The 51,520-nt window shown below is 38.8% G+C and overlaps 2 protein-coding genes, 1 non-coding gene and 1 gene segment (V, D, J or C); 3 read left to right on the forward strand and 1 right to left on the reverse strand.

Moving 5' to 3' along the window:
- The window catches only part of LOC122782480, a 4,346-nt gene extending 4,214 nt beyond the window's left edge, over positions 1-132 (forward strand). Inside the window, exon 3 of the V gene segment in view lies at positions 1-132. This exon is cut by the window's left edge and continues 139 nt beyond it.
- Positions 133-6,092: 5,960 nt separating this feature from the next.
- LOC122783119 (T cell receptor beta chain MC.7.G5-like) lies at positions 6,093-20,747 on the forward strand. Its single transcript, XM_044047760.1, has 8 exons — positions 6,093-6,170; positions 6,293-6,596; positions 9,521-9,709; positions 17,087-17,148; positions 19,796-20,131; positions 20,215-20,238; positions 20,350-20,456; positions 20,545-20,747. The coding sequence occupies exons 1-8, from the start codon at positions 6,122-6,124 to the stop codon at positions 20,569-20,571; spliced, it is 1,098 nt and encodes a 365-aa protein (XP_043903695.1). The 5' UTR covers positions 6,093-6,121; the 3' UTR covers positions 20,572-20,747.
- Positions 20,748-22,565: 1,818 nt separating this feature from the next.
- paplna (papilin a, proteoglycan-like sulfated glycoprotein) lies at positions 22,566-45,495 on the reverse strand. The gene is made up of 27 exons (XM_044048121.1): positions 44,989-45,495; positions 42,990-43,053; positions 42,273-42,375; positions 40,163-40,223; positions 39,860-39,962; positions 39,637-39,767; positions 38,221-38,344; positions 37,494-37,574; positions 37,227-37,399; positions 36,144-36,267; positions 35,925-36,051; positions 35,135-35,339; positions 34,561-34,737; positions 34,329-34,479; positions 33,935-34,015; positions 33,118-33,313; positions 32,420-32,504; positions 32,031-32,157; positions 30,853-31,288; positions 28,501-28,659; positions 28,290-28,417; positions 27,724-27,778; positions 27,458-27,604; positions 27,098-27,225; positions 25,720-25,828; positions 24,624-24,799; positions 22,566-23,354 (listed from the first exon to the last, which is right to left on the reverse strand). The coding sequence occupies exons 2-27, from the start codon at positions 43,045-43,047 to the stop codon at positions 23,188-23,190; spliced, it is 3,612 nt and encodes a 1,203-aa protein (XP_043904056.1). The 5' UTR covers positions 43,048-43,053; positions 44,989-45,495; the 3' UTR covers positions 22,566-23,187.
- Positions 38,696-38,768, forward strand: trnav-aac. The gene has a single exon. It is a non-coding gene; the product is annotated as a tRNA-Val (tRNA).
- Positions 45,496-51,520: the final 6,025 nt, after the last annotated feature.

Here is a 51,520-nt window from a genome sequence, read left to right on the forward strand (position 1 = left end):
GGTTTTAAATGGGACCTCAAACAGACTCCTCCCAGCTGCATTTACAATGGAGCCTTCATCTCTGCCAAGTTGAACCACTTCCTCTTTAAATGCATCTAACAGTCCCTGTGATATGAGATGCAAAATCTTTTGTGGAAGACATGATCTGCTTTCTTCTCCTCTTTTGTCTGACAGGTAAAATATTATAAGGAATTAACTCATGTTTAGCAAAATATTAGTTTCCTTCATGATCTATCACAATATAATTGCTCTTTTCAACACTTTTCTTTTCACACAGGAGTCTGTCTGGGTCTTGAGGTCCGTCAGTCTCACTCTGACATTTTCACTAAACCAGGAGATAAAGTGCAGATCTTCTGCAGCCATGATAAAACTGACTACACACAGATGTTCTGGTACCAGCGCTCACCAGGAGACACAACTATGAAACTGATTGGATATTTAAATTATGGAACTGCTACAAAAGAAGAGCCATATAAGGAACATTTCAATATCACAGGAGATTTAAGTGGAGATAAAGAAAAGAATGGCTCTCTTACAGTCCAAATAACTGGACCTGAGCACAGTGCAGTTTATTACTGTGCAGCCAGCTATGCACAGTGACTCTAAATTCTTTCTCTGTTATACAAAAACCAACTCTTATCACAATTTACGGTTTTATATTAGACTTCAAACAGACTCCTTCCAGCTGCATTTTCATTGAAGCTTTCATCTTTGCCAGCTTATGTACAGAGATAGTGGGGGGTTTAATCACTTCCTCTTCCTCGAAAGGCATAAACTTCATCTCCATCACTAATAGCCAGAGTGCTATACACTTTGACATATGTAGACAGATATAATATCATTCCTATATTTTGTAGAATCTGCTTTCTTCTATGTTTTCTAAAGTGAATACACTGTAAGTGGAAGTACAGCAAAGAATGGTTCTCCGTTTATTCTGAGCATTGTGCCCTGTACTACTATGCAGCTGGATTTGCACTCTGAGGCGTATCTCTCTGAACACTCAGACTAATCGTCTTTATATCAACTGTGGTTTTCAGTCAGGTCTTGGAAACGCCCTCATCAGGCAGCTGCAGTCAGCAGCTCAGTCACCTTAGTTTCACAGTGTTTCCTTGCGTCTGTGCTGGGTTTGTCATTTTTCTCATATTCATATTCAAGACAATGCTCTTAATATCCTCAAGGGACAGCATAAAATAGTACATTTTAAATTAAATATATAAATTAATATACATTTTGATGGAGACAAAACTATGAATAGTTCACTTTCCACAATCAAGCTAAGAGAACTTGAATATACCACAACCTACTGAGTACACCGCAGCACAGCACCACCTCTATTCAGAAAAGGGGGCTTAATAGTTTTCAAAAGGCCTTTGTTGTTTTTGCCATCTCACCATCTTTGTTATTTACTCCAGATTACTGCCATAAACATCTCATTTTAATAAACATAAATCATTTTGTACATTGCACATTCAGATTAAGGATGGCGTCTAGATTGAGGATACAGGAGGCAGAACACTCAATCACTTGCTGTGAATTATAACATTTGACTTCTGCTGTGTGCTCACTTGCAGATATTTGCATTCTCACATACAATCTCTCCAGTCAACTTTGACTCAGTTTTACTGTCAATGTGAGGTCCAGAGAGCAGAGAGGTCCAGAGAGATTTCTGTAGTAAAGCAATGGATGCAGCAACAACGATGCACCAACAATAAAGGACACACCAAATGGAAGTTCAGTAAACGTCAAACACCTTATGTAAATCAGTTTCTCCACATCCACTTCCTGTCCCTCCCTCTGATGAACAAAGCACAGAGGAGCCTGTAGCTGATTCCTCATATTCAACATGACGTCCTGTCTCATCGTATCAATCATCACTGCGTGCTGGATAAAAGGTATCATTCATTCATTAAGCTGCATTTTATTTATTCATATCAACCCTTAGAGTACAGGTGAAGAAAGTAACTTTCACAGTCATTGATCTATTCCTGTAGGTGCGTTATAAGGTTTTATCCACAAATAACATAATAAAAACCATTAATTCTCTTTTGACAGGTGTTCACCTCAGTAAAGAAAAACAAGTGTTTCAGACTCCAGCTGACCTTTTCATGAAACCAAAAGGTCAAGTCAATGTGAGCCTTACACATAACATCTCGACCTATGACACCATCCTCTGGTATCAGCGCTCAGCAGGAGACAATTCCCTAAAGTTGATTGGCTATGTTTCTTATAAAACACCCTTTATTGAGCCATCATTTTCCAAACACTTCAGTGTGAGCGGAAACGGAGAGAAAACGGCTTATCTTCACATCCAAGACCTTTCACACCCTGAGGACAGCGTAGAATATTTTGGAGCAGCAAGCATACACAGCAGTAAAGACGGTGACTATGTCGCACAAAAACCTCCAGAATGATGCAACAGATAACAGCAGCAAAGTCACATGACACTGCAACACAGCTGCGAGAAACAGTGTTGATTCAGTACAATACACACACGAAGCAGCCACTTTATTAGGTACACCTATTCAACTGCTTGTTAACACAAATCTAACAAGCCAATCATATGGCAGCAACTCAATGAATTTAGGCATGTTCACATGGTCAAGACAACTAGCTAAAGTTGCTGAGCAGAAAACTGAGCATCAGATTGAGCAAAATGAGGTGTATTAAGTTTAAGTTAAAGAAACCAATTATTTGTGGTTTTAAACTTCTTTGTAGACAGACAACAACAAACACTTGTAAAACACAGAACGATCTCACACAACTGAGATTGTACTCTATTACTCAACAGCCCAAGTAACTTACAATAATCATTAATAACAGTATGAATCTTGTGTAGTAAAGCAATGGATGCAGCAACAACAATGCACTAAGAATAAAGGACACACCTAATGGAACTTCAGTAAATGTCAAACACCTTATGTAAATCAGTTTCTCCACATCCACTTCCTGTCCCTCCCTCTGATGCACAAAGCACAGAGGAGCCACGAGCTGATTCCTCATATTCAACATGACGTCCTGTCTCATCGTATCCATCATCACTGCGTGCTGGATAAAAGGTATCATTCATTCATTAAGCCGCTTCTTTTTTTTTTTCAAAATTCATATCAACCCTTAGAGCACAGGTGAAGAAAGTAACTTTCACAGTCATTGATCTATTCCTGTAGGTGCATTATAAGGTTTTATCCACAAATATCAAAATTAAAACCATTAATTCTCTTTTGACAGGTGTTCACCTCAGTAAAGAAAAACAAGTGTTTCAGACTCCAGCTGACCTTTTCATGAAACCAAAAGGTCAAGTCAATGTGAGCCTTACACATAACATCTCGACCTATGACACCATCCTCTGGTATCAGCGCTCAGCAGGAGACAATTCTCTAAAGTTGATTGGCTATGTTTATTATGAAAATCACAATATTGAGCCATCATTTCTCAAACGCTTCAGTGTGAGCGGAAACGGAGAGAAAACGGCCTATCTTCACATCCAAAACCTTTCACACCCTGAGGACAGCGGAGAATATTTTGGAGCAGCAAGCATACACAGCAGTAAAGACGGTGACTATGTCGCACAAAAACCTCCAGAATGATGCAACAGATAACAGCAGCAAAGTCACATGACACTGCAACACAGCTGCGAGAAACAGTGTTGATTCAGTACAATACACACACACGAAGCAGCCACTTTATTAGGTACACCTATTCAACTGCTTGTTAACACAAATCTAATAAGCCAATCATATGGCAGCAACTCAATGAATTTAGGCATGTTCACATGGTCAAGACAACTAGCTAAAGTTGCTGAGCAGGAAACTGAGCATCAGATTGAGCAAAATGAGGTGTATTAAGTTTAAGTTAAAGAAACCAATTATTTGTGGTTTTAAACTTCTTTGTGCAACAACAAACACACTTGTAAAACACAGAAAGATCTCCCACAACTGAGATTGTACTCTATTACTCAACAGCCCAAGTAACAATAATCATTTATTACAGTATACATCTTAAACAAAGGCCATCTCTGAATGCACTACAGCAGAAGAGTACCAGTAGGTGTCCTGTCTACCTAATAAAATGGTCAGTGGGTGTATATTGTTATTTTTCAATCCCAGTGTTACAAAAAAAAGCAGGAACAGTTGAATGAAACTAAGTTAACACTTGAAAACATAATATATCTGTATCTTGAGAGACTGAGTCAACCAATAGATGGAGACACAGCACATGGTTCAAACCTTCTGTCAGGAGGATGTGGTGATGAATTAACCAATACACAAGACTCAACTCCCTGCCTCTTAATTGTCCTCCCATCACTGTCTGACAATGTCTTTATCTACTCAGACGTTCGGTTTTCTCTTCATCTGTTTTTACTGTAAGATGTACTACTGTGTCACTAATTACAAGACAGTAATCATTTATATATATTTTTGGACTCTTGTATTGTTTTTGCTTTATCTGAATAAATTATAATTAACTAAATCTGCTTTCTCCACAGGTCAGGTGAGCGCTGTTACATTTCAACCATCTCCTCCTCAGATAGTGAAGGAGAAAACCGATGTCAGGATCAACTGCAGTCACAATGATAATAGCCTTCAGCTAATGCTCTGGTATCAGCAACTACCGGACACTCTGTCTTTGACCCTCATTGGGTATGGATACGCACAAAGCCCCCCAGTCTATGAGGGATCCTTTGAGAAACAAGTCCAACTGACAAAAGAAGACATAACAACAGGGGCACTAATCATTTCGAGTGTGAACACATCGCACACTGCTGTTTATTTCTGTGCTGCCAGTACACAGTGATGTGGTTTGATGTCACCCGTCACTAAAAACCTTGTTGTTATGGTAAAGAACCTATGAGGCAGGGAGGTGGGATTATAATCTCAAGAGTTTTGAACTGCTCTCCTGCCATTAGCAACAGAAAGAGTGATTTTAATTATGCCAAATTAAAAATGGGGTGATTCTTTATAGTCTTGGATATTGAGGTGTTTATAGCACACATTCGAAATTGGAAAGCGCAATGCAAATGCAAACAGTTTTTCAGACTTTTGAGTAATTAATCCCAAACAAAGGCCTGTTGTTGCTTCATAAACTTTATAAACAACACAAGATGACATAAAAAAAACTCAGATGCAGTCAGTACCATTTAGAAATATGGTGAGTAGGGGAATCACAGGGTACCTCAGGATACTATACACGGTTCACGATACCAATAATATCACGATACAATGATTCTGTAATCATCTATATGAAGAAAACAAAATGTCCATGAAAAGATTTCTGGATTTGTTCACAACATAGAGAACAAAGCAAAGCCTGGCAAGTCAAACTGGCAGGCGCCTTCATTTATTACTTAAAATGTTGATATTTGCCCTGACATATCTATTATCGTATTGCAAGAGGAAGAACAATGATATAATTACAAAATCAATATTTTCACCCGTCACCAATATCACTCAGCCACAATTAAGTTCTGTGCATTTTTTTTTTCTTTCTTTGTCCCTCTCTTGTGGTCACCACAGGGGATGATCCTCATATTTGATTTTTCAGAGATTTTTGTGCCAGATGCCCTTCCTGACGGCTCTAAAGGCGTTTTGCATCTGCACAATATCATAGGGCATGATTTCCGAAAATATACTATACTATACTATACTACGTTGATATCAGCAGCAATATTTAGATTATTTGTCTCTGTGCATGTCCTCACACAGAGCGCCACTGAACATAGGAGCTCAGCTTCGCAGCTGAGACACAATGATTATTAGACTAAAACATTGAAATATGACAATGTTTCTGTATACATCTTACAGAAAGGCCATCTCTGAATGCACTACAGCAGAAGAGTGCGCCTCATTTTACCTTATTAGGTGTCCTGTCTACCTAATAAAATGGTCAGTGGGTGTATATTGTTATTTTTCAATCCCGGTGCTACAAAAAAAGCAGGAACAGTTGAATGAAACTAAGTTAACACTTGAAAATATAATATATCTGTATCTTGAGAAACGGAGTCAACCAATAGATGGAGACACAGCACATGGTTCAAACCTTCTGTCAGGAGGATGTGGTGATGAATAAACCGATACACAAGACTCAACTCCCTGCCTCTTAATTGTCCTCCCATCACTGTCTGACAATGTCTTTATCTACTCAGACGTTTGGTTTTCTCTTCATCTGTTTTCACTGTAAGATGTACTACTGTGTCACTAATTACAAAACAGTAATCATTTATATATTTTTTTGGACTCTTGTATTGTTATTGCTTTATCTGAATAAATTATATTAACTAAATCTGCTTTCTCCACAGGTCAGGTGAGCGCTGTTACATTTCAACCATCTCCTCCTCAGATAGTGAAGGAGAAAACCGATGTCAGGATCAACTGCAGTCACAATGATAATAGCCTTCAGCTAATGCTCTGGTATCAGCAACTACCGGACACTCTGTCTTTGACCCTCATTGGGTATGGATACGCACAAAGCCCCCCAGTCTATGAGGGATCCTTTGAGAAACAATTCCAGCTGACAAAAGAAGACATAACAACAGGGGCACTAATCATTTCGAGTGTGAACACATCGCACACTGCTGTTTATTTCTGTGCTGCCAGTACACAGTGATGTGGTTTGATGTCACCCGTCACTAAAAACCTTGTTGTTATGGTAAAGAACCTATGAGGCAGGGAGGTGGGATTATAATCTCAAAAGTTTTGAACTGCTCTCCTGCCATTAGCAACAGAAAGAGTGATTTTAATTATGCCAAATTAAAAATGGGGTGATTCTTTATAGTCTTGGTTATTGAGGTGTTTATAGCACACATTCGAAATTGGAAAGCGCAATGCAAATGCAAACAGTTTTTCAGACTTTTGAGTAATTAATCCCAAACAAAGGCCTGTTGTTGCTTCCTAAACTTTATAAACACAAGATGACATAAAAAAACTCAGATGCAGTCAGTACCATTTAGAAATATGGTGAGTAGGGGAATCACAGGGTACCTCAGGATACTATACACGGTTCGCGATACCAATAATATCACGATACAATGATTCTGTAATCATCTATATAATGAAAGACAATCATATAACGATAAACCACAATATCTGTTTCACTGAAGAAAACAAAATGTCTATGAAAAGATTTCTGGATTTGTTCACAACATAGAGAACAAAGCAAAGCCTGGCAAGTGAAACTGGCAGGCGCCTTCATTTATTACTTAAAATGTTGATATTTGCCCTGACATATCTATTATCGTATCGCAAGAGGAAGAACAACGATATAATTACAAAATCAATATTTTCACTCGTCACCAATATCACTCAGCCACAATTAAGTTCTGTGCGGTTTCTTTTCTTTCTTTGTCCCTCTCTTGTGGTCACCACAGGGGATGATCCTCATATTTGATTTTTCAGAGATTTTTGTGCCAGATGACCTTCCTGACGGCTCTAAAGGAGTTTTGCATCTGCACAATATCATAGTGCATGATTTCCGAAAATATACTATATACTATATACTATACTATACTACGTTGATATCAGCAGGAATATTTAGATTATTTGTCTCTGTGCATGTCCTCACACAGAGCGCCACTGAACATAGGAGCTCAGCTTTGCAGCTGAGACACAATGATTATTAGACTAAAATATTGAAATATGACAATTCTGATTTGATCATGTACTCAAAACGGACGGAGCAACATAACGAAGACAAGCTAGCTTACCACTTTTATATGATATGTTTGTAGTCGAGCTGTGATATGCAAACTGTTGCTGGTAAACTTTGCATTTTACTTTTTTATCGCCATCTATTTTTGTAAAATGCTGCCACACTGCCGATGTCTTTGACATGGATCTTAGAGGAGGACTGCTCAACATTAAATAAAATCACCAGACGTTCTGTAGTCTTTATCTTTGTCTTTATACTGAAAACAAGGGGGGTGTTCTCTGAGGACACGCTGTGATCTGTGGAACAGGGGTGCTCTGAAAACACCCCCATTAGCACTCGGTACATTCCTCCAGATGAAATCACATTAACCATAGACTGTATGAAATGAACACAGCAAAAACTCGAACCAGAATGTATCGACTGATTAATCGACCAGTCGACCGGGACTTTACAGCCCTAGCTGAGACAATATCGCCATGCCGGTATATTATATATCATTTTAAGTTGCCTTGCGAATGCTATGTTATAAGGCCGACGGCTTCTTTCTGAATCTACAAGCCTAGTGCAGCCACGCATGCTACGCATCACAACAAACATTTGGATGAAAGCATGGCTGACACGGTGCTGGTGGAGAGTGAGCAGTTGGTGGCTAAGAAAAAGAAAAATGTCTCTGAGGTATTTCGGGTTTCGAATTACAGACGAAGAGCAAAACGACGTGATATGCAAAACGTGCATGAAAAAGGTCACAACAAAAGGTGGAAACACTACAAATCTCTTCAGCCACCTGCAGCAGAACCACCGACTGCTGTATGAAGAGAGTATGAAACTATGTGGTGCTGCTGTGGCCGAGGGCTCGCAGTCGCAGTCTGTCTCTCTCGAAGCGAATCGTTGCAAGCTTCATTATTCAGTGTTGTGCCTTATGACTGTAAAAGTAAGAAGTGAAGCGATATAACAAAGGCGGTGGCATACCACATTGCCAAGGACATGGTCACTATAGCTGTGGTCAAGAAAAGGGTTTCATCAATATGTTGAAAGCAATTGACCCACAGTACCAATTGCCCAGCTGTAATTATTTTGCATCTCTACCCGAGATGTGTTTTTGTGAAAAAATTTAGCGGAAAGACTGGCAAAAGTGACGCATTTCGGGCTAACAACCGACATGTGGACTAGCCGCCGTACATGTGCTTAACCGTGCACTTTTTTGAAGATTGGGAGAGTGCCTCCAAACGAGCTATTTTCCAGGCAACCACACTGGTGAACACATTGCCGAGGCTCTACAACATGCCCTAGCAGGGGGCTGGAGGAAAAGGGACTCGTAGCTATAACTACAGATAACATGGGCAACATCATCAAGGCGGTGGAGCTGAATGAGTGGCTGAGGATGCAATGCTTTGGTCACCAACTTCATTTGGCTATTGGTAAGTGTCTCTACATTATAAAGACATTTTTCTTTCTTGTTTTTTCAAAAAAAATATAGTTACACTCACATTCTTTATAAACTACTTTGACTTTCCTTTATAGCGACCACCAGTTTTATTTACTTTTAAATTGCCTTTGGGTTTTTAGATGACTGGAATTGACTGAAAAGCAGATCAACCATATTTATATTTTTAAGAAAGCACTCTGCTGATAAAGTTATGATTCTGATTCTCACAGGTCATGGGATGGATGACATGCGCATCACAACGGCCATTTCCCTGTGCAGAAAGATAGTCAATGGCTTTTCCTACAGCTGACTGAGGAGGAGGGAGCTCTCTTAAGTCCAGCAACTCATCAGCACATTACAGAATCTGCCACACGTTGGAGATCAAGGTAGCTGATGATCGAAAGGATCCTGGAACAAGAGGGGGCTATCACCAAGGTCCTCTCCTCTGACCAGGCACTTAGTCCCCACATGGCAGGGCACTGAGGTACTGGAGACGGTCCAGAAGGCTCTAAAGCCCCTTCAGGAGTTCACGGATGCTTTGTCAGGGGAGTACTATGTGACCCTTTCCTATGTCAGACCTGTCCTTCATCTTTTCAGCACGAGTACCCTGGCAGTGGAGGAAGGTGACAGTGAGCTGTGCAGGTCAATAGTCTACCATTGAGGCCTGCCCAACTGTGTACATTTATTATTTGCAGAGGTATGCCTGCCTATTATACCAGAATATAGGCTTACGTAGGCCTGTGGTTTATTATATTTCTGTTTTCTATGTAATACTGTGAAGCTGTAGGCCTATTTTTGGGTCAGCCTGTTTTCGTTTACATTTTTTGTTATTTGCACAATTATGCCTATAAGTGTAGGCTATTTGCACTGTAGATTTTATTTTTTTACATAATACTTAACATGTTTCAAACAGGCAACACTATTGTTTAAATATGTTGTTATATGCTGTGCTTTGTTGAACAAAAAAACAAAACTAAACCTAAATAAATGGTTGATGGTGAGTACTTGTGGCATGGAGTTAAAACTACACAATTTACCCATTTTGTCAAAATATCGTTATAATATCATATATTGCCATTTGAACAAATAATATTGAGACATGAGTTTTGGTCCATATCGCCCGGCCCTACTACTTTACACACTTTTGTTTATCACACATGGTCAAGATTAAAAAATGGACTTCAGCAAATGTTTAAAACACTGCTTCAGAATGGTAAAACTATTTCACTTATACTGGTCAGATGTGGCCATGATGTGAAAAAGAAAACCAAGTCTATATTATTTTGTGTTTTCTTCAGTGAAGGAGCAGAGGGCAGCAAAATCAAATTTTCTTTTCAGTTTCTTTTCTTTTTGAAATAGCAGTTTGCAGTGCAGTTGCAGTAAATACAGTTTCATCGTTGCATAGTCCATTTTAGTCAGGAGACTACTTTTAGTTGTAATATTTAATTTTTAGATTTTATATCCTGGCCATGCATACATTAATCATTGCATTTGTCTGTTTCAAAGATGGCAGGCCCCTACCCCCGTTCTGAAGGCCTCAAAATCTGCCACCAACGGCTACAACACACAATCATAACCCCACAACCCCCCACCCCCCGACACCTCTCTACAACCACTGCCCTTCCTGACGAAATCTCACTGTGAACTGACTGCAAAAATGTGAGAGTCCTGATAAACTTTTGTAGTAGTTTGAACACCGTATAACAGCATAAAAGCTATAGGGACCCCAAGGGTTCTATGAAGAGGTCCCAGAGGGTTCACAGAGAACAGAGAAAAATAAAAAGAAATATGAATACAAATTTCATAAAAATGAAAACAAGAAAGGTAATATACCCAAGAGTTAGTATATTTCTAATATCAAATAAAATAAAATTCATTTAAGTTGCTCTGTGGTGTTATGTGGATGGATCAGTCTGTTGCTGAATGTGCTAACTCTCAGCTAGTTGCTAAATCATTAGCATCACAGTCAATACTTCATACACACAGCTGTGTCATTCACACACTATTCAAGCACAGCAGTTTGGTAGCTGATAATATGATCATCTGATCAAACACAAGTTTTGATGTGTGTAACCTTTGCATTTCAAAACAACAATACTGAGCTAGCCAGAGCCGGGACGAGGCATAAGCAAACTAAGCTGCTGCTTGGGGGCCCCCTGGCGATAGGGTGTGGGAGGACAAATATTTTATAATTTGAAAGAATCTTTAGATACATCTGAATAGTGTTAATCATATTTATATATACATATACATATACATATATATGTATATATGTATATATATATACATATATTTATTTATTTATTATCCAAAGTGACTTACAATAAATGTATTTTAAAATTTGGGTACAAACAAGAGCTAGAAGTAAGTTAGATGCAAAAAACAGGTGACACTGGTTTGGCGTAAATACCACAGCATTTCAGATAGTGGGAGGGCCCCCCCAAATCAAATTCAGTTTTGGGCCCCATAAATGCTTGGGCCGGCCCTGGAGCTAGTGAATAACCACATAACGTTCTGAAACGTACAGTGGTTTAATAAAAGACAGTGTCTAGCAAGAAAACAATTTTTTAATCCCTGTATGTGACTTTGAATAAACATTGACGTAACGTAGATTAACGACGTTAATGAAAACTCACCCCATAAGAAGATAGAAGGTTCAGGGTGCTGTCGGGTTGCTGGCGTCATGACGTCGTCTCAGAACTACTTTGTCTTATCACGCTGCTCAAGGTGTTCAGTTATTCTCATGTCCTGCTCTCTTTCGGTCGCTCAATAGTCCATTCGTTTGTTGTACATAAGCTCTAGAGAATGTTTGTAACGATAAAGTCTGCTAACTTTTATGCTAACGCTTTAGCATAACGTCCGCTAGCTTAAATGCTAACGAGTTAGCGTAACGTCCACTCGCATAGCAGAAGTGATATCGGCGTCGGCATGCCTCTGTCTTCGTTAACAAGTACAGTCTTCTGCGTTTCCTTCTTCTTGCCTTTCCTTGTTCATCTTTATTCCATGGTAAACACGTACAGCTTCTCGAGGCCCAGTGCAACAGCCTGGCAGCGGCTGCATATTAAGTAGCCATGTGTTTCCTCTGTGACTCGCAGCTGATTGGCCGAAAAAACAAGAAAAGCACTGGAATGTGACGTCACCATTCACAGTGACCAAACAGTCCTAATTTAAATACAACGTTTATGGTTTTAAGATCCACAATGCTGTCACATTTTTATTAATGTTAAAATACATTCTAATGTTAAAAAACAAGATATTTTAGAACATCATAATTTCCAGGTTTGACTAACACCGATCAACATTTTTTAAAGTTTTTAAAGGACCAAACGATTAATTGAGAAAATAACCGACAGACTAATCATTATGAAAATAATCGTTAGTTACAGCTCTATTTAAATGTATAATATGTACTTGGTAGTTGTTAGTTGTGTAATTCTTGTCATATCGGAAGTTTGTTATTATTATGGTATTTTATTTTATTTCAGTCCCTCTCATTTGGGGCCCTCTTTTATGGAATTAGATTTGTGTCAATATTTTCAAACAACACTTTTTAAGAAGCCAAAAATATATCAAATCACAGAGCACAAAGAACAAGCGTAACAATAAAATACAATATTCTTGAATGATTAAATCAATATCTGTTTTGCTTCTTAAAAAGCATTGTTTGATTCCTGATTGATACTCTTTTCACTCAATTAAATGTTAAAATATGCACTTACAGCAGGATGATTTCAACAAATTCTCCACTGAAGTAAAAAGAATAATAATGATTTACATGAAAATAGGAAATATTGAACATTGCTGCATCACCACAAAGAGCAGATCAGCTCAGATAAACATGCAGGTGTTGTTAACATGGTAAATATAATTTCCCCCGAACACTCTCTCACCTGTTTCATATGCTCTTGCCAAGTATGGTGTCTACTATTTTATTTCAATTTTATTTTATTTCAGTGTGCAACAGCCAGATAACAATTCGCATAAAAGTATAAGAGGTTATCAGACACTGACCTCTGCAGGGTTCATGGGAGATTGCACTGCATACACAAATCATCTTCTGATTTGGGGAAAATCAGGATCATTATGTGAGTTATGAAAATATTTCAAAGCAGCAAAGAAGTATTCATACTGTACATATAACAGAAGTCATAACCTCATAAAAATACTTATCATGCTTCACAATTAAACACATATTTTTACTTGATATGAAGCTAGAGAGTGAAATATGTTTTATAAATTTTAATTCAGTATGTTTCAATTCATAGGGACATCAAATACACTAATATTACACAGTATTTATAGTGTGCGCCATAATATAGTATCAGATTAATATATGTGCAATAACAAATTTAATTCATTAAAACTTCATTAAAGTTCATGTTTTTTATATTTATTTGTGCATACTGCGCCTTCTACTCCACTATCATTATTTTTACACTCTTTGAGACTTCTATTATAACTTATATAATAGTATAATCAGTCTATTAACCTACATTATTGAAGTAAAAAACATATAATTATATTATATTATATCTATGATATTAGACATGTTGTGATCTGGCACAATATTTATGATATGATATGATGTTTAGTAGGTTTATTTTTTATAATCGATTAATCGGTCAATTTGTTTCTCAATTATTGGATTAGTTGTTTGCACCATAAAGTGTTACTCTGTTCCCAACCCTCAAAATAACGATTTCAAATAATTATTCTGTTTCAATCATTTCTTTGTTACACGGAGCAAAGAATACAGAAAATAATTCATATTAAAAAAGCTGAAAAATCAAAGTTTGTTTTAAATGTTAAATGAGTCGAGAAATATCTTCATTCTTTTCTTTGTTCGTGCCCACCAGCGACACCTGGTCCTGTTAGCGTAACTGTTAGCAAAGATGGCGGACAATGTTTACATTCTGAGAATGAGGTCCCGTCCCTCTGCGGAATTAGCGTTGCAGTTTCAAGCCTCGGACCAAGTGTCACTGGTGGGCACATTACAGAAAAAAGAATGAAGATATTTCTCAACTCAGGGGAAACTGAGGATAGGAAGCACAATTTTTCAAAAATACTACCCCTATTCTAGTATTACAAAGCGAAATGCAAATCGGTGACATATTCCTATAAGAAACACACACAAAAATCAATGATCAAAGTAGTTAACGATTCATTTAATAACTGATTATAATTGTTGCAGCCCAAATTATAATGTAATGTGATGTAATATAATATACTATAATATAATATAATATAATATAATATAATATAATATAATATAATATAACATAATATGTTATATTATATATATATAGTGACGTGAAATAATGTAATTTAATATAATATAATATAATATAATATAATATAATATAATATAATATAATATAATATAATATAATATAATATAATATTATGTAATATAAAATAATATTGTACTGTAAAATATAATATAACATAACGTAACCTGACGTGACGTGAAATAATGTAATATAATATAATATAATATAATATTGTACTGTATAATATAATATAACATAACATAACATAACATAACATAACATAACGCAACGTGATGTGAAATAATATAATGTAATATAATATAATATAATATAATATAATATAATATAATATAATATAATATAATATAATATAATATAATATAATATAATACAATATAATATAATATAATATAATATAATATAATATAATATAATATAATATAATAAAATATGACATGACATGACATAACATAATATAACATAATGTAATGTGATATAACATAATGTAATGTAAAATATGTAAAATAATGTAAAAGGAATTATTTTTCCCCTCCCCTGAGAGGCCAGTGATGTCACTTCCTCTGAGCGGCCACGAAAAAAAAAAAAAACACAAAAACAAAACTATTTTGCTCTTTTCCTTCCTCTCAGTTGTTTCTTTTCTTAGCTGCTGCAGAAATAGCAGCAGACGTGTGTGTGTGTGTGTGTGTGTGTGTGTGTGCATGGCGCTGCAGTGCCACCTGCACACAGATGGAGGCTGAGATACGCACCATGACAAAAACACTGCAGGTTTTTGTGTGATGCTATTTCACCGTGGGGACAGGGGGCACAGTGATATATTCCCATAGAGCCGCTGTACAAAAACCTCCTCCCATTCACACACACATTGTACACGCTTAAAGAACACAGCAGAGTAGAAAACATCAATAATCTGAAGGTTTACTCTGATATTTAAAGATAAAAACACATTGTGCAGTTAATATTTTGATTTTAAACAATAAATAAACTTTTAACATTCCCAGCTTTTTGATTTCTACTCAAACTCAGCGTCACACAAAGTGGAACGTGATGTGAGCTGGTGCTGCAGGATTAAATCTTCATCCTCCTGGATTATTAGACCACGTGTGACACTGGAACTGAAGCTTACTTGGGAAAAGGAACTAAAGTCACAGTTTTGGGTAAGTCTCATTTTATTAAACACAGGATGTGAAGGACAAAGTGAAATATTGAGCTGAGCAGAAAACACTGTGAACTACGGTAACCCTGCTTACTTTGGCCAAGGAACCAAACTGACTGTTTTAGGTAAATATTTCCTTTTATTTCTGATTTATTCATGAAAATCACTCCACTTTAGAGTGTGAAAAAAAAAGAAAGACTCCCAAGTTTGATGCTCAGTGTTTGTGCACTGTGACAATATCAACGAGGCTTACTTTGGAGAAGGAACTAAACTGACTGTTTTAGGTGAGTCTGAGCTTCCACGGCCTCAATAACATGTTTAATATAAGCGTGAAAAATCAAAAAATGCTGGTGTTAATGTGAAGAAAAGAACCGAGTGGGAAAAAAATCTGAAATATTGAGCTGAGCAGAAAACACTGTGACCAACACTCAGCCTGCTTACTTTGGCCAAGGAACCAAACTCACTGTTTTAGGTAAATATTACGCTTTATTCATTACTGTCACTTGGATTAAAGAGTCTGTTTATTCAGAAGAAAATGAGAATAAATAGTTTATCAAATATAGTTCTGGTAAAGACAGACTGTTTAGTGTGACAGGGAATCTGAAGTTTACGTTGGAGAAGGAAGTAAACTCTCAGTTTTGGGCGAGTGGGAGCTTTTACAGCTTTAAATCATACTCGCGAAAACCGAAATGTCGAGTGTGTGAATGTGAAGGAAACGCTGAAACACGAGAAAGAAATCGGAGATATTGAGCTGAGCCGAAAACACTGTGAACAACAATTACCCGGCTTACTTTGGCCAAGGAACCAAAGTGACAGTGTTAGGTAAATATGCATTTTATTACTACATCTGAGTTACTGTCACCTTGATTTAGAGACGGTGTATATTCAGGGAAAAAAATGATTAAATGCACCAAAAAAAGAAAGAAATCGGAGATATAGACGTGAGCAGAAAACACTGTGACCAGCACTTATCCTGCTTACTTTGGCCAAGGAACCAAAGTGACAGTTTTAGGTAAATATGCATTTTATTACTACATCTGAGTTACTGTCACCTTGATTTAGAGACAAAAGAGAGAGAGAAAAATGATTAAATGCACCAAAAAAAGAAAGAAATCGGAGATATAGACATGAGCAGAAAACACTGTGACCAACACTTATCCTGCTTACTTTGGAGAAGGAACCAAACTGACAGTTTTAGGTGAGTCTGAGCTTTAACAGCCTCATTTTATTCAAAGAAATGTGGAAAAACACACATGTTGAGATATTGAGCTGAGCAGAAAACACTGTGAACTCTGCTTTTCCTGCTTACTTTGGCCAAGGAACCAAACTGACAGTTTTGGGTGAGTGTGAGCTTTTAAAGTTTCATATCATTAAAACAAACTTTAAATAACGAAATGTTGGCGTGAATGTGGAGAAAAATAGTGAAATCTGACACTGAGCAAGCTTAATTAGGGAAAAGGATTATTTGTATGTATTACATTTAATTTAGAGACTTGGTATAAATAAAAAAATGGATGCAAATGTCCTAAAAGTGATTTTAGTAAAGACAGACTGGAGAGTTTGATGCTGAGTCAGTTTACACTGTGACACTGCCAACGAAGCGTACTTTGGAAAAGGAACCAAACTGACGGTTTTAGGTAAATATTACTGTACATTGTTTTAGAGTCACGGTATAAATAATACACAAGCTCCGCTTCATTCAATCATATTTAGAAAATAGAAACGTTGGTGTGAAGGTGGAGGGAAAACCTGAGATATAAAAAACCTGAGATATTGAGCTGAGCAGAAAACACTGTGAACTACGATCCTGCGTACTTTGGAAAAGGAACCAAACTGACAGTTTTAGGTAAATATTTCCATTTATTACTGTGCATTACGTTGATTTAGAGTCCGCGTGTGTGTTCCGAAATGTTGCTAAAAGCGTAATGAAGAGAGAACAAACACAAAGGAAGTGAAAAGGTTTGAGGCTCAGCACGTTTGCACTGTGACAATCGTGACCCAGCTTACTTTGGAAAAGGAACTAAAGTGACGGTTTTGGGTGAGTCAACAAATAGGAATATAGGAGTTTTTTGTTTGTTTGTTTGTCAAAAATAAGTCAAATTGGGCGTCTTAAGTGACCCAAAAATAGCAGATTTGCTGCATAAATGCTGTAAATATTGGGATTTAGTGCGACATGAATTCCACGTTTCACTAAAAGTGCCATTTAAAATAGAATGAATTCAGTTTAAAAGCAGGTAAAAAAAAAACACAGAAAACACAACGTGGTGTTTTTTTGAGTGTGAGTCAAATCCACTGTGTCCAGTGGTTATGAAGCTCACTTCGGCGGAGGAACAAAATTAACCGTTTTAGGTAAGAAATTATAAAACATGTTGTCTATAAGAAGAGAATATTACAAAAATCAAAGAAACAGCAGCTTTGTGAGTTCTTTAGAGTTTGAGTTAGACTCGGAGTTTTAGGTCACTGACGTCAAACACTGTGTCAGTACGAAGCTTATTTCGGCGCTGGAACAAAACTGACTGTTTTAGGTGAGTTTGAATTAAATGGAACGGTGTTTGACAGATTTGTTTTGCAGGAAATCATCAGAAAAGAAGATGTCGGTGTTGGTTTTAACAAAAGGTTAAAGGTTCCAGACACTGTACATTCAGCTGTTCTAACAGTTTGAAGTCAGAAAACCGTCTTTTTAGTTCACGTTATATGTGATGTGGATGGAGTTTGGTGGTTTAATGATGAGGAAGTGAACACGAGAGGCAACAGGACGAGGTTTTGTTCCAGTTGCGAGTCTCTGTGCTCGTACGGCGAAGCTTACTTTGGAGCTGGAACTAAACTCACGGTTTTAGGTAAGAAATAACCACACTGAGTGTTACAGGGACTTGGTTATTGGGATTTAATTGTGAAGAAAATGCACCGACGTGAAGAGAAATGTAAGAATTCAGTTTAGAAAAGAAACTAAAAAAGAAGCTTTGTCTGTGTTTCCGCTGAAGAAAAGCATCCGGCAATAAAACATTTGGCTTAAGGCCCAGAATATGACAGTCAACGTGAGTTCTTATCAGCTCGTGGAATACTGTGAATTACCAGTCAGAGGCTTATTTTGGAGCTGGGACTAAACTCACTGTTTTAGGTAAGAAAAGATCTCATCTTACAACATTAGAGTCACGATTTAGAAAATAATGAGGATTGAAATGAAACAAAAGTATTTATAACGTTTGGCTCGAGCGTGAGTTCTTACTGTGAGTTTCCATTCAGAACTAAACTCTCTGTTTTAGGTAAGACGAGTAAAAGACTTTCAAAGTTACACTTCATGTCACATTTTATTGTGTGATAAAAGAGAACAGAGTCGGTCTAAAGCTTAGCGAGACAAACCGCTTTTCCTGTAGCCTCGTATCAGTGTGAACAACTACAACCCAGCTTACTTTGGCGGTGGCACCAAACTGACAGTGTTGGGTAAGAAAACACGTTCTAGACTTCATTTCTCACCTTTAACTTCACCTAATTGTGCAAAAGTGTTGTTAATTATAAGAAAACAGGACGTTCGGATACAGAACAAGTGTCAATGTGTAGAAAAACAAACACATTTCAGGCGTAAAAAAGTGTTTAATGAAGAATAGTTCCATTCTTATTGATAAGGAGTAGAGAAATAGGAGTTTGTTGACTTGGTCAGTTTTTCACCCGTGAGTCAACAATGTGCTCTGGATCGTATCCTGCTTATTTTGGCGAGGGAACCAGACTAACTGTTCTTGGTAAGATCGTGACATTCATTTTAAATTTATGTGCAGATTGTGTAAAATGTAACGGGGAGTGTGTGGTTTGTGTGACCTGTAAAAAAAAGAAAGAAAAAGAAGCTTGTTTGTCTCGTGACGTGTCCTCATGCCACTTTGTTTATTAATGATTCATAAAGGGTTTATAACGAGGTTCTTACTCTAAGATAAAATGGTGTATTAGTGATTTTCTCCTATAGATCTTTTCAGGGTCTGTTTATACTTTTACAGTTTATAATTATTAATACCTGCCTTTGTGTAAAATATATGAATAGTAGTAATAAATTGTGTTGTTTATGAATGAGTTAATAAGTCCTTGCTGACATGTGAATCTTTTTCCGGTTTCTTTGCTCCATTTCAAAGTTGGACATTTTTCTATCACGGATACATGATGCTGCAGATTTAAAAACACAACAACACTTTAAATTAAGATCAAATTGTAGGTGAAGGGATGATTTTTGCCTCTTTGCTGTCATCGCGTGTGTGGTAAATGTTATGATTTGGTCTTTCTATCGTGTTTGTTTTGCAGAGTATGACGTCAAAGAACCAACGGTGGAAGTGTTTAGGCCGTCGTCAAAACAGTGTCTGAACCTGAAGTCTGAAGAAAAGGAGAAGACTTTACTTTGTGTGGCCAGTGACTTCTACCCAGACCACATCAGCGTGTCCTGGGAGTCTGGCGGGGTGGCGGTCACCACAGGGGTCGCGACTGACAGCTTTGCCGCACGGGACGGCGAGTTCTACAAGATCAGCAGCAGACTGAGAGTCAATGCCGAAGACTGGTACGAGAAGGAATACGAGTGTATCGTCACATTCTTCAATGGGACAAACTATAACAATCATAAAGCCAACATCTATGGTGAAGAAGGTATGTTCATACTCTCAACCTGATCTGGACACACATGTAAACAATCATCTGTTCTTATATCCCATTTCTTATTTTTCTTCCAGCTCCAAAAGACTTCCATATCAGAGGTGAATATATGATTGTGTGCTTCTGTTCATGTCATCAACTGTCTCCACAAAGTCCACCAGATGATTTTCCCCACTTTGAATCACACTTGTGTCTCATGTGAACATTAACAGAAAAATACCTGAGGGCCACACAGACAGCCAAACTCTCCTACACCGTGTTCATCATCAAGAGCAGCATCTACGGAGCCTTTGTGGCGTTTCTGGTCTGGAAACTTAAGGTTTGTCCAAACGCAGCCTTTTAGAAATCAGTCCATGGAAGAGTTCACGACTAATGAAGACACGGTGTCTCCTCTGTGATTGTTTCAGGGTTCAAGTGGAAAACAGAACGGCTGAGAGACGAGCAGACGACAACGAACGACTGAATAATCCCACACGTATATAAGTGGGATATTTAAATTCCGCTCCCGTTCTTTCTGCTTCTTCCTGTTACATACTCTGCAAATAAAGCAAACAAGCAGATTTTTATGGATTGAATGTGTTTTCCTTCTCAATAAAAGTGTTTCAGATAATATTTTGTCCCTTTTTCTTCACATCAGACATCTGCATTTATGCACCATGAACCTGAACTTGAACCATGTTGCATTTAAATTGCAGCCCAATCCGTAATCTGGATTAGATCGGGGTGAAATCTAATGAGTTTAAAACAAAGAGTTTCCATTGAAAATGAAATTGAATGAGTGGTAGATTCTCACCACACTAAAATTATTATCAGACATAACTGCAACTTTTAGTTTCTTTTCATTTCTTTTGCCTCTTTATTTAAATGTTTTTATAGTGTTTTATGTCTTTAATGCTGCTGCGGCTGTAATCTTTTCTTTTTTATTGTAAAGCACATATATATATATATATATAAATAGAAATAAACAAGTTTACAGCTTTTCCGAGACATTCGTTCTCTTGGGGGAAAGTTGTAGTTTTTAATTTGTAGATGTAGTTTTTAATCCCCTCTGTCTCTTTTTTATCCAATGTGTTTGGTTTCCTGACAAAAACAAATGGAGGACCTATGGCGTTTGTAATGTCAACGGAATAAACAATTAAACAAAAGAGAAATGGATGCAGGTGATAAAAGAACACAGTTCTGGAAAATGAAATATGATTCATTACTGAAAATACTTGGGTATAAGCACCTGTTGTCTCATATCCGTGTAATTTATGTGAAAATATACAATTAAAGGACAAAAAAAGAAGCTAAAGAATATTCCGTTAGATTGATTTCTTAGAACTCCTGAATTTGTTTTATACTTATTTGTCTACATGTTGATTTTACACTTATATAAAGAAAAACGTATTATGTATTTCTTTCCTTTGTGTTTCACTTTATTCGTATGAAAAGTGCTTAACAAATAAAGATCGCTTTACTGATTTGGGCTGAAACTCATTTTCCTTTTTCATTATTATTTGTATGAAAATGCAGAAATGGTATAAAACGTTGAAAGTTCTATATAAAAAAAAAACATTAAAACTCATGGTAACACTTTACCATACATTATTTATTCATATACAGCTGCTGTTAATGTCCATAATAACTGTTTCGCAACTGATTTAAATAAATGGAAATGTCTTTCCTTAAAGGTAATCTGTAACAGTTGACAGTTTCACTTAACTCTTTTATATTTATTATTGTTATTGCTGCTCCTCCTTATCCTTTTTGTAAAGTGTAAAACAAAGCATCACTTAACTTTGACTTAAGTGCTTTGGTTGTGTTACCATTACTTTGAAAAACGCATCAATTAACACCTTAATTAACCTGAATATCATTAAAGTTCGTAGTTAAAACACTTAAAACAGGATTTACTAATGTTGTGAAGTGTTAACAAACTCAGTAATTGTCAAAATAGAACCAGTCCAAGTCAACGTTTGTGTTTGTGTTGTGTGAAGAAAGCACAAAGCGGAGGGTTTGAAAGTGTGCAGAGGAGCAGAGAGCGACAGCGGAGCAGCGGATGTGGTCACAGAGCGCATCCTGCACAACGTTCTCTGAAACGACACAAGTGCAAAACCACAGCCTGCGTCTCTCAGGACGCACCTGCAGCTCTGCACCGACCCACAATCACACATTCACACATTCACACAGTCACACACAGTCACACACAGTCAGCTCTGGGCAAAACAGCTGAGGAAACTTCCATTTCTGTGTCAACTGAAGCTTTTTTTATGACACACAGCAGCTGCTCAGAAACATGCTTTTAAAAAGCAGGACAGATGTGTATAATATGTACTTTGTTGCACATAAATACAGAAAATATCTGAGCTAGAGCCGCAACGACTGCTATATTACTAAATGAATCAGCTGTTAATCAACTATTTTGATATTTCTTTGCTCCATGTAACAAAGAAATCATTTGATTTGTGATGTGTTTGTGTGTTTGTGATTGTTGCTGCCTTATAAATAAACACTATTAGTTCATTGACATCATTGATGCAGCGTGTAAAACAAGTGTACAATCACCTGGAGCTGTCGCTTAGCTTTAGCTTGTCTTTACAGTGGCCCACAATGGACAAACTTAACCTTAACGTGCGTCATCATGTTTAGTGACAAACCTGTGGCACCAAGTGTTTTGTTTTTAATCAAAATATGACTTTATTATAAAATAATAAAGGTTCAAAATAAAAGCACAATCTGCTCAGAGCTCGTTGTACGTCACAGAATCAGCGACAAGCAGAGGAATCCTTTCCTGATAGACGATCCTTTCAGAATAAAAGCCCTTTGATTCTCTTAAAAACAGAGAACCTACAGTAGGTCAGAGAGCAATAAGTTAATTTTAAACGGTGAGACAGAAAAACGCCGCCTCAGTACTAACATTTAAAGGCACGATACTTCACATATTTATCTACACCAGCAGTCCATTTCCTGTGTTCTTAGTGCTTTTGGCAAAAGCAGCAGTTCAGAGTTTTTTGGTTTTGTTTTTTGTTTTTTGTTTTTGTGTGTAACACTCTGCGACATTTAGGCCTTTAGCCCAGCCGCTCAAACCTGTCACTCTTCCTTTTCCGGGAATGTCTGGTGCAGCTGGCACAGCAGAAGCTGGAGTAGTACGTGTTGGAGCAAAGTCGGGCGTAAACTATCAGCTCACAGTTGGCGAGATCGGGCTGGTCCACGCAGTCAGGCGACACGTCCTCACCTGCCACGACAGCAGCAAAAAACACAAGCTCATGTCATTCTGTACATTGTACATACTTATATATATATATATACATATATGTATATATTATATACATATATATGTATATATGTGTATATATATATACGTATGTATATATATATGAATATATTATATACATATATATGTATATATGTATGTATGTATGTGTGTGTACAGTACTGTGCAAAGGTTTTAGGCCACCATTAGATTTGTTGTTTTAACAATGCTACGGCATTGACAATAGAGCATAATTACTTCTATTTCACTTTACTGGAACACATCCAGAAAATATGTTTGAAAATATGTATGTATATATATATATATATATATATATATATATATATATATATATTTATATCTATATATATATATATATATATATATATATATATATATATATACATATATACATACACACATATATACATATATGCACATATATATGTATATATCTGTAAATATATGTATATATGTGTATATATATATACAGATATAGAGTATATATCTATACACCAACTCTACTAACTTCCAGTCAGTTGGTGCTAAGGGGAAATTTATTAAGGTAACGTTAGTGATTAAATCAGCTCGACTTGACTCAGTTTGGTATCACCCACACGTTGTTTTCCAGTACTTCATAGAACCTCCTCAACGTGGGCGGGATGGTTATAGCACGACTGCATGAAACTCCTGTGACGCTGTTTCATACGTGACACAAACTAGAGACGAGCGAAGCAGTCGTTTCCAGTGTAAGTGAATCATTAGAATCGGTTCATTAAAAAGAGTAGTTCAGTTTTTCGTCTGAACAGGCTGAGAGTCGGCTCACGATCGCCGGCTTTCAGCAGTGCTGTCGCTAAATACACCACAGTCTTCCGTTAAATATTGAGATTTTAGACATTTCCTTGCTCAATATTGGAGAATAACGCATGTTTTCAGGATTTTTAAGTCTTTTTAACTGATCTACGGTTCGGCATTGTTCGCTTTGATTCTTGTGTCGGACCGTCGCGCTAATGACTCTTCCTGTGATGACACTCTCTGACCAATCAGTCTGTTGACGTCACATTTTAGTACGGGCTCTGCTCGGGTACCACGTACTATCCCTAATGGAAAAGCCGAGTCGTGCTGGAACTGTATCGTGAAAAAAGCACCAATTGTCTCTTAGAACTCAACATGACTTAACATGAAAAAGTCGCCGACCGAGTAAATGTGCTGTCCCCGAAAGTTACAAACGCGTGGTACGATCATCCTCACCTTGCTGCGTGTCTTTAATGACCTTCACTTCAGCCGTGGCGCTGACTGAGTAGATGCCGGTGTACGCGTTACACGTGTACGTGCCCTCATCGGACGGCTTCACATTGTTCAGGATCAGACTGCCGTCAGGTGACAGCACCACATCGCGACCGTCCGGGCGCACCAGGACGCCATTTCTGTCCAAATGAGAATTTAGTCAGTTAGAAGTGCCTGTGATCTGTGTAGAAGAGAGTTTCTCTCTTTAAGGTTCATTAGAATTCAATCAATCAGACTTTATTTATGTGATATGTATTTAAATATAAATTGTCTTACACAATAAAAAACCCTCATACACAGACAGAGACACACACACACATACACATACAGACACGCCAGGTTAACAGTTACAGGAAGAAAAGATGAAAGAAGACAAAACTGTCAGGAAACACACTGAGGTCAGATAAAAATAACACCAATGAACGGATCAAACAAAAAAGTGTCAAAATACATTACAACGAAAAGGTAGAATACTCGGTCTTTCTGATCATGTAAGTCTTATTTTAAATTTAAAAGGGACATTTTGTATTTTGAAAGCCAATTATCAACCCAATATCTTTCAAATAAAAAAATAGACCCTTTGTTTATCCTATTTGTGTCAGTTCAACAGTTGATAAATATCCTCTTTTTTTTTCAAATTGTTTTTCAGTTTAAACGCGTGAATAAACTGCACATGGAAACATTTCAGAGTAGATCAGCCCCCTCCTTCCCTTCACAGCCTCCTCACCCACATCCTCCACATCTACATAAAAAACAACAGTACACAAACAGACACATAAAAATAGAGCTAGGCTCACTGGATGTTTTCAAATGAACTTTAACTCAACTAATTCACTACTTTCATTGTTCTGTCGCCTGTATAACTTTTAGATGAATATGATATTTTCTATTTTCTCTCTTATAGAGATCTCAACTTATCATTCCTGGTTAAATAATAGAAAAAGACCTTTTAAATGTAAATATCTTCATTTGAAAACAAACTCTGTAAGTGTTGTTCCTGCTGCTCTCAGGTTTATTAATCATCATCAGGTCTAAAAAAGGATGAAGAATCCTCTTTTACCTGGACCAGCCGATGTTAATGTTGTCTCCCGACACCACACAGGGCAGCAGAGCTGTGCTGCCTTCACCAACTTGGATGTTATTAGGAGCCGTCGTGATCTTCAGGTCGGCTGGACAATCAAAAAAAAAACTAAATTAATATTTATTCTCATTTTCTTTTCATTTTAAAACCTGTTTTCGTCTCAGTATCAGTTCAGTTTCCACTGGGTCCTATAAAACGAGTGATTTGCTGCCACCTCCTGGTGACTATTTGGAACTACAGCATACAACCAGGTGTGGTTACTGGGGTTCGGTCCATTTTAAAGTCATTCTTGTGAGTGAATAATGGAGTAACTGAGGCTTATTTCCCAAAGAGTCCAAACTGATTCTGTTGTACACAGTCAATATCTGTAAAGATATGATATGAGTCTATACCAGAGGTGTCAAACTCTAATGACCTGAGGGAACAATGAGCATGTAATCTGTAATCTGCATGTAATCTGGTCAAGAGGGGGAAAGAAAAAGTGTAAAAACACAACTGTTCAGTAGCAGGTGTGTCATGATGTCACAATAAAGATATTCATGATGATATTTCACAGAATTTCAATGTAAAAGTGCTTGTTTTGATACGGAACGATGTGTATTTCAGCGTAATGACATATTTATGACGCAGAATAAATCCATGAATATCAAAAACAGAGAAATAAATCGAAAACTAAGTCAATAACAACATGGACAGCTATAAGGCTTACAGCATTTATATGTAATAAATAATGTCATTTAATGTTGAAGGCAATACATTTAATACTGTGATCATTACAAGTGAATGTTTTATTATTACTATTACAAAAAATACTGCAAACATATTTAGTATTAAACTGTGTTTAAACACATGATATTAGGTGGTGGGCCGCGTGTACTCAATTGGGGGGGCCGCATATGGCCTGCGGGCCGCCAGTTTGACACCACTGCTCTATACTGTCAATACTAAAAATATGAAAAAGAACAAAATAATCTAAAAGATCTACAGCACTGCAGCTAAGGCACAAGGTGTTTTGTGTTTAAATTTCATTAACCAAACAAAACAAATCTATTATTAAATTATATATTAGTATTATTATTATTATGTTATATATTTTGGAAGGGGAAAACTTCCTATGGAACGTCTGAGTGAGGAAAAGGTTCCTCAAAATGATCATGTAAATTATTCAGTTTTAATATTTTATTTCGAGCAAAGAAACCTAAAAATATTCACATTTAAGATGCTAAAAAAATGAAGAAATCAAAGCATGTGTTTTAATTATCAGACCAATGAATCAGTTATTAAAAATAGTAAGTGATCCATCAGTGATGCCTGGTGTAGGGTTCTAAAACAACAGGCTGTTTTTAGTGAAACACACCTTGGACTTTGAGTTGCAGCTGCCTCTGCTCCAGCTGCTGCAGACTGGAGGCCGTACACGTGTAAACACCAGAGTCCTCAGACTTCAGACCGCTAACCACCAGGGTACCATCGGGATTCTGGGTAAACCTGCAACACACGAGGCAAGTCAGTTATCTGCTCTCACATGTGGAGCCTGTTGTTATTATGTCTGGAATAATGTTGTGTGGACCTTTGATAAATGACGTGGATATGTTTTAAATAACATGCTAAATTAAGCTGTACTTCATTTACCAAATATGGAAATGATATTAGGTGTTACAAAGACATTTTTGCATCAGGATTACAATCATGTGACTTTAAAAAGAAGAATGACACTTGCCTGGAGTGAGTGAGAGTGTGTCCATCTTTTGTCCACTGAATGCTGACTGACTGCAGAGCAGAGGGAGGGACAATGACACAGGGAATCCTCGCCGTCTGTCCTCCTCGCACTTCCAGCAAAGACGGACTTGAGCGGTCGATGCTGAACCTGAGAGGAAGAGTCACAGGAGGAAAGCAGAGCTGACGTCAGCAACATCACACACGAGAATTTGACCGAATATCTTTAATTCCTCCACTTTAAGGACAGACAGCAGAGATTCTTCTTACCGAGGGAAAGGACCGTCTCTGGGGAGTGAAGTGGGAATCAGCGGAGACGATCCCTCTATGACACAGAGATAGTGACACTGTCAGATTAACAGAAAGACTATTACTACACTACTGTGTATGTACTTTTATGTGACTAAATGTTCAATAACTTGAAAATGACTAAACCTTTACAGTGAAAGAAAAAGAACAACAACAAAAAAAAATCACTTGTGTCCTGAAAGTAATGCATTCATTAATATATGGTTGTTAGAACAATTCAATACAATAGGTTGGGGTTTTTTTTTCAATAAATTGTATAAAAAAAGTTGTTCAATTAATGTTAATTTAAATAAAATAAAAAATAAAAGGATCTAAGTGTAAGGTGAAATCAATGATTTGTCAATTACTGCATTATTTGACATTTTGATATCCAACTGATCAACTGAGGCTTTTTGAAATAATAAAATAAAGTTATCCGACTGCAGCATGTTCTGGTTTCTTTGTTTCTCTATGACAATAAACTTTTGAGTATTTAGGAGACGCCTGAAGACACTCTCTAACTAATGGACACAATTGTGAGACATTACCTGTGACAGAAAGGTAAATGTAGCGATGGTCTCGCGCACGTTCCCGCGTGGCCACGCACAGAAACCAACCAGAGTCCAGCTTCGTGAGTGGACCGACCAAAAGAGAGCCGTTGGGCTGCTGGTGATGCCTGAGGAAAACACTGATTAATATGTAAAAGCAGAAATATCCGTTCATTTAAACTGTGTGAGTGTGTGTGTGTGTGTGTCTGACCTGTGAGTGGACAGAGGAACTCCATCTCGTCTCCACTCCACGATGACAGTGGAGGACGGTGGTGGACTGACTCTGCACGGCAGCACCACAGTCTGACCCACCAACGCCTCCACTGTGGACGGGTCCGACTTATCAATGGTCACTTCTCCCAGAGTCAGACTGAGGAAACAGGAGGAGGAACAAGGAAGGAAAGAGGGAAGGAAAACAGACAAACAACGAGGAAAGAAAGAAAATGAGACGGGGAAGATGGTAAGGAAGAAGGAAGGAAGGGAAGATGAATACAAAGGAATTAAGAGAAGGGAAAGGAAAGGGAGAAGGGTGGAGGAAGAAAACAAGAAAGGAAGGAAGGGATAATAAATAGAAAATATAAAGAGAAAAGAAAGGAAAGGGAGAGAGAGAGATAAGGATGGGAAGAAGGGAGGCAAAAAGAATGAATGAATAAATAAGGGAAAAAAACAAATGAAGGGGACAGAGAAGACAGATAGAAAGAAAGGATGGAATAAAGAAAGGAATGGAAGAAGAAAAAACAGCAACGGGACATAAAGGAGGGAAGAAGGAAAGAAAGGAAAAGAAGGGTGGAAATAAAAAGTGAGGAAAATAATGATAAAGGGATTTGGAAAAGAAAGAAAGGCAAGAATAAAAGAGTTTGGAAAGACATGTCAACAAGAAAAATAGAAAGAGAGAAAAACAAAAGAAAGGTCACTTTATGTTCCACTGTTGGTTCTTTCATGAGTCGTCACCACAGCAGACATAAAGATCGGCCACAACATGGCTGCAGACGTTTGTCACTGAACGCTCAAGAGGGAAAAGACAGGGGAAGAAAATGACGACACACCAACACAAACAACAACGACACAGGACAATTTCAATGACACCAAACAGAACCCACAGAAGCAGCTCACCGCTAAGACAGAACCAGAGAGTGACCCACGAATGTTTGCACCCACACACAACACACAGACGACGACATGAAGCATCACAGCGGAACCTTTATTAGGTTTGACCTACACGGAGAACACGCCTGACACAGTCAGGTGAAACAATCGACACAAACAAACACCGAGACGGTCAACGTAAACTCTACACACACAGTGAAACAGAGGGAAAGGTCGCTGTGAGGTCACCAACATCTCCTGACATTAAAGGTAAAGGTAGAAAACAAAGCAGGCGTGACAGGGAGCACAGTGAGCGATGGGAAGCTACATAAAGAGCATGGTGCGTACAATAAAGCAAAGCACATTAAAGATATTCTGTTGCACAGAAAAAATATTAATATTTTTAGAGAGAAATTCAACCCCCGAGCAGGAAAACGATGATTGTTTGGTGTAGCAACCGAGCAGTGATTCTCAAAATGTGTCTCACAAGATCATTTAGAGAGTCGTCTAATGGGTGAAGAGGGGAAAATATAATATATATAATAAACATTTTAGACTGCGAATAGTTGTAAACGTCAACTTAGTAATGAAGGTTGTTGTTTATGTTTGAACGTAATCAAAAAAATAATCGTAAAACCAGATTCCATTACAAGCATCAGCCGGATTAATCTGATGAGAGGGTTATTAATCACTGCTCTGGAGTTCATTGCAACATGACCACAGTGAAGTAACAAGTTTAACCACAAAAACCTTTCAGCCTCGGAGACAAATTCCTCTTTAAGTTTGATCATTTTGTCTCAAAACCTTTAAAACCTTTGGCGTTTTACAATGGGATGTTTTTCATTTAACGGCTGATTTAACTGCAGACATTTAAACTCACAAATTCAATCATTCTCCTTCATTTCTTTTAGACTTCTGATGAATTATTTCAAAATGTTTGCGGTGTATTCCGGATCTGATTTGTCATGTCCTGGAAATCGAAGAAAGTATGATAACATAATGGCTCGACTCGGCACAGAGCGGTTATTTTGCATTTCCACTAACGATAGTACCTGGTACTTTTTTTTGTACCAATATTTAACAGAGGAGTCTGGTGTATTTAGCGACAGTCATCACAAATCCTGCCGCTGTATTTTAGTGTCAGACGGAGTCTGTGCTCCGATCAGGGAGGAAGTACTGAACAAATATTTTTATTTAACTGACTCCACGTTGACTAGGTACTATTTTGTAGTGGAAAAACAACCTAAACCATGCCGTGCCAAGGCGAGGCGAGCTGGGACCAGAGGTGGAAAAGGGGCTATAGTAACTTCATCATCAGAGATAATTAGTCTTTGTTTTGGGGGTTCAGTCTCCTTCAGCTCACTCTCTGGCTGCACTCAGAGCCAGAGTAAGGCAGAGTGGGGATTCTTCAGTGGGAATAAGCAGTGGTGGCAGGACTGGAGCAGGTACTGAGCTCCCGGTGTCCCCGGGCTCTTACCTCGCAGCTGGGCTGCTGTGCTGAGCGGCGGTGACGGATGAAGGCCGGCGTCCCCGAAGATAGATTCTAGCTCTGTGTGCATTGGTGGCAGCACTTGTTGCCTGTCTGCTGTTGCCTCTGGTCTGACCTCCCTGGACTGTGAAAACCCCCCCCATGTTGTGTGACCCTCCGGATGTGGATCCTCCTCTCGGGGTAGATTCTCTTCTAGGTGTTGGCTGTCCAGCAGGATCTACAGGCCTCGGGACCTGATGGCTCGGTGCAGGCACCTCACATGCCCTCTGACACTCGGCCCGGGTCATGAAGTTGTTGCTGTTGCCGTGGCAACTTCCATACCAGAAGTGAACACACTTGGAGGTGATGACGTTGTAGTGGTAGCGCGATATCCACTGGCTGCAGGAGCCGGCAGCACGAGGCAGGGAGCAGATGGAGCGCTCAACTACAGTAAAGAAACGGGGGGAGGTGAAGTTACAAGCATGAAATCTCTGCATCACAGTCTGAACTACAAATATCACTCAGCATGTTTCCATGCAGTTACCCCATTTACGCCATGAACCACTGTTCTTGTCCCAGTATACAAGTACAAGTATACAAGCAGGAACAAGGAACAGATTTAATAAATGAAGTGTGTCTGGTATTGTCACGATATCAGTAGAGCGGAAGCAATTAATGGATGAATCGATTATTAATCGACAACTATTTTGATAATCGATTCATCAGTTTAAAGCTTTTTCCGTGATTTAACACAAGATTTCCGATTGTTAAAGCTTCTTAAATGTGAGTATTTTCGTAATTTCTTTGCTCTGGATAACAAAGAAACCATTAAACATTAATAATTTTGGTTTGTGGACAAAACACGACATTTGAGAACATCATCATTTCCAGGTTTGAGGAACACCGATCAACATTTTTTAAGGTTTTTTGATATTTTATGGACCAAACAATTAGCCGATTAATCAAGAAAATAATCGACAGATTAATCTATTATGAAAATAATCGTTAGTTGCAGCCCTAGATATCAGTATTGGACAATATTGGCTTTAAATACATTACTGGATATCGGGAAACATACCAAGATCGCCTGATAAGGCTTATGACTACTGTAAATCAATCACATGACTGAACACTTTTTTTCGAGGAGGGTTTAAAAAATTAAAAAAACGATAAGAGAGTTCTCTTACTGTGGTTCGGTGGGTCAGGGCAGCCTTCTCCGTTGGGTCCTGCTGCAATCGAGGTGCGGTCGTAGCAGCAACCGTAGGTGGTGGTTCTGCACTGAACTGCATTCTCAGTGGGGAGAGAAGGAGCAACCTAAGGAAACATGTCAAAAAGAACCATAAAAAATCAGGAAATATAAAAGAAAATGTAAAATATCAGATTCACTCAGACCTTTTGGTCTATTTCGCTCTTTGACACTAAGGTTCATTAGTTGTCACATCATTACTTTCTTGTTGAAGAGTAAACAACAAAAGCGCCAGTCTTTGTCCACACATGAACATCGCTTTGTTTTTATTACTTTAAACTATTTAAAAACACTATGAAACTCAACATAAAACAAATAGCAGTTGCTTACAGTTGGTGCAAGGGCCACAAACTCTTCACATCCCTCCTTGTTGAGGCCCTGAGCAGCCGTCACACCGTCTTGGCAGCAGCCATAACTGATAATTAGGACAAAAAGACAAGAAGTACCAAGAAATTAAACAGTTTTTCCTGAAAGTTCTGCATAAAGTAAGTCTTTTTGTCTGCATTGGTAAATAAAATAGGACTGTGGCCTCATGGGAAGGTCTGAACACCTACAAAAGGAGAGAAGAACAGCTTGATTTTCAGGGCACTACCACGCCAGAAATCCCTACATGTGCCAGATCCAGCTACAATCATGATTACAACATGTAGTCTGACCTCAGCATAGCTTTCCTTTTTGTAAGAGAACCTCAACTTCAACCTGGTTGTTTGGTGGTAATTGCGGCGGTTGACTGTGGAACGACAACGAGAGAGAAACGAAAACTTCGACACCCACTAAGTTCCCTTCAAGAAAACCCCTTATTATGTTTTTGTCTACACTGAACTGGCATATTTCTGGCCCTGTGTGTGATTTTACAGCTTTACATAACCAGAGGCGTGACATGCAGCACCACACTTTCTGGTTGTCTCTTTTACACAGACATCTGGACTGCGTGGCATAATGGCACGACAACAATGTGTAAAAGGGGCTTCAGACTAAAACTGCCTCTATATGTGACCTCAACCACAGTGTAATGACAGGTTTGATACCTGGTCTGGATGCAGGCTGGCTGGGTCGGAATGGGAGCTGGGGCCAGTGGGCAGCCCAGACTCTCGGGACCTCCGGCTGAAGTGTGTCCGTCTGGACAGCAACCATAATAAGACTGGCTGCAGTGGAGAGCAGGGGCGGAGCTATGGGGGTCGTGGACCGTGTTGGTCTGGGTCGGGTCCGTCTCTGGTCTGCGGACTGGGATGAAAACAACATGGAGGGGAATTCACACACTGTAAATTTACACTAGACCCCACAGTCGACCTGTTTTAAAATAGAAAAGTGGACATAGCAATCGAGGAGTCTAAGCGTTTGTGCCTGAGGCCACACAGTCAGATTTCACACAAATCTCAAACACAAAAGAAACACAAGAAAAAACACAAAGAAACCATGTTTGTTTTCAGACAAAAAAAAGCACTGAAACACGACGTACACACATTAATCAGATAATAAGAAGTGAGGACACACAAGACCTCTGACACACGGCACACTTCATTGCCTCTGAAATATTTTAATCAGGCTGACAAAGTCCAGTGACCCCAGAAAACATGTCAATCAGGCCTGGGACAGAGGAGGAGGCCCAGAGGGCTGACTGGGACAAAGAGAATGGAGTGATGTTAGGGAGGAGGAGGAGGAGGAGGAAGGTACAGTCACACCTACTAACATTTTGATCGTAACGCTCTTGACAAAACCTTTGTTTGTTTGCTTAAGAACAAAGTCATTGGAAAGATTTCAAATTCCAAAAGTGGTTTATCCATCAACACACTGATTTAAAAGTCTTTCTTTTATTTTTTAGAAGCTGTAGAGTTGGACACTTACCTGTCGCGTGATCTGGCACATACGGCTGGAACACAGTCTGAGTGTTGTCATGACCGCGTGGGTCCTGGATGCTGGGGACAACTGCACACAGAACAAATACAAACCAATAACAGCTCAATTTATTATGGAGGTGAGTCGCTAAATTATATTGATGCAGGCTCAAACTATGATGACTGCTGTCTTCATCCATTTTTCCGTGTAATGAGATTACAAATTCATTCGTTTTACCCTGTAGTGACTTGAAATACTCATATAAAATGTTTTAATTTGAGCACAATTTGCGCGATTTGCAGTCATAAAAGTTAATCCTCCTGCAGGATTAAGAGAATGTTTAAAGTTTTTGGTGATTTTGACATATATTGGTTCAATTTAGGATCCAGTGTTGGTGACTGACCCTGTGGTCTGAAGCAGGCCTGTGGGTTGCAGCGCCCCACTGTGGAGGGTTTAGGGTGGGCGTCACACTGGTCCACAGGATACAGGTTCCTCTCTGGGTCTGAGCAGATCACCTGGCGCTCTCGAGAACCTGAGCCACAGCTCTTAGAACACTGCAGAGAAAATGAGATTGAATATTGACCTAAAACGACTGCACTGTGTTGTGTGTGTTCACTGTTGTCCGCCACACTCACCAGTCCCCACTCGCCAACGTGCCAGCTGATCTGTCTGGGACAGGCGGCCATCTCACAGGGTTGGACAGTAAGAGGACGGAGCAATTTCCTGCAGGACGCTTCCTCCAGCATCATCCCACCTGAACCCACACAGGTCACTTCTCTGGTCTGTTCACCTGAACCGCAGGTCACAGAGCACTGCGCACACACACACCCACACCCACAGAGATTTTCCCACACAGGATTTAAGAACCAACCTTTGGTCACAGCTGTTTATCACATAATATAACTTGTTTTAAGAGTGGCATGTTTTAAAAAGACATTTATGTAATTCGATGCTTTAATTTGTTATTTAAATGTGCCCTCATCTGGTGTTAATATAAAAACAATTTCATCTCATTTCAAACGATATTAAAAAGAAATATCCATTGAGACAAGATATGAAACAATCTATATTATATATATTATTATAAGACTTGTGTAGTAACTAAATACTCAGTTTTTATGTATTTGTTCTATTTCTAACTCTGACTGAGTGTTAACATACAGGCAGTTAACGATGATTATCACTCACACTGAAGCACAGTTCACTCACCGCACTCCAGTTGGTCACACGATACTCGGCACATCTGTGCATGTTGCAGGTCTGCAGAGATGGAGGGGCCTCGGTGTAGGCAGCACAAACGGCGTCCTCGACCACACGGGGCCCTGACGCATCGTGGGAGGTGCACTGCACGCTGCGCACCTGAGAGCCTCCACCACAGGTAACAGAGCAGAGATTCCACTCGCCGGTTTTCCAGCTTGGAAAATCAAGGATGAGAGACAGAAGACAGAAATCAGGGGTTGCACTTGTGGAGTTCTGTTGTTGGAAAGTGTGACATTCCAAAATCAAAAATGTGTTAATAAATGGGACAATAAATGTTTGATTATGATTAGTTGAGCACTATCTTGGAGCAGCATCAACACTAAACTAGGGCTGCAACAATTAGACAACTAATTGACTATTAATTGCTAACTATTTTATCAATTATTTTGATTGTGGATTAATAAGTTTGAGTGTTTTTAAATCAATTAAAACAAGTTTTTTCAGTTTCGTGTATGTGAAAATGTTCTGGTTTCTTTGCTCTATATGAAAAAAAAATTATTAAAACATATCTAAAGAAATAGGAGATCAGCAGTGATTAGTGAAATGAATGGTTCCAAACCTCAAATCCCAGTTATCTAAATCGAAATAATACGACTACAGGCCCGGGTTCACCTGATATCATAGGCCCTAGGTCTTTGTGTGGATACAGGTACGCCATCCTTTTACACAGTCATAAGTCATAACACACCAATACCAGTCAAAAACTGTTCTCAAAAAAACTGATTTGTCTGTAATTTACCTGTGGACCTCTGGGCATGGGTGGGGGTTACATGTGCGGTTGGACTGTGGCCTTGGCAGAGATGCACAGAGATGGTCAGAATAGGCTTCATTATCGATGGTGCAGAAGACCGACCGAGACTGGTAGCCTGATGAAGAAAAAGACGGGGAAATGAATTGTTTTAATCTTCAAGATGATTATACGGCTTCAAACAAAGAGATATGCGTATGATGATCTAACCTGAAGCACACTCTCTGCTGCAGGTCGACCAGGATCCAAAACTCCAGTAGTAGCCTTGTCTGGAGCGTCCATTAGGAAGGTAAAATTCATACTCCACCCCTTGGTTTGGCTCCTGGCTGATCAGCTGAGGATTGAAGGTTGTACATAAAGTTAAATAATCAACCATGAAATCATGACCAACCAGCTATGAGTACGTGTTCTTCACTTTCCATGTAAAATAATCTCGACTGAAAGAGACTGGGTTGGAAACTACAGTGTTTTCATATGAAATTGCAGAATTTCTTCCAGCTTCATACATAACATTTGTGTGTATATGTTTTGAATGCTTAGAATTAAATTAAATGCATCCAACATAATGGAAATGTCTGGTTTGTTTTACAGTAATGGCTGTAAAGATAGAAATAATGTAGTATAAAGAAAATATGCTCCTATCTTTTTTATTTGTATATTGGTTGTGTTCATTTGACAGTATTACAAAATGAGTCCCCAAACTAAACTGGATGATTGCATGATTCTGGAAAAAATGTGAATCACGATTGTATTACTTATAATTGAGATCATGACTCTCTGGCACAATTTTTTTTACAGATCTAAATGTTTATTGCACTTGTGAACTAAAGATTAGAAATATTCAATTAGGCATTGACAAGTGCTAAACAGTGTGACTTATTTAGGCATAGCCATGCATAATAGGCTTATTTTTATTGTTGTTATTATTATTGTAGTGGCATGTGGTGTGTTTCCACTAGCTCCACTAGCTTGTGCCTTCGGTTTGAGGCACAAGACTCAAACCGAACAATGCCGAACTGTGGATCAGTTAAAAAGACTTAACCATACTGAAAATGTGGGTTAATCTCCAACATTTAGCAAGGAAATGTCTAAAATCTTATCATTTAACAAATAGGAAAATAGAATTGTTTATTTGCGATTAAGCTCGTGAAATAAAATGCAGAAGAATCATTGTCATTTTGAAATGAGATCGCATGTAGTTTTTACCGATGTATCATGCAGCCCTATTTTACAGCATTTTATACTGTGGCGTGTGACGAGTTAAATCTTTGTCAGAAAAAAGTGTGATCTTACCTCAACAACAAGAGGTTCAGTGGTCGGACCGCGGCCGATGATGGTTTCAGGCACGTTGTCGCCCTCAGCACCACGTTGGTAGTACAACATGGTGCCAGCAATCGGTGTTGCCCTAGAAAACTCAATTACCCAGTGGCCATTGAGGTAGTACTCCCCACGCAGGTTCTTGATAGCTGAAGATGCAGAAATGTTTCACATTTATATGGTACAATTCTGTACAAAGTATGAAATAAACAAGTTTTCTGATTCGTAAGTCGACACTCTTACCGATGTAGTTGCGCGTGGCCACTGTTTCTCTGATGCTGATGGTGGTGGCTCCAACAGGGATGACGAACATCTGGTTGTAGCCTGGGATGAAAAGTTAACGCAAGGGTTTCACGCAACAGAAACAAAAAAAAACCTGCAGTCAGAGCTGATCTAAACAAGCCTGCCTACTTCTCAATAATGCAGTTGTATAGAAATTGGCTTCACCTACAGGACAGATGTGGTGAATGGAGCTAAACTGCTAAAATAGTCATTACATCTGCTTTTGGAGAAAAAGGCCAAATATATATATTCTAATATATAATATATTCTAATTTTGAAAGATTCGATTATTTGAATTTAAATAAATTAACACTGCTATCCCTATGTTTCAGGGGCCACATGGTGACATGCAATATTGGAATTCAATTTGGAGTAAATTGGAGACTTAAAATAAACTGCGGGTGTGAATGAAAGAGTGGATGGTAGTTTGTCTGTCCCTGTGATGGACTGGCAAGCTGTCCAGGGTGAGCCCTGCCTATCGCCCTATGTCAGCTGAAATTGGCATAGCAGCCCCCACGACCCTCCGGTGGAGGACAAAGCGGTAGAAGATGGATGGATTTTTTCAATTTTGCCATTAAGTGTATTGTGATGCTTGATGTTATTTTACTGGGTAAGATATCACGTTCCTGTCAGAGGTTTCTGGTTCGTCAGTGAAAGGAAAGTCTGTGATCAAATATGTCTATCGTACCAGTTGGCAGGTCTCGTACAGAAAAGCTGTTCTTGACGCTGTAGCAGGACTGTCCGCTGCCCCCACACTGCAGGCAGGGGTCTTCCTGCTGAGAAGACTCCAACATGTTGTCACAGCCCAGACGCTGGAGAAGGAAAAGTTGCAGATGTGAACTTTTTGTTTAGTCTCATTCATGGGCAGTGTTGGTCAAGCTACTTGCTACAAGCTACTAATTATATTCTTTCTGCTAATTCAATTACTGCCCATCAGTGTTCATGGTTCAAAACTGGATTTTTTTACCCAACAACAATCGGGTGTAACATGTCTTCTACCAGTGGGGAACCTTCAGGACCTTCTACACCTTCAGAGAAGACCCAACATTAATTCTGGACCAAAATATATACCCTATGTCCATAGAGAAAGGACTCCTTTTGGAGCTCAAGTCAAAGGACAAACTTTACGAACCTGCCATCGTAGGAACATTCAGCAGTCACCAGTTTCCGTAGTGTAGTGGTTATCACGTTCGCCTAACACGCGAAAGGTCCCCGGTTCGAGACCGGGCGGAAACACATGTGAAATTTTTCCGCACTTCTCCGCTCCAGATTAAGTGAACAGTTGTTGTAGGATTTAAAATTGTGGATTATCTTTGTGCTCTACTGAAATAATCGCACGCCAGACACAGTACTGGACAGACACAGTACCAGACAGGATTGTATGGGAGCTTTGGTACTGATGTCCATAGACAAACGACTTATTTTGGAGCTCAAGTCAAAAGACAAACTTTACGACACTGCCATCGCCCACTTCACAAGGAAAGACCGATGAATGGATTTGTTTTCATGTAAGGTAGGCCTATGTTGTAAGCCACATCAAGGGCGTCACTTTTGTCACTTTCACAAAAATAGTCTTTGTATTACCAGCTTGAATTTATTTGTTTGTATGGTTTGTTGTGCGCCGTGATTTCATAGCGCTGTCCATGGTGATGAAATGAGCGCCGGTGTCAGCAGTGTCACGGGGTGACCTCATTTTATATTTCCAGATTTTGGCTATGTTTGCACTGAGTATGTTTATTTAATTTCAACTATGTAGCCATAATGGTCTCCAGTTTTATGAAGTTCATGTTGAGAATGTATCGTGTTGCGGGGAATGTTATTGATGTTATGGTCTATTTGTTTACATCCTTGTCATCGTTAATTAAAGAATTGCAATTGCTTTCAATGAATCATACTGTTGCTTTTTTTCCGCGATTATTTATTTTCTCTGCAAAGATGGCTGAGGTGAAGGCCCAGATGTAGTGCTCACAGTTCGCCACTGTCTTCCACCATACCAAACATGGAGAGTGAAACAATAACTTTGAAAAAGACAATTCTTGAGAGCAGAGTGGAGGTGAGACGGCTGTTAATGTTTTCTTCAGCAGTTTTTTTTTTCATGTCCTACCTTGCAGACTCCGCCCACACAAACGTCCCTCCGTCCTGGGTGACACGGTGTACCATCGACCACAGTGCTGCGGTGGCGATAGTAAAAGTTCTCTCCTCTTGGCATACAGTTCAGCTCACAGGGGTTCTCAGCTGTCAGGTATGAGAATTTCTCATGAGTTAATATGACCACCTAACATCAATATTTGGCCAGTCAAACCCATGCACTCCACTTAGCTTCTGACCTCCATAATATGGCAGCCACTTGTAGCGTTTGCCCTGGAAGTCTATGCCATCAAACTGAGAGCACTGCTCTTCACGGAAATCCTTGGATCCCTCTGGACAGTCCTGAGGGGAACAGTGAGAGTCAATTCAGTGCAAAAACCTCCAGTAAAACATTTAATAAACAGGACTAGTGAAAAATATTATATCTGGATTGTGTCAGCAGATATTTATATATTTACAGATGATACCTTAATCTATGTTCATACTGATCTCATTCAACTATAAGCACGTTCACCAGCCAAAAATACGTTTTGTTTGCACACCTGGATGCTGCAGGAGCTATAGGACTTCTCTGGCCCAACACAGTTGTGTCCTCCATCAGTCCTGTAATGTAGAAGAAGATGGAGCGTGATTGAAACACGCTTTATTACATAGATGATCTAGATAAAGACACAGTAAATCACACATGCTATTTAAGTTCTGGTGTTTCATACAAAGCGAGCAAGGAGGGCAATGATAATGGTAGCAGTGGAGACAGGAATATAGCAAAAAGTGACTGAATGACAGTTAACAGCAGCTAGTGCTATTGCCTCACAGCAAGAGGGTCACCAGTTCAAAAACCTTTCTGTGTGGAGTTTGCATGAGGACAAAGCGGTAGACAATGACTGAGTGAATAACCATACGGAGACATTACAAGTTTTCCTAGATTCATCCCTGTGATACAGAAGCTGGTAATGATTTGATGAAATGCATACAAACTGTCTGAGAATTCATAAACACCCAGTTTCAGCTCTGACATCAAATAGCATTCCTACTTAATCTGTGCCTATAAAAAAAAAAACTCAGACTCAACAGCAACTCTGATGAACCCAAACATGCATGACTGTGAACCTTGTAACAACAGGTTGTTGTTTTGCTGCCTTCCCTTCCAGCCATGCTGATAAGTCACCTGCCCTTCAGCCTCAACACAAGACACGCTCCTGTCTGCGGAGCTAAAACTGAAACTAAAACATGTCCAAACATCCACTCCTCAACTTTTCACCCAGGAACTTAAAAAATCTGCTTCATCAAAAAGTCATATACTTACGGGAAGTGTGTGTGGGACCAAAATGACCACCCCAATTTACAGACGATCACTCGTTTTGAAATATGAGTCATTTTGATGACAGTCTGGTAAGTTGATGATTCAGCCAGTCAAATTATGATATTTAAAAGGTGTAATTCAGAGAAAGAAGACATGACAGTGTTTATCAAGTTCAGCAGCATTGGGCATGACTTCTTACAACTTACTCATCATTTCATGGGATGAGGACACTCAATAACAGGCTGTCTGTCTGACTCACTGACTGGCTGCATGGACATGTTGAAAACCAACATCAAACATTGCTTTTCTAAGAGCTTCATACTTTCTCAATATAATGTTTCACACTTTCAATGTGAAAAAACTATTTTGAGCCCGCGTGAATGCATTAAAATATGAAATAAGAAATCAGAAAACTGTTCAGACATGTTGGGGAAACATGTTCTATCTGGCGGTCCTATTTCATCCAAAACTAATCAAACTCTAAGTTGTTCTCTACGCCCAGCTTCTCCCCGTGCTCAGCATTTTCAAACTGTAAACACAGAACGTGAATGATGATGTTTAGCACCTTTAATTAGACATTCTGGGCAGTGGTGGAAAGTGACTGCACTTCTGAGTATTTTATTCAAATATTTACATTATATTCTATAAAATACTTCTTCTTTTTAATATTTCAAACGGAGATATGGTATTTTTTCTACAGGATACACATATTTTTTTTTTGTAAAAGCTATTGTCACAGTTATTCAACATTTCACAATAAAACCAAGGACCAGCTGAAAAGATGAACACACTTTGGGTGGCAGAACCTGAGATTGAGAACCACTGAACCGATAGTAGTGACAGTGTGGCTCAATTTCAAGCAGCTACAAAAACAATCTGTCCTATAAAGTGAGACACATTTCAAACAAACCACAGAATGGCGAGAAACCATTTTCAAAAAAAACAACAACGATATACTTCTGCAGCAAAGTAAAAGCATGAAGTTATGTAAAAAAATTTCAGGCAGATAGAAATGTTTACTCTCTTTCGCAGCTGATGGCCAACACCCAGTGATGAGAAGCCCTTTAAAAGGTTCCTCCCTGCCTACAGTCTGTTTTGGAGGCAAGACCATGTCCAGTGACTTCAAGGCATTCTTTTACAATCAAGATACAGTCTGTGCCAGTCAACCTCACAATTAACTTTATTCAGAGAGGAAAGAAATAGAGTGTGTGAGTTTGGGGGCCTCACAAAGGGCAGCGCTTCTAACAGTGAGTCCAACTGTGAGTTAAAGTGCAGTGTGTGTGTGTGTGTGTGTGTGTGTATTTATAAATGTAGATAAACACAGATGACCCTAAAAGCAGGAGTTTTACCTGTGAGTGATACAACGTCTGGTTCTCATGGTCACTCCGCTGCCACAGCTACGGCTGCATTCTCCATAAGGAGCCCACGAGTCCCAGTAATCCATACTGGAAAAACACACCAGCAAAGAAATCAACAAGAACATTTGTTATCATGTCATTTTCTTTGCTTTCCTTTTAAAGGAAACACTGGAGGCTGATTAAATGGTTTCAGCAGATCATTTATCCTAAATCATGTGTTAGCACATGAAACATTCATTTCATAATCTATAACCTACAATCCCGTTTCAGTTCCTTGAGTTTACTCTTAATCTGGACAACTATGTTCTCCATTAATCATTAATACAACATCAGAACAAATGATGAAGATGATGTCATTAAACTAAACATTTACAAAACATTCTTCTGACAAGGAATTCACAAACTCCTTCCAATCCATTTCAGAAGCTGTAGTTGCTTAGAAAACAACTCTTGTAAGTCATTTTTTATCCAGTGCTTGAACATGACTCAAGATTATTGTATGAAACAGATTTGAGAGTTGTTTATTCATTCTCTGTTGATCAACAGATTGATTATTTAGTTAAAGTTCAAGCTCTATATCAAACCAAAGTTAGTGTACAAACTACACAGACTCAAAAGAGACAAAGAAAAAAAGTAGATGTTTTGAAAAATGGCAGAGTTCTGAAAAGACGTGGACTTGTATTAATTCTTGGATCCAATGAGAGTTTACCATGAGCGCCGGAGCCAAGAGCAGCTGAAGGATTACCAGAGGCAGGAGAATCTTCATTGTTGCCTGGAAATGAAATAGAAACTCCGAGTTATTCACTGTGACTAATAAAGGCTAGTAAACGTTGAGCAACTTTTTTTCGGAAACAAGCCAGGACGAGAGTCGGGGCAATGACACATGCCAACAAATACAATACCATTGAACGGGGGCAGAAAGAACCTGAACAAAACAACAGGATTAAGAAACATAGATAATCAGATTTGGTTTTAGTAAAGTGGCTATAAACATCTGCCCCGCAGTGTTCTGTTCCCTAAAACATGCCCAAGTGTATAAATCAATGTGTAGTAATGTTTTACAAAAAATATTTGAGCACTTATCATCAAACTGAACATACTTGATAACTGATACAAGAGTTTATCCTGTGGTTTGGTTTGCAGCCACCAGCCACAGCAGCTGGATCTGCATCTGTGGCTGCGCTAAGGGAAAACATAAAATTCATATTCCAGTAGCTTAAATGTTTAAATTTGTTAAATTTGTTTGTGTGACACTAAACTAAATATCATAAACCATTTGAGCACAGCAAATTAGAAGCCAGTTTTTAACATCATTTTAAGCTTTTGTTTTTCCAAGCAAAATGGAGGCTTTCCTGCAGGGTGGGGGGGTAAGCTGGAGCTACCGAACTACCTCTGACCCATTTGCCATGTCCACAAAATAAACACCCCCCAGCACCTGCAGCTGTAAATGCCCCATAGCAAACACAGGGTTAATGATGTCAGAGCAGAGTGAAGAGATGACAGACAGTCAGCATGTCTGATCTGGCTCTCACTAAAACAAACATTCATGTTGGGGGTAATCTGAGTCTGCTCTCGGATTATCTGCGCCAAGCAATCACAACAAGTCTCCCACCTGATCGCTAGGAATGCCTCCATCCTTATTTTCATTCATGCTGACAGGTAAATCTTTAATAAATGAAATAAAGCTGCATATCATGCTTTTCCAGAAGATACATACTGATATAACATCATATGTTTTATAGCAACACACCAAAAACCCAATTAGCAATCATACAAAGCAGCGAAAAACAGCAAAAGCAGATGTTCCAGAAGCTGGAGCCAGTGAATGAATTAAAATGATGAACAGCCTAAATGAATCATGGCATGAACAGTGAACATTAGAAAAGGACATTGTTAAGGACTATGATAATGATATTCTAGATCTGGACTATTAACAGCTGATGTGTTGAATCGCTCCCACTGAGATTTTCTGTATCACTTCCTTATTATCACAGCAGCTCACAAAGCCTGTAGCCTCAGGGCGTACAAGCTTTTATCCACCCAAATTTACAATTATTCATCATTTAGTCACTGAGGGCAAGCAGTGTCTTGTGTCCTGTATGTGAGGCATGACTGCAGCTTCTGGAAAAATCGATCAATGGATTTATATAATGTGCATATATTTATAAATACTCAGTGAACCATGTGTTGTTATTGTGTCTGTCTTTTCTCCCCTAACATGTCTGTTTGGCTCTATTCATCCTGGTTTAGACCTGCAACAATCAACCAATTAGTGGTCATAATATTTTGACAACTCATCATATGATTTCAGCTTCTTCAAACATTGTATTTGTTAGAAAAACATGATCAAATAAAATATGTATATAATGTTCCTGATATCATACATCCCTATTTCTGATTTATTTGCTCCTTGATGAAAGTAAACTGAATATTCTCCATTTGCGTATGAATCGGGATGGCTGAGGGTGTCATTATTAGGTTTAAAGTAAATAAGTTGCTGCCCTACAGTTAATTAAACCAATATTTTAACTGGTATATCGTGAATATTGTTATGAGCAGCACACGCACACAAAGACTAAACTTGATCTAAACATGTTTTCATTCTTTTATTTTAAAACATCCGTTTTAAAATGAAAAAGGTATAGGACAAGTTTAAAAGCTTGAACTATGTGTCAAGTGACATACGAGAAAACGTGCTTCTCCTCACCCTGTTCAAACGCGCTGTCTTTCCTGCAGAATCAAACCGCTGGTGGTCGAAGCGGTGCAACAATCTGTCTCCGGTGCAGATGTGTCTGACAACGTGCAGCAGAGTCGTGGATGTATGAGGCCGGTTGTCGCTCTGGTCCTCTTTGTCTCTCCCTCTCTTTCTCCCCCTCCTATGTCCTGTCTCGCGTCCAACAGGAAACACACAGAGACAAGAGGAAGCGCTGCTGGTTAAAAACTCTCCACCGCGCTTTTTAACCAACGCGCCTGTAGCTCCTGTCACGGCCCCTCCTGCTTACGACGCTCTGTAATTTCACACAGTAAAAATAACAGCCAGTTATTCGGCGTGTTCGTTTATTGTGAGCTCCACAAGCGCAGGTCTCACATGAGGGTCTTGAGAAGTTTATTTGCGGTGGCAGACACGCCATGGTCATGAGCTTTCTCCGTACCAAGCGTCCATGTAATGCCAGGGTAATCAGCCACAGACGTCTCCCTGCTGGAGACTTTCTGGGTCTAATGTAAACGTTTGTCTGAAAATGGCTCCCAAATGTTACTTCACTGTACAGTTATGCCCCCACACGTTCAATTAACCCTTGTGTTTTGTTAAGAAATCTTATTAAAATGTGCTTTTATTGTCTTCTGACCAAAATAATTTGCATGTACAACTTTGGTTATTGTACAAAATGAGATATTTCATGATTGACTTACACATGAATGGCGAAAGTCACGTCGTTCTAAGAGTAAAAATTGAATTACGTACAACAGTGACTTCATTCTGAGTAAAAACTGAATGACAGATATCTGTAACTATAGTTTTGACGAGTAAAAATTACGTTGCAGATATCAGTAGTAGCTAGTAGATATCCTGTCTTGCCATAGGCTTACAGCCAGAGAGAAAAACCCAAAATTAATATAAGTTCGTTTTATTTTATCGCTGGAAAAATACTCACTGTTATTAGATATTGAATCCACATTTCTAAATTGTATTTTTGTACCTTTTTAAAAGGTTCCTGTAAGTTCCCCAGCCCTGGTCGAACAAGTGCAGCCGGCTAGCTGCTTTACTTTGAGCTAAATGCTAATGTCAGCATGCTAACAACATGCTAATGTCGAACTCCAGTTGATTGAGCTGTTGTTTTGTACATAAAATATCAGACAGCGGGTTAAATATATTAGTAGGTGTTTCCCAGACCTAAAAACAACAACTTGAATGTTTTTTGATTCATCTACCTTGCCAAAGCTGAGTTTATAACGTTTTGAAATTGTCACAGAATAAAGAGTTAAAGTTTATTCAATTCAGCAACCAATGGCATTAAAATCCCACATTAAATTACAGAGCAATCTATCAATATATTCTGACATAATGAAAAGTAATCTTCATGATGGCAAAGTCAAAGCTTCAACAAAGTCAATGGGATCTGCACTGTGATGTCCATGATTGGACACATTTTGGACAACCATGATAAAATTGTATGAAATGAACATGTAGGTGATTATTTTGGGCTTTAAAGAGGAAACCACAACTACCACGTTTAAATGTCAGCCAGTATACATACTGTATATGTGTTTCCACAAACGTTTTTCAGAACCCTCCTCTCTTCACTTTTGGGGGTGAGGTTTTCCAAAACATCCCACGAGCCTCTAAAAACAAACAAGCCCAAACTCCTGAAATTATCCATGAGTGATTGTGGGTACGCGTAAAAATACATCACGGATGTAACTGCTTACATCTTGATGCATTTTTCCATTTATTTATTTTTTTGCCTGTGATGCCTTCAGAGAGCGTGTGGAAACACCCAGCGCTTTAAAACATGCAAATCACCAGAAAAACCCAAACTATTTTTAACGCTAAACATGCAACAGAAACCCATCCGAGCCACATGTTTGTTCATGTGGTTGCACGGAAGAGATCTTTTACACGTTCAGAGAAGTGCACAGGTAAATATAACGCCTGGTGTCACGCCAGCAGAACCTTTTCATAGAAAAAGTGTATTATACTGTTGTCTCTATTTAAAAATAAACCATGTGGTTTTAAAGCACATGTACAATATTTACCACAGATTAAATTATGAATCAGTGATGGCGAAGGTAAGATGGTCAAAAAAATATACTGTTATGTCAAAATTTAGCATTAATGCAGTAAAATAAGTTGAAATCTATGTTAAACTGCTCTCTATTCTGACAGGCTTTGGTTCTCAAACTGTGGTACGTGGGCAACCAGTGGTACGTGAGCTTCCTCTGGTGGTAGTTGGAGGAAAATCAGAAATGCTGTTCTAGTGTATATACCAGGGTATGTGATCAGGAGCTCAGGAGTGTGCAGAAAATGAAACAAATAACAAAAAAGATTATTATTAATAATAACAATAATAATAGTAATGATAATTAGTCACCTTATCGCTCGCTCCATATTAATCTAATTTCACTATACCAGTGTGTGAAGCATATGTGAGGAAGAGGAGGATGATGAGAGAATAAATCTGTGTGAAAAGTCCGTAGCTGAGGTTGGTGATAATGGTGCTACTTCAATAGCTCAATATTTTCTCTGGTCTCGAGGACACATGAGCAACATGAGGCTCTGGGGGCTGGATTTGACCCTCAAACCACATTTATCTGGCCCGCGATGTCCTTACAGGTTACTTAAAGTCAGCGTGGCCTTCTGAAAACTTCAAACCACCCGTAATGTTGAGAAACAAAGACAGTTTCAGAGTATCCCACAACACATAATCCAATCAGGAGCCAGAACGCCACAAAGAGACATTTCTCCGAGGTGTTAATGAGGTTAGACAGTGCTCACTAACAGCAGCATGAGCCAGGAAGTTTAACCAAAAGAAGACATCACAATGTTAAATAATGCAAGTAATAACGCAGTAAGTTTGTAGTTTGTATGTACTGGGGTTAAATTCAGCTCCAGTTTGACACCAGTTTGTTGGATAAATGTAACATACAAAGCAACAATCACGTAGATTCAAAAGTCACTCAGATTCAATAATAACATTTAATTCCAGATTATTAGATTTAGGCTCAATAAAGTCAGATTAAACTCCAGATGTCTTGACATTGCCCAAAACAACACAACACAACACAACACGTTTCAGTTTACAATGGTCTGCTGATGGTTTAGAGAATTTAAACAACAAAATGAACACACACAACACAGGCTGAATTCCACTGTAGTGGAACAGAGGCCGTTTTCAGTGACATCCAAGACATTCAGGGACACCTTCAAGTTCCACAGGTTCAGAGCAGTGAGGGATAATCCCGCAGCCTATTTTGGGCACGTTGACTTTTCAAAGAACCAAAAATACACGGCCACCCACTTTTTCTAACTAAAAATAAAAGCTACTGGCTGCCATCAAATAAAACCTTTACAATGTCAGTGCAGCCAAGCTTCCAGGCATGTTGTTGTTTTAATTATAGAAACCTAATGAGGATAGTGTCTTATGCAGAATCTTTGCCACTCTTTCCACATTTCTTTAAGACCTCCAGTTTGGATTCCTGGTCATTAAGTCTAGCCATGGATTTGAAAGGAGGCCAAAGCCACAGGGTTTACTGTAAGTTAACATTCAAATTACTAAGCTTTACATCGAGCTTCCTCCGCACCTAAAACGTACACATATGGAGACAAAAAGTACAACCTTTCAACATGTTAAAGAAAATAGCTGTTCTCAGTTTAGCTTCCATGCACACCCAGTGCTTCAGAAATCCTCTGCAACAAGCTGCTGTCCCTTCAGCAAATCCAGGTCACGTCCACCTGCGCTCATCTCTTCAGAGCTGGCGGCTGAGCTTCTGCGCCTGCCTCTCCTTTGCATTGAAGGCATATTTTGTGTCCTGTAGCTGTTCTATAATCTCCTTGGCCTCCTTCATCTCCACAGTGAGCAGGTTGTACTTCTCCACCAGCTCCTGGTTCTCTCGGCGGAGCTCCACCACCAGATGGCTCAGCTCCTCGCTCTGCTTCCCGCAGTGCAGCTTCAGCTGCTCCATCTCTGACAGCGTCTCCTCCATGCGCTTCACCAGGCTCTCCAGCTGCTCCTTGGACATTTTGGAAATGTTTTTGTGCGGGTTTCTCCTGTGTCGCTCAGTTGTTGGGGCTTGTTTGCAGTTGAGAGAGATTATGGAGTCTAATCCTCAGTTCCTTACATGTCTCACATGGAGCAGCCATCCCTCTCTGCTCAGTAATCCCTTTAGCAGAGTTATCCTGGGAAACCTTTAGCGCACATACATTTGACACACACACACACACAGTCCCAGTGTCTGTTGCCTAAATCCACTCCATGCACAAGATGACAGTGACTGACTGATCAGCTCAGTTCACTCTGCAGCCTCATGCACTTGTCACACAATAGGCACAGAGGCCTTCAAAGAAATGTGGAATCTACTCTGACATCTGCAAGAAGACAAACTAACAGAAACAGAAGAGTCAGATTTCGGTCATAGGGAAAATGATGTGCTTTTTTGACAGATTGACTTTAATAAGTTACTCGACAAACTCAACCTAATTCAATCTTTACATGCAACCGCTCACTTCCCTGCACTTATAAAATATCTATTTACGAATATTTACGTCACAGCACACTTTGTGAGTTTTGTGTTTGAAATCCCCCCGATTAACCTAAGTGTACCCAGCCGCTTCTGTTCACCCAGAAGCTAAAAACGCAGATTTTCTCTATGGACTTTGGCACAAAGAGTAAGTGGTTCACAGAGCAAGAAACCTAATAAAACCTAAACCTGCTTGAGTCACTTCCCCCACCAAAGTCCATAGAGAAAATCATCAATTTTACATCACCACCTACAGGAATCGTTGATCTACTGCTGCCGCCTCCATCAGCATGTTCAAATGTGTTGTTTTGTGACGTTAGTGTGAGGAATCATTTGTTTGGATTGACCTAATTCACACAAATGTACTAAACAAGCCACGAGCAGCAGCTCCTGTGTCAAGTGATAATCATATTCATAGACCTAAGACAGAATTTATTACATGAGTCTTTTGTTAAGTGGCTACACAATCAGTTTTTCTGTGTTTTCAACCTCTGTCTCAGGGTAGTTCCTCGTGGATGGCAGTGTGCTGGGGACGTGTACATTGTACATGCGTGGTGTAATATAATCTGGACAGAGCAGGTGTCTGGACTCGATGCAAGAGAGGAATTACGGCGTTAACTGTGTAGTTGTTCACCAGCTGAGTGACAGGACACACATGCCAGAGGCGAGGCCTGTCCGAGGAGTCCATCACTGGGGTTAACGGGCTAAACTTGCTACACTGATATGGAAGTAAATCTGTGCCATCTGAGTTTGAATTCGAATTTCTAACACTTAACTTTTTTGCATCGAAATTAGACTTTGAATTTTAAAAACCATCAAATTTCAAGCACTGATTTTTTTTCAAAGTTGAAATAAATTCAGTTGCAAAAAGTCTCAAAAAATTCATTTGCAAAAACGTCAGTCAATATCCGGGTCACCAGAGAGAAGCAATCGATCCCTGTCTCAATTCATCCAACACCAAGCCAATCAACTTACGCTCTTTGCTACTGAATTTTTTGCTACTGAATTGTTTGCAAGTGAATTTTTGGTGACTAAATTTTTTGAGACATCTAATTTTTTGAGACATCGAATTTTTTGCAAATGAATTTATTTCAACAAAAAAAATCTAAGGCAAAAAAAAAAAACAGTGCTTGATATTTGATGGTTTTTAAAATTCAAAGTCTAATTTCGATGCAAAAAAATTCAGCGTTACAAATTCGAATTCAAACTCAGATGGCACAGATTTACTTCCTTACACTGAGCCACTGTCCCAGCCAGCGAGGACATGGCACCAGATGGAAAGCGTGTAAACGCTGGATGCCAGTGCATCAGCACCTCGAGGAAGGTCCACACTGTTCCCGCAGGCTGCTGAGACGAATGCCTCAGAGAATTCAATCACTGGAAATCAGCGCAGATGAAGCGTGAGAGGAAACAGCGTGAAAACACAGTATTAGAGGGGTGTTGAGCTTGACCCGTCACCTCTGAGGAAAATGTAAGAGAAAACATCACAGTATACAGCTTTGTCTCTTCTGTTGAAGTGGTGGAACGTAATGAATTGCGCTCACTCATAGTCTGTAATAAGTTAATTTTGATTTGTATTTGCACTTGGAACTCAACTCAAATGCACCTTTTTAGGTGTAGGACCTTCCACGTTTGGTTAAATGTCAAGATTTTTCCCTAAGTTTGTTTGAATAAAAACCACCACAGCAGATGCATAGCAAAACACATGGACATGCAAATCAGAGAATAAAAAATAATTACTTTCATTGTATTTGTAGTTTTCACTGTTTTCATCGTGTACTTGTTTTAAGAGCAGATGATTAAATGGTAATGATTTAAAACTTTTTGACACAACAATGATCAAAACATTGTTATTGTAATGTAATTTATGGACAGGAGTCAGTGTTTACAGCTGCACTACACGTTACGTGGGAGTTAACTCTGCTGAACCAGCATCGGAGGCGCCTGTATTTTAAAAAGCCAGTCACAATCACAAGTCACCACTTGACAGCAATGATGCAAAT

Source organism: Solea senegalensis, linkage group LG16, assembly GCF_019176455.1.
Source record: "Solea senegalensis isolate Sse05_10M linkage group LG16, IFAPA_SoseM_1, whole genome shotgun sequence".
Lineage (NCBI taxonomy): Eukaryota > Metazoa > Chordata > Actinopteri > Pleuronectiformes > Soleidae > Solea > Solea senegalensis.

Coding starts and splice junctions, on each gene's coding strand:
- paplna (XM_044048121.1), bottom strand. CDS start 43,047: ATGAAGATTCTCCTGCCTCTGGTAATCCTTCAGCTGCTCTTGGCTCCG. Junction 28,418..28,500: donor GTTCCTCTGTCCACTCACAG/GTCAGACACACA, acceptor TGTTTTCCTCAG/GCATCACCAGCAGCCCAACG. Junction 27,226..27,457: donor CACACTCTCACTCACTCCAG/GCAAGTGTCATT, acceptor CGTGTGTTGCAG/GTTTACCCAGAATCCCGATG.
- LOC122783119 (XM_044047760.1), top strand. CDS start 6,122: ATGTCTTTATCTACTCAGACGTTTGGTTTTCTCTTCATCTGTTTTCAC. Junction 9,710..17,086: donor GGTGACAGTGAGCTGTGCAG/GTCAATAGTCTA, acceptor ATGCTGAGTCAG/TTTACACTGTGACACTGCCA. Junction 20,132..20,214: donor CAACATCTATGGTGAAGAAG/GTATGTTCATAC, acceptor TTTTTCTTCCAG/CTCCAAAAGACTTCCATATC.